Source organism: Helianthus annuus, chromosome 16, assembly GCF_002127325.2.
Source record: "Helianthus annuus cultivar XRQ/B chromosome 16, HanXRQr2.0-SUNRISE, whole genome shotgun sequence".
Lineage (NCBI taxonomy): Eukaryota > Viridiplantae > Streptophyta > Magnoliopsida > Asterales > Asteraceae > Helianthus > Helianthus annuus.
In genome coordinates, this window is record NC_035448.2 from 59287588 (window position 1) to 59359676 (window position 72089).

A 72089-nucleotide genomic window follows, 5' to 3' on the forward strand; every position below is an offset into this window, starting at 1 on the left:
TAGCGATTGAAAATGTTGATTTTCATGAAGTTCAAGCATACTTGAGAAACAAAAATTTTCAAAAATTTTCAATTTTTCACAATTTCAACCCTTCAAGCATTTAAGATCAACAATTATACCAACCCTCTCTCGAGTTACCGCATCCCCACACTTGGGATACATTGTCCCCAATGTATGGTACAATTTATAATCTAAACTCGAGAGATACCACCAACAACCATGAACGGCTAACAACTAGACGACTCAACACAAAGAAACCACTCCTAACACAAAAATTCACACCACCAAGTACACAAAAAAATAAATAAATAAAACACAGGATAGATAAACACATGCACCTGATCAGAAAACAAGTGAGTGTTTGTAGTGGTGTAGCTGCTGCGATCTAACCGGAAGATACGCCCCTCATGGATTCTTTGAGATCTCATCGGGAATGTTGCCAAACATCCCCACACTTGATTCATTGCATCCATGAAGATAGAATTGTATAAACCTGTCAAAACACAACACACCAAACGAAACCAAACCAAAACAAAACAAAGTACAAACTCTACATCCTCGGGCTGCCTCCCGAGAGCGCTAAGTTTAAAGGTCTTCAGCCAGACCGTACCTGATTAAGCTCATGGTGGTTCAAATGGCATCTCTCATGCAAAGAACACTTGTGCTGGTGGATGGTTAGTATCCCACTGCCATCCATCACTCCATATGGCATCCAAATGATCCGGGTTATCGAAATCTATCGACTGTGAGAATTCACCCTTAATTTTCCTCGCGGGCTTCTTCTTTTCCTTCAACTGTGAGACCTCACCCATATTCACCTCAAGTGGTCTCTTCTTGGATTTGGTTGCATCCTTTGGTGACTCCTTTTCTAACTTGACTGATCTCTTTTTGTTTCTCATCTTGAGCCACCACGGTGATTTGACCACTTTATCCTTCACGACCTTTTCATCTTTAAACCTGTCAATCATAACAACACTCTCTTTTGGGACATCCTCATTAATTGGAGGATGACACTTATTAGCAATATTATAATAAGCACAAGTGTGAGACATAAAGTTTAAGGAAAACTTACGTGACCCGATGTAACATCCCATAATTTATAAAATAGGATGCCTCAACATTTACAAGCATTATAAAGTAAGTTGTGGTAATTGTATTAAAAATCTAAAGAAAGTTTATAAAATTATGGAATGGGTTATAAGGATCCATAAACCAAACTTGAGGGTTGTTTGTGTAACATTTAATAACATGTGAGATAAAATTAATTAGTAAAATTAAAACCCAGAATGTTCTGGGTTGTGTTGGTCGCGACCAGAGAAGGGAGAAAGGGGGAAAAACCCTAGCTTGATCAAGTAACCACAAAATCAGTACAATTATGGAGGATTCATGTTACAAATCGAATGCTAATGTCTAAATACTCACTAATCCCAGTGTTTTGGGCATAAGGTAAGATGAAATCTCATATTTTCATGTATGTTGATGAACTAGGGTTTACACCAATTCGTGATTTAGTATGAAATTAAGTTGCATGTGAGTTAGAATCAACATTTAGAAGGTGTATTGTACTTGAAAATGATTTACTAAAGACTTTGGGGGAAAAACCCACTTGTAATAGTATGATGATTAGTAAGTATTTGATTAGTTGAGTAAATTTTCAAGTGTAAGTGTATGATAGATAGAATATTGGTGGATGTTATTGCGTAGAATGAATAATTGAGCTAAAGTTGGTTGAATATGTGAAATATGATGTATTCTAGGGAATTTATGCATAAACTATGTGTACATAAGGCTTGAGTAGTTGTACGCACATTAGGTGTTTGATGAAATGCCTCAATGATAATCTAAGTAGCCTTGAATAAATCGTGAGCGAATGGTTTTGTATGTTGAAAGTTTATGCATTGTTAATTGTTATATAAGTAGCATCGATACTTGAACGTATGGTTATGAATGTAAGGACTATGATCTAAATAAGAACGAATTCATGTAGGATCGAAAGAAGAAGGAGCTAGTTCCGGATCACAAACAAAGGCACAAGATCGAGGTAAGTTCGTTACTTACATGTTTACTTGTGAGTTTATTGATATTGTTTCTTTTGATAATTGATATTCAATTAAGGTGGATATCTCAAATGAGAATGTGAAAGTAGGAATCCGTAACGGTCCATAGTGATTGGGTCGGTTCGGGTTCGGATGAGAAGGAATTTAATGGAAGTTTTCTCCTTGATCCGTACTAAACGGATTATTGGAAGCGAATGAGAAATAGTCGTGTTTATTTGACTAGAATGAATTGGTATGAAATAAGATCAATTGGTAATATATCTTATAAATCCGAGAATATGAATTGAGATAGGATGAAAACGTTATGTGTACTACACTAATATATTTTGTTGAATGATTGTAGGTAAAGCACCCGCATGATTGTCGTTGCGTCGCTCGGATACGAACACACCTTGATCACCCGTGATGCGCTTCCGCAACTTTTGTATTAACCTTATTAGTCAAAGGCTTTTGTTAAAGTTAGTTGTGTTTGAAGTTTTAAACTTTAACTAGATGTTTATAAGTACTTAAGTACCTAAACTTGATGTTTGGAATTGGTAGTTTAAATGTTAAGATCTTCTTTACGTTTTTTGAATGTGTCGTTATTTGAGTCTTTGATATATTATAAACAGGGATGTTGTTCAAAAATGAGAACGGGTCATGCCCAAATTTTTATTTTTTTTTATTTTGGCGATTTGGTTAAGTGTCGTTTGTGACGTTTTAAGCATGACTTTGGAAGGGGTGTTTCAAGTTGGTATCAGAGCCTAGGTTTGAGGGATTCGAACACGATGTAGTGCCCGAACTCAAACCGAAAGCTCGCAAGAATGGGTGTGTTCGCTCCGAGACGCAAATAGAGGTAAAACTTTTAAGAAAGCTTTATAGTAATTAATACTACAAGTTATAAAGTGTTAGAATGAGTTTTGAATATAGTAATAGTAATAAATGGTGCATTAGAATATCTAGGGGTTAGTAGAATTGAAACCGTGCACGAAAACGGTTCGGAATGGTCAAAAATATAAAGTTTGGGGTGATTTTCGCTGGGCACTACCGTAGCTTACGGTGGCCACCGTAAGCTACGGTAGGTACTGGGCAAAATAGAGCTGCCGTAAGACAGGAGCGTAGGGCCGTAAAGAACAAATCAGCACCGTAAGCTACGGTGGTCACCGTAGCTTACGGTGACTATCAAATTGCTGAATTTTTTTATGTTGTTTGTTCGAGTATGAGGTTTGTTTTAATTAGTTCCTAAGGCCCCGTAATCCTTTGCTAAGGTCATTATGCATCAAGAAGGTTGAAAGAAAATGTCTAATAAGAAAGAAGGTATGATTTAATATGAAATGGTCTAGCAATACAACATTATCATCAAGAATGATAACGTGTAAAGTATGAATAGTAAACAGAATGAAATATGTGATAGAATGAATATGTATGAGTCAAGAGGGATGTATAAAAAGAGAATTTTAATATATAGAATGAATGTTTTATGTAGATGACGGACACAAGTAATGTAGATGATGCTGAAATAGCCCGTCAAGAGGCATTCAATAATAAGATGATAGAAGCTGCAGAAAAAGTGATGAATGCCAACCTTCCCAAGTTAGCTCAAGAAGTCGAGAGCCGAGTCTTGGGGGTTGTTGATGAGATGATGACTAGCAAGATTGAGGAGTTAAAAGAAATGCTTGAAGGGTCCAGAACCAAAAGCAAGGAACGAAGGTGTACATATAAGGATTTTATGGCATGTAATCCCTTTTCATACAATGGGGAGGTGGATCCGGTAAAGTGTCAAAGATGGATAGCAAACATTGAAGCCGTATTTGTACGTAGTCGATGTGAGAAAGAAGATCAAGTAATGTTTGCTATGGGTCAACTTCAGCAACAAGCCAAAGATTGGTGGGATACTCAAAGTAAAGAGATAGGGGAAGTGAGACTCCAAACTCTAACATGGCAGGAATTCAAAGAGTTGTTCCTAAAATATCATTGCCCGCAATCGGCAATTGATAGAATACAAGATGAGTTCTTGCATCTTCGCCAACAGAATGAGTCCATTGATGAAATTACCAACATATTCTTCGATAAGTTAAAGTTCTGTGATGATTTCGTCAAGTCAGAAAGGATGAAGATAAATCGGTATTATGGAATGTTGAAGGCCGAGTATAGGGAGTTCATTACCCCTTCGAAGTGTGAAACTTTAAGCGAACTTATCAATTTAGCCCGGGATAGGGAGATAGAACTGAAGCGACAAGTGGAAAGAGGAGAGAAAAGAGTTGCTGAGAAGCCATCAACTACGAATCCATCCAAGAAGCCTAAGCAGCACGACACTAGAACTAAAGGAGGATCTAAAGGTAGTATTCCCCCATGCAAAACTTGTGGTAAGCTTCACACTGGAGAATGTTTGATGGGAAAGAAGGGGTGTTACAACTGTGGTCAAGAGGGACATCCTTATTTTAAGTGCCCTAGTCCTGTGAGGACGTGTTTCAATTGCTTCACTCCTGGTCATGTAAAAGCTGAATGTCCAAAGCTTAAACAACAAGGGCAGAAAGATGAAAAGAAGAATGAAAATCAGAAGGCTCGGGGAAGAATGTTTCAGACTACTACCGAGGAAGCCAAGGTTTCACCGAATGTTGTGTCAGGTATTTTCTTAATCAACCAAATACCCGTGAATGTGTTATTCGATTCTGGTGCTAGCAAGTCTTTCGTGTCAGACGAACTTATGTGTTATCCTTCCTTTAGAAGGGAACGAATGCATGTACCCTTAGAAGTAGAAGTAGCGGATAGTAAAAGTTATTTGTTATGTGAAGTTTGTAAGAATTGTAAGATAACCATAGAAAACGAAGAATTTGAAATAGATCTCATTCCTATGACTTTGGGGGAATTTAAAGTAGTTGTAGGGATGGATTGGTTATCCCGCTATCACGCGGAAATTCGATGCGAGGCGAAAGTCATTCATGTATTCTCACCTAGTGGGGCTCGAATAAGTATTCGTGGAGAAAGAAAGCTAGAGACAAAACTATGCACGATTGTCGAAATGGTTAAGCACGCAAGAAATGAAGGAAGGGCCTACTTGGCTTATGTGGTGGATACAAGACAGAAGGTACCCGAAATTGGAGGAGTAGAAGTAGTGAACGAGTATGCGGATGTGTTTCCGGACGAATTACCGGGGTTACCACCTGAACGAGAGGCGGAATTCCGAATCGAATTAAATCCGGGCGCCAAGCCAGTGGCTAAAGCTCCCTATAGGTTAGCTCCCGCTGAGATGCGAGAGCTAATGACACAGATACAGGAATTACTCGATAAGGGTTTCGTACGCCCGAGTGTGTCGCCTTGGGGAGCCCTGGTACTCTTTGTGAAAAAGAAAGACGGCACGATGCGCATGTGTATAGATTATCGAGATTTGAACAAGTTGACCGTGAAGAATAAATACCCTTTACCTCGAATAGATGATCTTTTTGACCAACTGCAAGGAGCAAGTTGGTTTTCAAAAATCGATTTGCGTTCGGGGTATCATCAACTTCGGGTACGGGAAGAAGATGTTGCGAAAACTGCGTTCAGGACCCGATATGGGCATTACGAGTTTTTAGTAATGCCATTCGGGCTGACTAACGCCCCGACCGCTTTCATGGATCTGATGAATAGAGTATGTCGGCCCATGCTAGATAAGTCTGTTATAGTGTTTATAGATGATATCCTTGTGTACTCTCGTAGTAGAGCCGAACATGAAAATCATTTGCGTGAAGTGTTAGAGATTCTTCGGAAAGAGAAGTTATATGCTAAGTTTTCCAAATGTGCCTTCTGGCTTAGAGAGGTGCAATTTCTTGGCCACGTCATTAATAAAGATGGTGTCTTGGTAGACCCAACTAAAGTAGAGGTTGTTGTGAACTGGGTTCCTCCTAAGAACCCGAGTGAAGTGAGAAGTTTTCTGGGTTTGGCTGGGTATTACTGAAGGTTTATACAGGATTTTTCCAAAATATCGTTACCTTTAACCAAACTAACCAAGAAGAATGAGAAGTTTGTGTGGGGAGTTGAGCAAGAAAAGGCATTCCAAACTTTGAAGAGTAAGCTGTCTGACGCCCCAATTCTAACCTTACCCGAGGGTTCAGAAGACTTGGTAGTATACACTGATGCTTCACATCAGGGCTTGGGGGCTGTTTTAATGCAACGGGGTAAAGTGATAGCATATGCTTCAAGGCAGCTTAAACCACATGAAAGTAACTACCCAACACACGATTTAGAGTTGGCTGCAGTAGTGTTCGCGTTGAAACTGTGGCGACATTATTTGTACGGAACTAAATGTACCATATATTCGGATCACAAAAGTCTCAAGTATTTCTTCGAACAAAAAGACTTGAATATGAGACAACGAAGGTGGTTAGAATTAATTAAGGATTATGATTGTGAAACCCTTTATCATCCGGGGAAGGCCAATGTCTTAGCAGATGCGTTAAGCCGGAAGGAATACCCATCACCCATACAAGTTAAGTCAATGAAATTGACTGTCACCCCTAAACTTTTGGTGTCGATCAAAAAGGCCCAAATAAAATCCTTAAATAGTGATCCGAAGAAGGAAAGAATGAAAGGCCTAATTGGGGAATTAAAAATGAATGCCGATGGCATCATGACCAGGTATGATCGAATCTGGGTACCTTGGTTATCCGAGGTGAAATCATTATTGCTAGAAGAGGCTCACAAATCTCGTTATACGGTACACCCTGGAGCTACAAAAATGTATCAAGATTTAAAGAAAGGGTATTGGTGGCCTGGAATGAAACGCGACATTGTTAAGTACGTGGCTAAGTGCTTGACATGTTCCCAAGTGAAGGCGGAGCACCAAAAACCATATGGTAAATTGCAATCTTTAGAGATACCGGTTTGGAAGTGGGAAGACATAACCATGGATCTTGTTACAAAGCTTCCCAGAACGAAACGAGGTCACGACGCTATTTGGGTTATAGTCGATCGACTTACAAAAAGTGCTCACTTTTTACCCATACGAGAATCTATTTCATCCGAAAAATTGGCAGAAATTTATATGAATGAAATAATTGCTCGTCACGGAGTACCCGTGTCTATTGTGTCGGATCGTGACACAAGATTCACGTCTCGTTTTTGGTGAAAATTTCACGAAGATGTGGGCACAAACTTGCGACTAAGTACCGCGTACCATCCGCAGACGGATGGACAGTCGGAAAGAACTATACAAACGTTGCTAGATATGTTGAGGGCTTGTGTTATAGACCTTGGGGGTAATTGGGATAACCATTTACCGTTGGTAGAGTTCGCGTACAACAACAGTTATCAAAGTAGTATCAAAATGGCGCCATATGAAATGTTGTACGGTAGAAAGTGTAGAACACCTGTATGTTGGGGAGAAATCGGGCAACGGGAACTCGCGCCTAAAGATGTTGTGACAATAACGAATGAAAAGATTGATCAAGTCCGGGCTCGTTTGAAGGCGGCGCAAGACAGGCAAAAATCCTATGCAGATAAAAGAAGGCGTCCTATCGAATTTCAAGAAGGTGATCGTGTGTTTTTAAAGGTCTCGCCGTGGAAGGGTATAATACGGTTCCGCAAACGGGGAAAATTGGGTCCTCGGTACATCGGACCGTTCAGAATAGTGGCTCGTGTTGGTAAAGTGGCATACCGGCTAGAATTACCTCCAGTTCTAGATGGAATCCATAACACGTTTCACGTGTCTCAACTAAGAAGGTGCCTCGCGGACGATACAGCGCATGTGTCACTTGATGACATTGAATTGGATGATAAAATGAATTATATTGAAAAGCCGGTAGCTATCAAAGATTCCAAAATAAAGCATCTACGAAACAAGGCCATTCGACAAGTTTTAGTGCAATGGCAGCATCGGAAAGGATCGGATCTAACCTGGGAATCTGAAGATGAAATGCGAAAGCACTACCCGTCTCTTTTTGGTACGTATTAAGGTTTCGGGGACGAAACCTCTTTTAAGGGGGGTAGATTTGTAACATCCCATAATTTATAAAATAAGATGCCTCAACATTTACAAGCATTATATAATAAGTTGTGGTAATTGTATTAAAAATCTAAAGAAAGTTTATAAAATTATGGAATGGGTTATAAGGATCCATAAACCAAACTTGAGGGTTGTTTGTGTAACATTTAATAACATGTGAGATAAAATTAATTAGTAAAATTAAAACCCAGAATGTTCTGGGTTGTGTTGGTCGCGACCAGAGAAGGGAGAAAGGGGGAAAAACCCTAGCTTGATCAAGTAACCACAAAATTAGTACAATTATGGAGGATTCATGTTACAAATCGAATGCTAATGTCTAAATACTCACTAATCCCAGTGTTTTGGGCATAAGGTAAGATGAAATCTCATATTTTCATGTATGTTGATGAACTAGGGTTTACACCAATTCGTGATTTAGTATGAAATTAAGTTGCATGTGAGTTAGAATCAACATTTAGAAGGTGTATTGTACTTGAAAATGATTTACTAAAGACTTTGGGGAAAAACCCACTTGTAATAGTATGATGATTAGTAAGTATTTGATTAGTTGAGTAAATTTTCAAGTGTAATTGTATGATAGATAGAATATTGGTGGATGTTATTGCGTAGAATGAATAATTGAGCTAAAATTGGTTGAATATGTGAAATATGATGTATTCTAGGGAATTTATGCATAAACTATGTGTACATAAGGCTTGAGTAGTTGTACGCACATTAGGTGTTTGATGAAATGCCTCAGTGATAATCTAAGTAGCCTTGAATAAATCGTGAGCGAATGGTTTTGTATGTTGAAAGTTTATGCATTGTTAATTGTTATATAAGTAGCATCGATACTTGAACGTATGGTTATGAATGTAAGGACTATGATCTAAATAAGAACGAATTCATGTAGGATCGAAAGAAGAAGGAGCTAGTTCCGGACCACAAACAAAGGCACAAGATCGAGGTAAGTTCGTTACTTACATGTTTAGTTGTGAGTTTATTGATATTGTTTCTTTTGATAATTGATATTCAATTAAGGTAGATATCACAAATGAGAATGTGAAAGTAGGAATCCGTAACGGTCCATAGTGATTGGGTCGGTTCGGGTTCGGATGAGAAGGAATTTAATGGAAGTTTTCTCCTTGATCCGTACTAAACGGATTATTGGAAGCGAATGAGAAATAGTCGTGTTTATTTGACTAGAATGAATTGGTATGAAATAAGATCAATTGGTAATATATCTTATAAATCCGAGAATATGAATTGAGATAGGATGAAAACGTTATGTGTACTACACTAATATATTTTGTTGAATGATTGTAGGTAAAGCACCCGCATGATTGTCGTTGCGTCGCTCGGATACGAACACACCTTGATCACCCGTGATGTGCTTCCGCAACTTTTGTAGTAACCTTATTAGTCAAAGGCTTTTGTTAAAGTTAGTTGTGTTTGAAGTTTTAAACTTTAACTAGATGTTTATAAGTACTTAAGTACCTAAACTTGATGTTTGGAATTGGTAGTTTAAATGTTAAGATCTTCTTTACGTTTTTTGAATGTATCGTTATTTGAGTCTTTGATATATTATAAACAGGGATGTTGTTCAAAAATGCGAACGGGTCATGCCCAAATTTTTATTTTTTTTTATTTTGGCGATTTGGTTAAGTGTCGTTTGTGACGTTTTAAGCATGACTTTGGAAGGGGTGTTTCACCCGAAGACCATATTCACAGTATTAGCATTGCAATCAATGGTAGCCTTCGCGGTTTTCAAGAATGGTCGGCCTAAGATAACCGGCGGTTGTCCTTCAACATTGGACGGCGTGTGGTCCACAACTAGGAAATCTTCGGGGTAATAACAATCGCCTACTCTTACAGCAATTCCTCTCAACATCCCCCTAGATGGTTTCCTTGACCCGTCTGCAAGCACAATTGTGGTGTCCACCTCTTCAAGCTCACCAAAATCATATTCATCAAACACTCGACCCACCAATATGCTTATGCTTGCCCCATGATCCACCAATGCCCTCTCAGTCTTGAACTCACCCAACTGGACTGGGATCATAGGCACATTCTCCTCTTCATCTTCAACACTTGCAACCAAACGGATTGCACCAATGGTCATATTTAAACGGACGGGTGAATCATTATCATCAACTATTACCCGTGCAGGAGTTACTGCCTCTACATCTGATTCTTCAATACAAACCTCATCTTGGGAATCCGCGATTAACTCAGATATTTGAGATTGTGAGTCCACTTGATTGTTGCTTCCTAACCTCTCGGACTCTCTTTTAACCGGCTCATTGCATAATGCATTTATAAATTCACCTAGCTTGAGTACATCTTCATAAATCTGATATATATCTGGGATGTCTTTGGCGTAACTTGATGAGTCATATTCATTAAAATGACCATTGCCTCCATAACCAGAGTCCTCAAAATATTCTGATTTTCCATTACAACCCCAATCTGGCTTGTACCGGTGACCATCATCCATCTCATAACCACTGTGCTCCCAATTTGGATCATGATGGTAATCCATATCATTGATCTCTTCTTGATATCTATCTTGATAAGAATAACCCTGGTAACCCGCATTTTCTTGTCTTTGCATGCGTTGGGACCATACCCACTCATCAAGTTCAGCCTTACTCTCGAACATTGGGCATATCAATGCCCAATGTCCTTGGCACCCACACCTTGTGCATATAACATATTCTTTATATTCCCAGCTCATATTTCCTGCACACAAGTAGCAACGAAAAAGCAGTACCGAACAAAAAGAAAACAAAGACAACAGTGAAAGGAAAAAAAAACTAACTAGAAAAGGCAAATATTTTTTAGATTTTTTTTATGTAAAACGGAAGCAAACAAACAAAACTAAACTAAACTAGCACTAAGCGCACGACTCACCCGGCAACGGCGCCATTTTGATGTCTGTCGTTAGTGACATGCAAAAACCTAATTAACCTAGGTAGCTAGGGTAAGCAGGGTATCGAATCCAGAGGAGTCTGTGGTTAATGCTAATTATTATTTGTTTGTAAATATTTGAATTACTTTGAGAACTTCCTAGAAAACTATAAACAATAACTTTGAGATTGCAAAAACAACGATAGAAAAAAACGTGGTCACTCCGGGATTTTGATTCTGTAATTACTAATAACCTAGTTCTGATTTTATTGGATGTTGTTGATTAAATAGTAAATCTGTCACATCTACCAATTACCTATGCAGTTCAAAATCTTAATATTAATTGATCAGATAAATATTAAAACAAACATACATAGAAATCATTCAATCAACAAAAGCATAATTGGATTCAAAACATAATTATAACTCTGACCGTCACTCAGGATTTGTCTGTCACACAAATAATATAATCATGTAAATAGTCGGCTGTCACCCGACTACAAATCCAATTCTCAATACAAAACAGAAACTAGAATTAAAAGTGTCTCACAAGAATCATTCACCCGAAGTGTCCACAAAAGATTTAGCCGCTCATGATGTGTGTACGATCTTCCGAAGCTTGGGCGAAAGTTGAACTCATCTCGGTTCGGTGTTGTGCGGATGACGTATGATGATATTGATGATCGATGATGATGTCCTTCTGTGGAATTTTTGGCTGCCGCCACCTATGATGTTCCTTAATTTACTCGGCCCAATCATGTCTCCAAGTCAAGATGGTTCTTGTTTTATTATCGGCCCAATCCAAAGTCTACACCCAAGGAAGTCTCATATGCGGCCCACTATTGTCCAACTAATTAAAACCAAAGATGCCACTAGATGTTGTTGCTTCCCTCACGTGATCAACAGCCGTCAAAACTCTAGTCCCTCCAAAGTCAATGTTGATGATAATTTTTGTTCACATGATCCTAGCCATCCAAAAAGTCAACAACCCCTAGGATGAGTGATGATGATGTCGTTGAAAGATGATGATGATTTGATATTGTTTTTGTTTTGTGCCTCCCTAGTCATGTGTTCCCTGACTCCTTTTATTAGAAATTAGATTTATATTTTTTTCCTATTAAATCCTTTCACAATGCATGCTGCCAACTTCAACCGTAGCCTACGCTTACAAACCGTATGCTACGGTTTGCAAGTTCTGTTTCTTTTTGTTTCAGCTCGTTCCAACTGTAAGTTACGGTTTGAATCTCGTAACCTATAGTCGTATCTTTTCAATTCCCTTTCTCTTCACATATTACTTTCACACAATGACACATTAGGTCCCTCGACTTTGTTATATCATATGCCTTGTGTCTCTAAATTCCATATCGGACCCGAACACTTCCCGCATGACGTGATTTCTTTCGGTAATCATCCTTGCTCGTTCCTCTTTGCTTCCACGCACTTAATTCCACCGAATTATGCCGATTAACCTGTGAATCAACAAATGCTCGTAGTGAACATATTCAAAGTATATAATCACGTAAACGGCAATAAATCACACAAGATAAACACGTTAACACTCGGGTTTCACACCTTCCATCAGGTGAGCCGAAAGAGAGAAAAGGAGAGTGAGTGAGAGAGTGTAAGATATGAGGAATGGTGGTGATCTTGGTTCCATAATTATATAGATCTTCCCTCATATTTTGTCTAGATTGGCAAGCAAGATCCAATATAAAAATGGGATTAAAGCTAGGAGAAGATCATGAAGTATGGAAGTGGTGATTTGTGGGTCCATGGGGACCGATTTCGGTTTTAGGGGGGTTGGATGTAACATTTTGCAACTAATAGGTAACCATAAGTTAGAATTCAAGTAACTAGTTTACATATGTTAGTTTGATGATTTTTAGTGGGTATTATGGTAAACGGGGATCACAACTAGTCAAAAATATTAAAACTATGTAATTGACAAAAATTTGGTGCCCCAGGTAACGTCCGGTTGTCCGGTTAGACACCGTTCCGTTAAAGTGTTTAACTAGTCCGCAGAATGTCTTTTATATATATTTTTGTAACGCTAATTATTCCCGCCACTTAGGGAAATATTCTGGACGATAAAACGTAAATTCTGCATGGTATTTATATGTTTAAAAGCTGGTTATAGCTGAATTTAATAAAATTCTGCACTTAAAGTGCGTTTCGGGTGCTTTTTAGTGCGTATTTTGGTCTCCAGAAAGTATATATATATTAACCCTTGTATGTACTCTTGGGTTTTAGTGTATTCTCGTCATTGGGCCTACACCTAGGCTCCAATTTTAGTGTCTGACTACTTTCTACAGAGTTGTTGGTATATTGTGTCTTACCGGTGAGTTTACTAGTATTTCTGACGCAACGCTCTCGTAAATGCGTAAAGCAATATTTTGTAGTATAAAACGTTGAATTCACTTGTATAGTATGTAATCAGACAATGTTGTCATTTAAGCACATATTTGCAGTCATTAAATAATAATTAAAGTGTACGGAAATTACCGGTTTGGTGCCAGTTGTCACACTATACGCCGCGCTTTGGCACAGCTCGACACTGCAGGGTCTGCATATAGGACAAAAAAGCCCTTTTGGTGTGCATGTAGGCATTTGGGTGTGCCAATAGGTACACAAACTAAACTAATCATATTGTGTAGCTTATCTGTGCCAAAGCCCAAGGCCAAAGAAAGGTTGCTACAGAAACAAAGACAGCCTAGGCCTTTGGACTAATGTCGTAAACACATCAATGCAACATATTTAAAAAGACTGCGAGTGATGCGTGTGTAGTGTAATATATTTTAGATGTATATTTAAGCCCCTTTTTACACTTTTAGCCAAGTTTTAAATTTATAAAACACGATATTTACTAACACTAAACACACATATGGGCAAGTGCACCCATCGTGGACGTAGTATAGTGTTGGTAAGATACCGAGGTCGTCCAAGGACACAAGAGCTTTTAATACCGGTTTATCCTCAACGTCTAATCAAATCAAAAAGTGAGAAAAATGTTTTAAACTAAGAAAAATAAAAACTAACTAAATGCTGAAAAATAAAATAAAATAAAAACAGATAGCAAGGAATCTTGGGTTTCTAAGTTATTTTCTGAATTTATGTAGACTTTTTGGTCATAAATAACTTTAAACAATGTTACACAACATGTTTTCACCAAGATTCCATGATCAAAACTCCTTGTTTCCTACCACAAAGGTTGAAAAAAATTCAAATTTTTCATGGTAGTTCTTGAAGAAAGATGAAAAGAAGGAAATGTCTAGAAGAGGAAAGGACAAGATGGGTTGTTGGAACCTTCTTTTAGACTTACCTAGGATTGTTTGAGAGAAGATTCCTTCAAATCCCTGTCCCAAGTTGGTCCAAATGTGCAAGATTTTTGGCTGCATTTATAGAAAACGACAGCCTTCTGGACACGGCCCCGTGTCTGCTGGACACGGCCCCGTGTGCAGATGAAATTCTGACACAGTTTGTCCGTATTCTGACGTTCTGATCAGAAGGGAATCTTTTGGTGGACACGGGGGCGTGTTGGCCGGGCACGGCCCCGTGTCGGGTAGCTGTTTATGAAGTTTGTCGCTACTAAGGAGTTTATTTATATCGGGTGGTTCTTGATTTGTTGGAACAACCCCAAAGTGCTTAAGATACCTTAATTGTCCTATACTAAGGCGAGAACGCAAGAGGTTATCGGTGAGGGTAATTCCTATTTTCATTCTAGGTGGACAAGTCCAACCCTTTTCCGGGCTCTCGTTAAAGAAGGTGTATGCCGAATCGCTCAGGTCTATGTATGCATCGAACGAAGTCGATGGGGAGTCCTTCACGGCACAATCGACACAGGGACGACTATCGTCCAAGTCCTTTCTAGGTATGAAGGTATTTTCGGGAGCAACGAGGTTGTCGGAATGCGGTTCCAACATTTCCTCATGGTCATCATCTTGGGATGGATCTATAAAATCCTTCCTAAGTTCTTTTGACCAATTGAGAATTAGCTCTTCTAGTTGAAATAACTCGTCAAGGAGCATTTCTCCTAGAATATCTGGCTGGGCGCATTCGAGGGAGAGATAGTGCTTATTTTTACTTTCGCCCCTCTTAAGGTTACAAGGAATCGGTGGGTCTATATAGTGGGGCCTATAATTGAGAAAATAACATTTTAATTCCTCATGTTCGCCTCCACATAATCGACACCACATACCATAAGAGTGCCGAAAGTAAAAAGAATTACTATCACTCATGTTTGTGTCAGAAATTACCAACCGCCGGGATCTAACGGTTCTGTTTTCAGTAAGAGAATCTTGGGCACGGGGGCGTGTTGAGTGGACATGGCCCCGTGTTCAGCTTACTGTCTGACTTAAAACAGGATTGCCAGTTCCAATGATTGAGCACGGGGGCGTGTTCAGCAGGCACGGCCCCGTGTTGAGCTCTGCAGAAGCTGAAAATCTAAGAAAAATCCTAAAAATCAAAGAAAATAATAAAAATATGATTAGGCCGTTGATTCCTAACTTTCTTAAAATCCTTGTGTCCCCGGCAGCGGCGCCAAAAACTTGATGCGTGTGTAGTGTAATATATTTTAGATGTATATTTAAGCCCCTTTTTACACTTTTAGCCAAGTTTTAAATTTATAAAACACGATATTTACTAACACTAAACACACATATGGGCAAGTGCACCCATCGTGGACGTAGTATAGTGTTGGTAAGATACCGAGGTCGTCCAAGGACACAAGAGCTTTTAATACCGGTTTATCCTCAACGTCTAATCAAATCAAAAAGTGAGAAAAATGTTTTAAACTAAGAAAAATAAAAACTAACTAAATGCTGAAAAATAAAATAAAATAAAAACAGATAGACAAGATGAATCACTTGGATCCGACACGTGTGTTAGTATAACCTTTGATTATTTTCGCACTTTTGCACTTGTTTAAGAGATTATCTTAGTTATTGTAGTAGGCCCCTCTTTTGAAGGCGACGTTACCCTCAACCCAGTAGTTTGAGTCAGCAAGGATACAATCCTAAAGGGTCGGATTATTGAAAGATAATGAATTAAGTTATTAATGCAAATTATGGTAGGCCCCGCTTTCGGCGGTGACGTTACCCTCGGCTAAGTAGTCTGAGTCAGCAGGGATACAGTCCTAAATAGCCGGGTTATAGTATTAATAGTAGTTAACTTATGAGGGGGTCAAAGAGTTTGGATCCCCGCATCCAATACCTATGGGCATTGAAGGAGATCCTACTAAATTTGACCCAGGTCCCAAGCAGGACCTCTAAACGCTGAACAAGGGCAAGACCCTTACCAAACCGTTCCCTTAACCCCCGACCAGGTAGCCAACATACCTCCATATAGACCGTGGAGATATGAATGGTGAAAATCTTTTATTTTATATAGACAGTAAAATAATGCCAAGACACCACGGACAAACGATAAGGAAAGATCACCTTCAACATAAGTAACTAGTTATTAAAGTCATTAATACAAAACCAAATAAAAAGTGCAAAAGATTAAAAATAAAAAGTATTATACTAAACACTTGTCTTCACCAAGTGATGTAAGAGACTTAGGCAAACATGGCCTTGATTGTCAAGAACTCTTACGATCAATCTTGGATCTCGAGACGACTCACACACTCTACAATGGACAATGGATGATGGTGATGGATGATGGTGTTATGGTGGTGGTGGGTGGTGGATGGAGTGTGAGAGAGGTGGTGTGCCAAGGGATGAGATGGAATGAAACCAAGCACCCCTATTTATAGGCTGAATAGAAGGCTGGGCACGGCCTCGTGTCCGCTGGACACGCCCCCGTGCCCGTCTGACATTCTCTCTCTTCATTAATTGTAATTCGCAATTACAATTAATGCGCCTGCTGTACTTTCACCACGCCCCCGTGCCCGCTGGACACGGCCCCGTGGTGGGAATGGAAGCTTCTACTGGTTTGTCTTTTCTGCTGCTTCTTGGGCACGGCCCCGTGTTCGCTGGACACGGGGCGTGTTCAGTCTTCTGTTTTCTCTTCTTTGCCTTGGGAGGTGCCGTTGAGGATCCGGGCAGTCTACTTTTATTTCTTTTCTTGTATTTATGCTAGAATTAGTTGTCTTTTTGCTTCTTTTGTGATTTTGAGCTCATTTCATCCTGAAAATACAAAAGGAAGACAAAAACACTCTTTTTCCAACATTAGTACTTAAAAAGGGTTAGTTTTATGCCTTAATTGATGTGATTTATATGTTGCATTTTACACACATCAGCGAGTATGAAGTTCATGATCACAAGGGTGTAAGGAGTGGTTAAACACTTGAGAGTGGCAAACTAAAAAATTAACCAATGAGAGTGTCCCATGTCAAAGTGGTAAACTATGCTCAAAAGTGTTGGCAATGGTTAGACACTTGATGAAGTGGTAAACTTTAAAAAAAAAGTGTGATTGGTCGAGATTGGAATGGACCCCACCCACACTACCCCCTCTCTCCTTCCCTTCCCTCCTCACCGATCGGCGTTTGTTCACCGAGCGAGGACGAAACCGAGCGGCAAAGGGTGTCGGCAGCGGTGTTGTCGCGCGGCAACCCCCTTTGCGGAACTCGTTTACCGCACGACACCGTATACCCTAACTTTTTTGATGACGTGTATGCAGCCTTATAATCATGTAACTTTTTTGTGGTCCAAATGAAATAAACCAAAAGAAACAGTAAAGTTTTTGGTGTTCATATCTCAAACAACAGCAACCAGTTTCTTTTTAGGCTCACGAAGGGCATTATGAAGATTTAGGTGGAAGAGTTAAGCAAATGGGATGGTGCACTTTCGAAGTTGTTGCAAAGTATTAACGCCAATTGTAACACCCCAAAAATAATCAATTTATTTATTTTACCTAAATGTTCTAAGTATGTAATGTCATAACTTTAGTTGACTAAATAAGTTAAAGAAATGTGATGTTAGTGTAGAAGGAATGAAAGATTTTGTGTTAATAAACAACAGTTGAAACTAGAGGGACTAAATGTGCATAAGTGAATGAAAGTTTATTTTAAAACAAATAAAACACAAAGTGCAGGTCTGTGTGTGTACATGTGTGCGTAGAAGAGAAAGAGGGAAGGAGAACCAAACCTAACTAAGACAAAAATCTGCAAAATTATCAAATCGAAGGATGAAATTGATGCCAGTCTTATGCATGTGCCCGAATAAGTGATCATCTATGCTTGTCTAACGAGTAGTAAGTCGAAATTTCTGATTTGGTGATTTGTAGAAAGTGGGTTTTGACCCAATCATGAGTTCATATGAAGAATGTAGAAATTTTGAGTTAGGATCTTACCATAGAACATGATTTATGCTTGAAATTGGGTGAATTGATGATTAAAAGTGAAAACCCACTTGGGGTAACGCCTTTGTGTAGTGTAAGAGACGAATTATGTGCAAATTAGTGTCATAATCATGTATGAAGTTACTTACAATGAGTATTTGTTGGATGAGAATTAATTATGAATGAATGTTGTATGAAAACTTGATGATCTTGATATGAACTAGGGAAGATGTGCATATGATACTTGTACATTATGCTTTATTAATGTTATGCACGCCATGTGTTTGATGAAATGCTTGAGTATTGTATAATGTGTGATCATCATGATTTCATATGCATATGATGAAAATGATTTGGATTGGTGAAATGATGAGTTAGTAACTCACTATGTAGATGTAAATATGAGAATGCAAGCGTGGATGGAACGGATTATGTATGTATATGAGTATGTGTATATAAGTAAGTGATCATGTAGTTGCAGATGTCATACAATACGAGTGTGTAATGCGTATAATGTAATATTATGGTCTACCCTATTAAGATGGATACATGTTCATAAGTTGAAAGTGTGTAAATAGGACATTTGACTTCCTGAAAGTCAACAATGAATGTATAGCATGTTAGCCCTTCGGACATGATTGTAATAGTAGAGAATATGTGTATCGTAGTAGATGATCTACGTGTCGTGTATGATGATAATTGAGTTGCATGAATATGGACCAAGGTGACTTTTAGTCTATGCCTTATGTATGTGGTATTTGGTTAATAAAAAGTCAAGTAATGTATGAATGGAAAGAAACGAATGTTAGTATGAATGAGCACGTATGCTAACCATGATGTGGTTGTGATAACTTGAAAGGATAGGAATCACATTAGCATGGACTCAAGCATGAAAGGCTAACGGGTCAAGAGGAGACAAGGAAGTGGATACGGACACGGATGCACAAGGTAAGTGATTTCCGAATCACTTCTTAGTTTCTTAAGTAAGGTTATGTTCTAGTTAATTAGGCATGATAATTGAAGTCAAATAAGAAGGGTTGTATGAAATTGATGATTTACGTTAAGTAGGCCGAATGGGTCAAAAATGTGGTTTTATTACTATCCCGGAAGGGTTGTATAAATAATTGATTACGGTACTATAACCGGGTATGGGTAGAATTGTACATAAGTATGTTAATCAAGAATCGGAGACGCGGATTAATAGCCTAAAGAATCGGTTGTGAGTCATGGTTAATAGACAAACAATTTCGCATTTGAAATTGTATTAACAAAGTTTGCTTTCGTATAAATGAATGACATGAATAGGTTTAACGCATACCGGGTAACGAGTGCATAAATCCCAAGTACGAACCCCGGATAATGTAAAAGTATTATAGTTATAACGTTTATGTAAGTTTTGGGTTAAAACAAATGAGTAGTTTGACGAAAACATGAACGGGTCGAATAAGTGAAAGCGGGTATATAAAGCCGAGAGCCTTAAGTGAATATTTTCCTTAAACCGGATGTTGGATTTCAAGTTCATATGATAGAATGCGAATTTACAAGCATGTAGGAAGAAACGGGAGGTTAAACGGGTAAACGGTTCAAAAGTTATGTGCGTTTTAGTGCGTACGAACGACGAAACGGAGCTGCAGAAAAATGCATTTTCTAGAGGGCGTCGCCGACGGCCTTAGGGGCGTCGCCGACGGGCTCTAGAAAGTCAGTTTTTGGCTGACGGGTTATTTGGCTGTCTACGGAAGTTTTGGGCTACGGGCACTTGCAAGGGCCGTCGCCGACGCCCCTAGGGCCGTCGCCAACGCCCCTAGGGCCGTCGCCGACGGCCTCCCCATGTTCAAAAACCTGAAATTTGTTATCTAAGTTGTTTTGGGTATAGTAGGCTTCGGTTTGTTATCCGTGGACCACGGCGGGCCTCCCAAACATGATTTTGATCGTTCCTTTGACGTTGATGGGCTATAAATCTAAGTCTAAGTACCATGTAACTAATGTATGGGTATATAATAGGTATGTAAGATCTTGAACGTGTATGTGGTAATGTATGTGCGTAAGTAGATGTGTATTTTTGTATATGTGAAGATACGTATGTGTATATGTATGTATGAGGAGACGTAGTAATGAATGTGCGTATGTAGATGTGTATTAGGAATACATGAAGGTACGTATGAGTGTATGCATGTATGTAGAGATATAGGAAGGTATGTATGTATGTAGATGTGTAAGTATGCATGTAAGAATGTATATATGCATGTAAGAATGTATGAGAAACACGTTATTAATAGTGTGCTTTGAGAATGAAAAGTAATGCAGGTACATTGCTGGAGCCTCACCAGTATATGGATACGGAGATGAAATGCTTAAAGATTATGAAAGATAACGAAATGGAAAGTTGTACGAGAATGAATCTTGTTTATATATATTGTGTACTAATGTTATGAATGTATGTGGTGAGTGCAGGTGGTACAGAATCAGGGATCAACATGATGGAAGGCTAGTGATTGAAGATCGAGTGATAGAGACATGGATTGTACAGAATGGGTGGTCATGTAATCTGTATTAGTATGTTATTATCGATACGTTAATGAGGGATAAACAATGTAGTTCCTTACATAAAGATGTTTTAAATGATTTTCAAGTAAAAAGGAATGTTTTAAGAAAGAAATTTTATGGCACGTATTTCCGCTGCGACTTTTCGATAAAAACGTGTTAGGGTCTTACACCAATCTTTTGTACAACTATTGTTATCTACCTTGCTTGATGTGACACAAACAAACTTTCTTTATGTAACTAACATTCGGCTTCATGGATGTGTGTATGTAAAAGGGTGGTGTTGGTTGTGCTGTGTTATTTCTTTGATGCCCCTTGCTTTGTTTAGTTATGTTAAGCTCTATTGTTGCTGTAAATTAACGTACCATTGCTTTTTTGAATATCGTTACGTCACTTTTTTTTTGTTTTGGTTGTGCTGAGATTTTGTTGCTCTTCTTGCTTTTTTTTTTTTTTGCTGCAGAGTACTTAACATCATAGGACGAGTTGTTTTACTTCAAACAAGAATTATATACTAGGAATGTGTAACAAGTGGGTCATGTTGTTTTTAGCATCTTTTGCAGTTATTCTACAAGCATGTGTTTTTATAGATGTTATACGAAGTTAGCGAATGTTTTGTCCTCCCGGCGCATATGTAAGAACCTCGCCGCACTGCACACCAACGCACATGTATGAACCCCGCCGCATTGCGATAGGTACTAATTCTAGTTATAATTAATTGTCGAGTAAAATGCCCGGATAGTCCCTGTGGTTTTGTAAAGTAACACCTATAGTCCCTAACTTTTAGAAATTACACCGGTGATCCCTGTGGTTTGACAGTTTGTTACTCGGATAGTCCCTGGAGTGGATGTCCGTTAGTTTTCTCCGTTAAGTCTATCTGAAATTATTTATTTACCCTTTCCTTTAAAAAAACAAATATGGATTATTAAAAGTGTGGGACCCACCTTATTTACCCCTCTCTTATAAACAACCACCCACCTCCACCGCCACCCACACCACTACCGCCACCCACACCCCCGCCCCTTCATCACCACTTCAAAAACCTCGATTTCTTTTCTAAATTCTTTGTGTTGGTCCGAATCGTTATAAGAATAACCATAAGAACATCATTCCAACACTTTGCGCTTTCGAATTTCATCCTATATTCTCTGTTTCGTCTCGTCGCCGGAAGATTAGTTCTCATCGTTTCCACTTGAAACCTGTAAGTCTTTTTGACACCGTTCTAATCGGTTTACATAGGGGATCAAGAACCCCATAACAATTTCGAGTGCTATCGACTATGTTGTTCGAATTGGTGTGTTTAAGTTTCTAGGGTTTTCGGGTGGGTATTGTTTGGAGAAGGTGACTATTATTGAGTTTTGTTTGAAATAATTTGAAGCAAAATAGATAACATAAAGGGACGTTGGCTTAGTGGGTGGACTGTTTGGATAAGACACAGAAATCAAACTGGTCGTTGTATAGTGTGGCGGTTATATTTTTAGGGTGGAGGTGGTGCAGCGGTGGTGGGTTTTGAGTGCCTCCACCAAACCGACAGTTCTAGCCACCATCCATGCTCTGGTTGTTGAACTTATCTTTCTGTAATCTAAGTGGCTTGTTATGTTTTTGTTTTTGTTTTGTAATCAAAAGTGAAGTGATTGATAATGAATCTGAGGAGTTGAATGGGGTATAAATAGATGCAATCTAACAACTCATAAGCCCAGGTTTGAGGAACAAAACAGTGGGATTTTTTTTAATACTAAGGGCATGTTGGTCATTTCATATGGAGTTAACGGAGAAAACTAACGGACATCCACTCCAGGGACTATCCGAGTAACAAACTGTCAAACCACAAGGAGCACCTGTGTAATTTCCAAAAATTGGGGACTATAAGTGTTATTTTACAAAACCGACTATCCGTGCATTTTACTCTTAAATCATTGTCAAAATAAAATCAAATAATTATAATCAGCACTCTCCTACAACACTAGCTCCAATCTAGTTGAAAACATAAAATCACTCCTATACTACCTAGCCTGATTTCAGGGATATTAAAGCTCTTCCTTAACACCATCTATTCTTTTTTTTTTTTAGTTGCAATTTATAATTTTATACGCTCTTCTAAAAGTTATGACAAATGATCATTTGTTCCCAGCATTTGTTTTATTTAGATTGGCACCAAGTTAAGTGATGATGATTGTCCATATGTTCTAATTCAGTGAAGTTCAGCCTGTCATTTGGAAATATGGTCCATTGTCAAGCATAGAAGTAGTTCAATATCATAAAAAGCTTTTTTTTTTTATTATGATCTGGTTCCCCGAATAAATATTAAAAATAAAAAGGACGCGGTGTTTAACCTCTCTCATGTGTGATATTCTTTTGCATTGGTTCCCGAATTATAAAAAAAAGACTCTTTTCAAAACAAAATTATAAAAATTTCTTTTTAAATCAGCTTAAACACCAACATACTTAAGTTTCTCTGTCTATACGCCGGAGTTTCCGTATTAGTATCATCCACGTGACCAGCAGTTTCAGATAATGAAACCTACAAAAACAGATTAACAAACAAACATGAAGATCTAACGAATCAAACATAAACACCATATATGTGAACAAATAAACAACTATAACATACAGATCTACCAAAAAACACAACATAATAAAACTAATAGAACCAACAACCTGCAAAAAACAAAAATATACACTTGAGAAATAATATAAGTAACCTCGAAACTCATAGCCTCGAAACTCAAAAACATACCGTTAGATCTGAAAGAAGTATGATTATTGACCAATATCATAGCCTCGAAACTCAAAAACATATCATGTAACAAAACGATTAAGAACCGATGTAGTCGATGATATATTTTTGAGCTTCAGAGGCGATGAAATTACATCAGATATGAAGCAGGAACTTGGCTCCAGTGTGTAGATTGAATCCGATTTACGAGTATTGCCGCAGTAGTAGAAGTTTAGGTTAAGTTGAGGGATGGAGTTTTGTGTGAATTTAAAGAGGGGGGCGCTACGCTGTGCATAAACCCTAGCCGCCATTACACTTACCCCCCCCCCCCCCCCTCAAGTTCGAGGTTTTTAAGTTTCTACCCGTGTTGTTTTTTTATTTCAAGGGAAAATGGATTTAATATCGGATTCAGATTTTTGATCCGGTTATTCAGGGGTCGGTTAGGGTGAACGGAGTGGGGGCGGTAAACCCACTCAGTACCGACCCTCCTCCACTGCCAACTTGTTTACCGAACAAACTTTACCGAAATGGGGGGCGAAATCGGTGAAGGTTCACCGACTCGGTGAAAGGAGGGAAAGGGGTAGAGAGAGGATGTGTGGTGGGGTCGATTTCTTCTTAACCAATCACATATTTTTCTTTTTCTTTTTAAATAGTTTACCTAAACCTCATTAGCTAAATCACCGCCAACGTCTTTTAGCATTAGGTAAACAATTAACATTGCACTGTGTGATTGGGTGAATTATGAGTTTACTTACCCATCAGGTAACCACTCCCTTCACCCTTAATTCGTTTAAATGCCGGCTTTACACAGGTAGATTCAACCTAGTTTCATTAGTAAATTCAATTATACATCTAATCAAAGTAAAAGTATCAGCAATTTTATTCATTTATTTATAAATGAAAATAAACTATTGTTTATAAAAATAATTTCAACTACTACAAACACAAGAGTCGACCGTCGACACGACAATAGCTCTTGCCTTCTATTGGGCAAAATGGGCGGCAGGGGGAATTGTGTCAGGCAGCTGCCTGGCACTTCCCTATTGGCCCAACAAATTTACGATTGTATCCCCTTTTAAAATTACAATTTTGCCATCAGTTAAAAATTATGTTCTTGCCCTCACTTAAAAATAAATTTACGCTTATGCTCCCAGCTAAATATTTCAATTTTTCCCCCCGGTTAAAAATTACGATTTTGCCCCGTTTCAATTTACAGTTTTGCCAATAGTTTTTTCCCTTAAAAATACGATTTTCCCATCAGTTCAAAATTATGTTTTTACCCCCACTTAAAAATAAATTTACGCTTTTACTCCCAGCTAAAAATTCCAATTTTGCACTCGGTTCAAAATTACAATTTTGCCCTGTATAAATGTATAGTTTTGCCATTAGTTTTTTTCTCACAGCCAAGTTACGATTTTACCCTCAACTTAAATTTACATTTTCCCCATCGTTTTTGTTTGCTTTCCTGGTGACATTACAAGTTTGCCCCCAGTGTAAAATTACAGTCGTGCCAGCAACTTCCTGGCACTCTCCTGTTGGTCCATTTACTTTACAATTTATCCCCGAATTAAAATTATGATTTTGCCCTCAGTTGAAAATTACGTTTTTCCCATCGTTTTAGTTTTTTTACCAAAACTATAAAGGTTTTTTGTTTTAATTGGTTTACTCGATTTACTTTTTTCCGTGTCAATGAGACAAGGAGTTGTCTAACACTAGCTCATTAGTCCTGAAAAATTACATTTTTGACCTAAGCCCAAAATTACTGTCTTATCATCGTCTTTGTTTTTTTCCCTAGCAAAATTATAGTAGTCTTTTTTTAATTGGTTGAGAATTATTCAGCCATTGCCCCGCAACCTGGAGCGGAGCATCTACTAGTTAAAAACAAAAGCCAATATTTACATTTACATTTACAAGAGAATACAATATACAAACATTTGTTTTATTGTCGCTTTTGTTCAGTTAACTAGTTTTAATGATTTCAAATTGTTGGGGTACATGGTAGAAGTAGAAATGCAAAAAAAAATAAATTTATATATTACTAACACAACTACGATGGTTTAATCCAGATGTGTAATTAGGGGTGGCCAAATGGGTGGGTTGAGCAGGTTTGGGTAATGGGTTAGGATGTGTATGGGTTAGGATGGGTTTATTAAAAATAAGTTAAAATGAGTTTAAGTCAAGATGAGTTTTTATCAAAATAAATTTGGGCATGATAGGCTAAAAATATAAATAGATAAAAAAAATCAAGAAAAATAGAAAAAATAAAAAACACAGATGTTAACTAATCATAAATATAACATAAGTTAAGTATTAAAAACCCAAATCACCAACTAGAGAAGATAAAGGAACACACAAAAGGATGTAAAGATATCAAAAAAAAAGTCCATGTTTTCATTTGGGCAATTTATCAAACACCTGGTATACAAGCTAAAACAACTGGGCAATTCATCAAACACTTGGCATGCAAGCTAAAACAACTGCAACCCACAACCAAAAGAAAATGATGGGAATGCTCTAACAGGCATTTATTAACCTAGTCATACCCAAATTAAGAGTTTTAAATAGGCAAATCTTATAGAACTAAATCACAATGCACAACTTGAATAAAAACATTCAATTAGAGAACATAACAATTACATAACTACATTACATAACTACCTTGATCGGTTGATGGTAGTGATAGATGAAATCACTGAAATAATGATGATAAAGCCTATTTTAGCTTTTCTTCTTATCGCGCCCAAATCATCAAGCACCCATTTTCGGTTTTGCACAGTTTCGAACCGAGTCAAACGGGTCGGGGATTCAACAGTTCTAGAGTGGAATTGGGCCAGGCCCACTGCGTCTGGGAACGAGCTGGCTGGGCTTCACAATTTATCCAGCCTGAGTGCTCGACCGAATGCAGTCTAATTTGGTTATTTAGTGATAGGTTTACGAAGAAAACCTACAAACTCCCAAGATAGATAACCCTTAGAGGGGGTTAAGCTCCAAGAAATTTAGAGATGAAAGACAAGATTTTTCTATAATTTTTCTTCAATTTTCTGCTTAAAACTATTCAAATGAAATTACATCAACTTAAATATGCAATGGTAACAACTACTCACTACCCCACTACTTACTAGAATTATGCAAAAAGGAAACAATAAAGATGTAAAAAATAATGCTACGTGCAAAATGGAAACATGGTTGCATGAGAACGTGGGCATGGGCTACGTGGATATTAGAACCGTATCAATACTCCCGCCCTAAAAAACGGTCTTGTCCTCAAGACCGGAAACCGAAGAAGGTTTGGTGTGCACCACGAGGGACGCCATTCGACTCTTCCACTTGCATTTGGGGAAGTTATAATGGGCCTCCACGGTGGTCTCCATTCACGTCTTCCGGATGCCTTCGGTTCCTCGTTGTTCAAGGGAAAAATCGGTTGTTATGAGTGCCATGTTTGGTAGGTGTAAGCGTGGTTTTGGAGGTTGGTTTAGGGTGTTGATGGATGCTATGTGAGGTTGGTTTTGATGCTGATTTGGCGATTCGTTTGGGTGACATTTGTGGTGCGGTTGAGGTGGTAGAATAGGTTCGTTTGTGTGCAGTTTTTGGGGCAGTTTTGTGGTGATGATAGGTGCGTTTTTTGGATGCGGATGATTGTATTTGGTGTAGGAAGGGTTTTGGACCAAACGGCTTGGGTGGTGGACGAGCGGCGAGTGAAGGTGGTGGAGGTAGACCGAGGCGAGCGCAGAACTCGACGAGGCGTTGTTGGTTTTTCTCGATAGTAGCCCACAGTTCGTCGAGCAACAACATGGTTTTTGAGGCTATGATGGAGGTGAATTCGAGAATGAAAGCACCAAATGATAGAGACCGATTCGAGATGGTCAATCTCCCAAGATAGATAACCCTTAGAGGGGGTCAAGCTCCAAGAACACAAGATAAAGAAGAGACTATTTTTCTTCAATTTTCTGCTTAAAACTATTCAAATGAAATTACATCAACTTAAATATGCAATGGTAACGACTACTCACTACCCCACTACTTACTAGAATTATGCAAAAAGGAAACAATAAAGATATAAAAAATAATGCTACGTGCAAAATGGAAACATGGTTGCATGAGAACGTGGGCATGGGCTACGTGGATATTAGAACCGTATCATTTAGTTGGACTGAAATGAAGGCGGAGGGCTGGCAGCGATGGTCGTGAGCAGAAGCGGTGGTTGATGGTTGGAGTACGGTGGTTTAGGCGTGCTCCGAATACGGTGTTGGTTGAGAGGCGGAGTTCTGTTGGTCGGAGATGGTGAAATGGAGGTTGTAGGATGGTGGTGATTTAGGCGCGAGAGATGAGAAAAAAGAAGAATGCGCTGGTTTTAGGGTTTACCCGGAGAAACCCATCCTGACTGATATTATTTTGTTATTTTTAAAGTTACCCATCTTGATTCTTGACCCTCTTAACAATTCTTGTTAACCCATCTACTACAAAAATAATACCCATCCTAACCCAAAGTTGAATGTATGGGTTAACTTTGCCGGGTCTATATGTAACCAACTCTATGATTTATATTTTATGTTAAAATTTAAAGATTATTATTTCATAAACCAAAAAAGCTTTTATCTACGTACAAAAATGGCGTTTGACCTCAAAAAGTCAAATCACACCTCCCTTGAGACAAGAGGGGAGCATACACAAACACAACCAACAACATAAGAAGTGCATATATTAGAGGATTACACGTCCAGCGTCACCTAATACAACCAGTTTTAGAACTAAACACAACCTTAACATATTTTTTTGTCACAATATTAATACAGTAAAACATCTGATTAGTTCAACAGGGTTAACTCCTAGAAGTTAAAATAAGTTGAAAGTTTTCTTACCATTTCCTACAACCTTAGTGCAGATAAGGAGCCTGGTACTGGTAACCGGTTGCAAAGTAGTGACCGTGGTTAGGAGCCATGTTGTAAGCCGGGGTGCCCATATACTGCGGAATGTGGGTCTCAACTGGACCCGGGTAACCATAGGTTCTGTTGTCATACATGTACTGTGTTGGCGGTGCATACCTATTATCTGTCATCCTACCGTAGAAGTTGGTCTTGTCAGCAGCAATGTTAGTGTTTCGGGTTACTATGCCATTGGCTCGGGGTCTTTTGGGTTGAGGTTTTGCAACTTCTGTGGCTCGTTTTTTGTCAGCTTTTGCTTTCTCAAGTTGAAGAATCCGTTTCTGAAGTGGGCCCGTTGGGTAACTATCTTCAAGCTTGTGATCTTCAATACACTTGATCACTGCCTTTAGTGCACACAGTTCTCTCTCGCTGACATCATTCTACAATGCGAAAATATGAACATGTAAATCCCATTGTGATCTGATCCATGACAAAATTTAAACATGCCGGACCACCATTTTGCCACCTCTAGTATGCATGCATCAGATTGATCAATGATCATAACGAGTACAAAAAATAGAAAAACAAGCAGTAATGTGCTACTTCATGATGGAATAAAAAATTAAGCAGTTACGAATATCATCAGATTAAGCAAACCTCCAGGGACTAGACAATTTATTAAATGGTCCATCGCATTTGTAGAACATATAAAAGTTGATTACTCAATTAATATAATCATAATTATGTTTAGATTACTCTTGATATTAGAAAATCAAAATTTTCGATTTCCAAAACTCATATTTTCCTTTGTCTGGTTTGATGCAGAAAATGAGGAACAAACCTGTGCAGTAGGAGACAAATTTGCTGATTTGATGGCTGAAGGGACTCTCCTTGCCTCGGTCAAGTATGATTTCAATATGGATACTGGAGAGAACTGCTCTGTAAGCTCAAATGCAAATGCTAAGTTAACAGCATCAATGTGCCTTCCACTATTCACCAACACATCAATTACACCTGACAAAAAATCAAAAAGAATGACTTAATTCATAGTTATCAAAAGCGTGCGCTTTTGGCGCCTAGGCATTTTTTCTGGGCGATTCCCAGTAATTGCGCCTTTGATTCCTAGCTAACTATAGCGCAGCCTAAATCCTATTGATATTTAATATTTTTCTTTATTAAGTGGTAATATCCCCTTTTTCTGCAGTATTTATAGGGATTTTACTAACAAATGATATCACTAAAGATCAAAATCTCGTTTAGTAATATTCAGTTTGTATTAATTCGTAAATTCCACTTTTTCTGCAGTATTTATAGGGCTTTACTGCAGTATTTTTTTGCTTACTCTTTTATTACTTTAATCATAGTTATTAAAAGCGTTAGGCGCATTCAAGGCGCATAGGCCTCGCCCGGGGCCTAGGCGCAAGGCGCAAAAAAAGCGCGGGCCTGAGAAAAAAAAAGCGTACAACAAAATAAACTTAAAATAGTTTTATATAATAGAAAATTAATACTATACTTCAAATAAAATAAGCTAAAGCTATTATACAACATTTAATATCGTCTATTTAGTACCAAAAGTTATAAAATGCTAGTTTATTAGTGTAGAAAAGTAGTTTCGTTAGATAAAAGTAGAAATATAGCTAGAATCTTGCCAGGATTTAGAGAATTTGGCCGAAAACTCTCAATAATCTAGGAATCTCTCCAGAATCTGCGCATGAACCATCACTTGGAGAATTAAAGCGCAATTGCCTTGACTTAAGGCGCAATTGCCTCGCCTAGCTAGGAAATTGGGCCTAGGCGCACGAGGCGATGGCTTTTAACAACTATGACTTTAATGAACTATTTGTTTTCGAATATTAACATGTTGGTTTTGAGTATTTTGTTATCTGAGACTTTTTAAATGGAGTATGAACATTTTTGTTTTGGTTTTGAGTACTTTATTGCTTTAATGAACTTTTTTATATTTTTTTTTATTTAAGTGCGCTTTTTTTTTCTCAGGCCCACGCTTTTTTTGCGCCTATCGCCTAGGCCCTAAGCGGAGCCTAAGCGCCTTGAGTGCGCTTCACGCCTTTGATAACTATGAATTAATTAACCCGACTTGACCTGTTTTGACCCGCCCATTTTGATATGAGAAATCTGAAAAGAACAACCAACCTGGAATCTTGTCTGACAACCCAAGGAAGCGGCACAACTCAGCTGTCTGACGACGACGACACACCATTGGTATCAATTTGGATAAATTTTCTTGAGCAAAATCAGAATCAATACCAAAAGTAGCAACAAGCTGCAAGAAAGCATGAGCTTCCAAAGAGTTCCCGTTACTGGCATCCACATCAAGATCATCTAATTTCGGTTTCCATTCATCAGCAATAACCCTTGCTCGTTCCTTCACGTCTTTCGAGATAACCTTTGAAGCAGACTTCTCACCTAGATTCGTTAACAAAATGCTAAGACATTCCATCAACATGATACACGTTCTTCGTTGACCTAAAAGATTCGCATCTTTCTTCCCCTCATCTGACGACATGTAGAAACCGCTAAGAGAATCCAAAACCAGACCACCGGGATTAGCTGCAGCCTTCAATGCAATCGGGATTTCCTCTTTTATAGAAGAAAGATTCTTCCGGTTATCCGATATGAATTTGTGGAGTCCTTGTGCATCATTCTCCTCACACAACTTGGCAAGTTGAGGGTTTGATAGTGCCTTCACGTCACTATCCGACAACCTTATATCATCCGGTGGTTTGTTTTCCACATCATCGGGTGGTTTGTTTTCCACAATGGAATCGGATTCAGTGATTCCATTCCGGCGTCTGTTAAGGGCATTAGCAATGGCAGCAACAGCAGCATCACGCTTCTCTTGAAGACTTTCCAACGAAGCTTCCTCTTTGGCTATTACAGCTGCTTGACGTTTCTCCAGGATTTGTCGGGATTGAGCTGTTTTCACTTCGAACTCTTTTTCTTGGTCTTCCAGCTCAGTAAAACGCCTTTTTAGAGACTTCTCAAGTCCATGAAAATGATCCTCAATTTGTTTCCATTTCAGGTTAAGGGTTACGGCTCGGTGACTTTCCAGCTCAGCAAATGCTCTCTGAAGTTGTTGTATCTTAGAGCTTGTTGACTCCAAGAGTGTAGCAACAGATTTTACATCTTCCATGGCGCTCTAGAAACCTTCAAAAAAACCAAAATCATTATTAATGAAACAATAAATAGAATTCATTATAAACAACTAGTATATAGTGAATATAAAAACAATATAAATAGAATTAGACAACATAACTAAATTTGTTTATATTACTAGCTCCTTTCTGACTAATTGGCAGTTAATACCCTTATATGTTATCAGTAAATATAAAAGAACAGAATATAAAACATTTAGAACAAAGAGATCAACTCTCATCACAAAGAAAAAAACATAAATGTTATTCTAACTTGAGGGTAGAGTTCTACCCTTATTTTCTTTTTAATATTTTTTTTTATGAAAACCACCTTTTTTTTTACTTCCAACCGTCAAATCCCTACTGATTTGCAATGATAAAGGAGGATGTCTGACGACCACAGCTTCAAAGTAACAAAAAATAAGAATCAAACAATAATGCCTGATGGTAAAATGATTTTTATGAGAAACTTAAACGAAACGAAAAATAAACCTTCCATGAGAAACGTACAACCACAAAAAGAAACCAAAAAATCACTTGTCAAACATAAATGTGTTTAAATACATAATGACATGACATGGACTTCAATAAGTAACGTATGGACCAGTGGACCACATCTCTTCTAACCTATGATTCTTCAGATCTTTTAAAAGCATACAAGATCATTCAAGATCAGGAAAACCATCCACAATAAAATCTAAAAACCCCTCAACCACTCCTTTCAACAAGTTAAGCATGAAAGCTGGAAGCATACCAAAAGATCAAGAAAATTACGATATTCCCTAAACTACTTACAACACTAAGAGATCTACCACCATGTACTATAAATAGAAGAAAACATCATGCATTCAAACACCCCTAATGCTTGAACCCCTCTAAAACAAACCCTAACTTAAGCATCAAGACTCGAAGTCGGTTTCATGGTTGTTCTGAGTTCTGACCATGAATTTACAGAACATGAGCTAGAAACAGATGCACCTCTTCTAAAACCCTAACCTTCCTTGAAACCCTAACCCTAACAACACTAAATCAACATTCAAAACCTGATAATCATGCAAGTATGCAACACAATCACTCCATTAACAACATAAACAACTCTCTAACCGTCATCAATCATCCAATTAAAAATGTAATCAAACATTCAGAAACAGATAAACGAGCCATCAACTCGATAAGGTACGTGACAGCTAGATCAACCGACACACAACGACTACATTTACAAGCAAAAAATCAAAATCACCTCACGAAAAACAAACCTAATTTGAACCAAATTTCATACAATAATTTAGCTACAATAATGAGAACAGGTGAGAGAAAAGTAGCTGGATCTGGAAATTAAAGCATGAATGTTGGTGCAAAAGAAGTAGAATGAGTGAACTCACCGGTGACTGGTGGTTGACGGCGGATGAGGGCGGCGAATCGGAGAGAAGAATCAGGGCATTTTGGGAGGGTTTCGCGGGGACAAGAGGGAATGGAGAAAGGGGAAAGTGGAAATAATGAAGACTAAACAAAGGCGGCTTATTAGGAAGGAAGTAAATACTCTCTTTCCTATTGTATTGTCTAGACATTTCGCTTTTGCCACACTCTTCTTCGTTGCTATTTCCAATATTCACATCCAACTAAATCTAATTTGTGGATAACAAATTAACAACGGTATGTTACTTTTTTGAGTTTATGTATTTAAGAGGTTTTAACCATTTGAGTCTAAAATCAAAATATTTAATGTCCTAAGTTTTTATAGCTATTTTTCTTAACTATTTGAGTTCAAATTTCTAACATCATCCACCAAATCTGTTAACTATGAGAGTAATTTGGTCATTTCCACACAAAGTACAATTCTTATATGCACATGAGTACAATGAACAACTCTTTAATGCATAAAGTTTTAATATATAATATATATAATAATATAAACACACACACCTACACACTTTCTCTCTCAATCTTTACACATTCCTCTCTCTCTCTCTAAACACCATTGCCCCACCATTATCTCCACCAAAATCATAGTGCAGATCTAGAAACCCTCCACCACCGTCTCATCTCCACCACCAGTGTCTCCCCACTGCCCAACCCCCGCTCGTTTCTCCCTATGCGACGCACACCACCACTACGATCACCATTACTTCTAATTTTTCTTCGATTTCAAGCATAACCAGGTACAATCTTCGATTCCCTGTCCATACTCGTCCTTAATTTGCTCGATTTCTATTGTTTTAGATAGTGTCGAGGTTGAACTCGACCTCTAGGGCTCGGTTCGTGTTCAAGGTGGAGGTGGTTACGATGGTGATGGTGATCGTTGTGGTGTATATTAATGAACGATCAGAGAGTAATTTACTCAATTTTCTATACTTACAAAAAACCGCAGTCGGTGAACAATGAATACTCAGGGGGCTAAATTTATGAATTACTATTTATTTTACCAGTAACTCAAATCAAGATCATTTATTATTCTTCTTCGAGCTTCAAGTCCCTTGCTTCCAAGGATGATGCTTCAAGCTATTCTCTCCTTGTTCGCCGCAAAAAAAATTCTCAGTCCAAATAAAGGTCGGTTGTTTCTCTCTTTCATACATTCTTTTGTTTATTGTATAACTTTATATTTTTCCCCAGTTGACTGACTGTATGCCTACTAAAGTTTGAAATTTTCACTTTCCACGTATAGATCTTCAAAATTGATCTGTTTTATGGGTTTTTATCTCTTGCTATTAACAACTCAACGGCATAAATTTTTATGATCCTTCATTAACATACACATGTCATGAAAACGATCATTTTTACCTATGCCCACCAACTGTTTGTTTTAATTATCTGACGTTGATGGAGGTGGTTGTGCGGTGGTAATGGTGGTGGAGGTGGTGCGATGGTGATGGTTATGGTGCGGCGGTGATCGTGGTGGTGGTGGTTTTGTTGAGAGAGAAAGATAAGTAAGAGAGAGAGATATATTAATTAGGTAGAGAGAGTGTGGGATTTATGTATGTGTGATGGATGCTATACATTATATATGTAATAATAGTTTTAATAATAATAAATTGGGTTTTTTAAGTACAGGGGTAATTTGGTCATTTAACAAAAGTTAACAGAATATTTCTAACAGTGTTAAAAACTTGGACTCAAATGGTTAAGAAAAGTGGCTATAGGGACTCAGTGCGTTAAACATTTTGATTTTGGACTCAAGTGATTAAAACCCCTAAAACACAGGGACTCAAAAAGTAATTTACCCAATTAACAATCAGATAAGAAACCTATACCTATATTATGTGGACACAGAATTCAAAACCGACGTCGTGACATTCCTCCGTCGTGCGGCCCGGAGAACGACACACACTTGACGAAGACACGAGATCGACTTGTTTAACAAGGATGACATCATGATGACATCAAGATGATGTCATTATGACATCATCAACGTGTATATTGATGTTATATTGCATGCCTATTTCGATCTTGAGTCCATATCTATTTCGATATGTTATATCGACATATATAAAATATGTATATCAATGGATAAATGTCTATATCAACTAGGACATGTATCGATATAGAGAGAAACATCGAAACAGATCTCTATTTCGATGTATATCGATATAATTGTTTATGTTTCGATGTATCTCTAGTTCTATTTCGGTATGTTTCGTTGTGTGTGTTTCTGTTTCGATGTAACTCTGCTGTATGGACTGTAAATACAGCAGAGGCTCTGTTTCTTTAGATAGAGAACACACTCAGAGAGTATGAGAGCACTTTGTTGGACTTTGTAATGACAATGATTTGGTGCATATGGAAATCTAGAAATGAATTGGCATTATCGGAAAAGAAATTAAGCATAGCCAAAACTATGGAAGACATTAGATCTCCCCGTTGAGGGGATTTCCTGAAAAGAATGGAGTAATTTTGATTTTGTATTTTCAGAGTAAAACATAACTTAAATTAATATTAATTATAAAAGTTTTTTAACTTAAAATAATAATATTTAATTAATAAGAGAGAGAAAAGCATCCCTACTTATTCGCTATGAAAATATTAAACATAGAAATTAAATAACTTCATAATTACTCATTCAACAAATATGGAAAATACATAACTACTAAACATACTTATATAAGATGAAACACCAAGATAAATGCGTGTCTAACCTAATCAATTTATGTTTCAAGATAACACATCTCACACGATTAACAAAACAATATTTTTCAAATCAATCAACCAAATAAAATCAAACCTGCAAAACTAAAGGTAGATATATATATATATATATATATATATATATATATATAGAAACGAGTTCGGGAGAAAACGCTCAAAAGTGTGAGAACGGTGAGAACGCTTCCTGACCCAACACGTGTCACGCCGCTTAGAAAAGGGCGGAGGGGTTTTTTGTCCTTTCATCTTCTGCTTTTACAATTCCGCTTTTTCCCAATGTTGTTTTAATTTTTGGTTTTTAAGATTTTTGGTGTTTACCAAATTAAATAATTAATGGCGTTTTAATGGTTTCATTGTATCAACATTTTTGCGTTTATGGCGTTTATTCACATCGTATGCCATTGGAACCCATGGGGCAGGAAATCTATTTGAATGGCGTTTTCCAAGGGGTTTTAAACAAGATGACCTATTGTTCTATTATTTTTTATAAACATTTTGGCGTTTTACTATTGTTAAATTATATTTCAACCACAGGAAAAAAAATACAAGGGATGGAAATGAATTAAAAATCCTAATCGGATCTCTTTTCCCAATCTTCACTGTCATCAGTCTCTGTCTTCTTTATATATACAAGAACTGTCACCAAATATATGGCGTTTTATGTAAAACTTAACAAACCCATCGGTTTGATTTTTTTTGCCTGCTCGTCTGTTGAAATGGCTTTTTGTGAATGTTTGGGGACATAGATCTATGGCGTGTGAGTGGGTTTTTTTCTTTTTCTTTATCTGGATCTTTATCTTTATAGTGAACCCACTCTTCAGTGTCATTAATCTCTTCTCCTCATCCAAACCTTCTTCAAGAACTAAAAATACAAAATGCCATATGACTGGCATCAGTATCTTTTTCTTGAAATTCTGTCCATCTCATGCAGCAAAATCTTTCTGAGTTATTCCCCTCTGATAACAATTCATTCAGTTTATTTGTTCGTGTTTTACAGTGGGTGGTATTTAGTAGTATTGGCGTTTGTTTTTTTTTTTTTTTTTTGTTTGATCAAATGGAAGTTGCTGAGACGTATCATTTTATAGGATGTCTTTTTGGCGCCTAAATTAGGCGGTGCATTATTATAATAAAGTATTCGTCTTTTTAGTTACTGTTTTGTAGTTAATGTTTTTTATAAGCTTTATCTCTGAAGTCTGTAACACGTCCCATCATTCAAGTTTGGCGTTTTAGATTCTTCAGTATTACTGATTTTGTATTTACTGTTTCTAGTTACATTTTCAAGTTTGCTTTTTATTTTTTATTATTTTTTTTTGGTTTTTTATAATAATTTTTCAAAGTAATTTTATTATAGTTTGGGAGTTTTTTGGTGGCGTTTAACTGGATTATATCGTTTAAACAAGCATTTTGGTGTTTTGGCGTTTTTATTATATATGGCGTTTTTATTATATAACAATTAAGTGAAAAGGAAAATAAAAAAAAAGAATACATAAACAATTGATCTTCCAAATCTTTTTTGAAAAGGAAAATAAAAAAAAATACATAACAATTTTGGTTGGTTCGACTTTTGTATGATTCATTTTGTTTTTTTGTTTTTCAACTAGTTTTTTATGTTGCTGTTTGGAAGCACACAGTCTGACATCAGCATCTTTTTCTTGAAGATTTGTCCATATCATGCAGCAAAATGTTATTGAGTTTAAATCCTTCAGCAAACAATCTTGAATTTTTACAATCAACAATGTTTGATTTTTTTTAACTTTTTTGGCATTTTACCGATAAAAAGAACGCCACGAAGTAAGATCACATTAACCTCAAATTTTGATCATGTTAAAATCAATAATGTTTTGTTGTATGAGATGGACAACATTGTTAATCCTCGGTTAAGAAAGATAACTGACAATGTTGTCCATCCCATACAGCTAAATTTTATTGACAACAAACCTCAATAATGTTTTTGTATGTTTTAGCGTTATAAATTGGATGGAAGTTTAGGATAAGTCAATAAGATTTTACTCGATGAAATGGACAATATCCTCACTTAAGGATTTTGTCTATTTCATTGAGCGAAATCTTACTGACAGCCAAACTGAATTTCAAAGAAAAAAAACGTTTTGGGGTAGAAGATATTTGATGTTTGGGTTTTTTGGCATTTCTAAGGAGAATGGGTTATATCAAATATGGCGTTTGGGTTTTTGTGTGTGTTTTTAATTGAAGGTCTGAAATGTTGTATATATATGACTTTTTTGGCTGTTTTTAGGCGGGATCTTACTATAATTAAGTTTGCCGTTTTATATTTAATGGCGTTTTACTTAGAATGGTCTGTGATTTTTGTTTTTGGCGTTTTATTTCATGAGATGGCGTTTTGTGTGGAGTAGTCAAAAGACCCTTTTACCCTTAATGAAGCGCGTCCACGTAATAAAATTGATGTTATTTACGAAAACGCCACCGCGCCAATCTAGTCCATAGATTGTTTTGATCGGACGATCGTTAAGCGTTCTCATTGTTCTCACACTTTTCATTGTTTTCTCTAAATCCCGACCCTATATATATATATATATATATATATATTTCATGTTTCTAACATGTCATTTGTTTATGGTTACCAACCTTTAAACTTGTTTAGACTAACAAGTTAAATATGTCATCTTTAAATCACACATCTTTAGGTAAATAGATACGTATAAGCTAAATTAAATTAAAAAAACCCAAAAGTCCACTAACATCATTTGTAGTTATAAACAGACGTTCATGCACATAAACGAACGAACATAACCTATGTTCATGTTTATTCATTTAACTTAATGAACGAAATTTCCTATTTGTGTCTATTCACTTATTAAACCAACGAACATAAATGAACTTCTACCATATTCACGAAGTCTAATGAGACATCCGGCTTAAAAACCTAACGGTACACAAACACATGGTGCTAGAAACTAGGGATGAGCACGATACTCGTCCAGTACCGAAAGTATCGATATTGAAATACGGGGAAAATTGGTACCGGTATCAAATACACCGGTTTGGTACCGGTATCGGTATTTACTGGTGTTTTACCCGTAAATACCGGTACCAGTACCAAAAAACATGGAATACGGGAACCGATACCGGTGAATATACCCAGTACCAAATGCTCATCCCTACTAGAAACATAGAGGATGGGAAACAACTAATGACCAAAAAAGATAAAAGAACAGAAATCGTATGCACAATCACATATATGGTTTGTAGTGGAACCCTACCGTCTCTGATCCATTCAACACACACAATTTCTTTTCCGTTTATGTCACACCCCAACCGATGGCGGAAACATCGGAGTGAGACGAAAACTAGATTGCAAGAGACTTCATAACGCTATTTGTGTCAAGTATTTAATAATTACTTTTCACATTGGTTGAAGTAGAATATAACAAGTTTGAATAACAACAAGCATAAAAGAACTAAAATTTCATTTCATTACATAACAGTTTAATACAAGATTTGGAAAAAAAAATACAACAAGCTTGAAAATAAAATACGATACAACAAGTATTAAGGTTTAAATGTGTTTCTAGGCAGTCCTACTAGATTCCGTACATCATCAGAATCCTGCAACATGTATTAAAAGCATAGATCAATACAAAAAGTACTGGCGAGCATACAAGTTTGAATATAAGTATATGTATAAAAGTCCATTTCAATCCAACGTGGCAATTTACATTCAAGTTAAATCTAGCATACATAAATAACCTAAGCGTAACAAACACCATGGATAAACAAGTTGAAACTAACATGTATTAACAACCTAAGCAATACAATTAGCGTGGATATACAAGTTGGAACTAACGTACATAAACAACCTAAGCATAACAAATAATGTGCTCGATGGATTGAGTGGTCGAATATGGTTGATTGTATAAAGTGGATTTTGTTAGTTGATACATGTTGCACCCAAAATGCCTTAAAGCGTAAAAAGGGGTCGAGTATGCTCACCTTGATTGCGTATAAGAGTTCCTTGAAATAACGCACGAGTAAGGATGGAGAATTCCAAGAGAATGAACGAGAGAGGTTATCCAAACTCAAAGGAATCGAGTTCCGTCGTATGCTCCGTTAGTCTCCGGTGGTGCCTCTGAGTCCCGACAGAATCTTCAGCGATGTTTGCTCCTTCCGGTAAGGGTGTAAGTGACACAGACGTGTAGTGCGGATTAACCATTGACCCGACGGTTGACCGAGTTGACCCGAAACAAACTGAATCGGCTGAAACAGAGTTGTCGCCGTTCACCGCTACCGCCGTCTCTCTCTCACTCGACGTCTTCTCTCTCTGCGCTGTTGAGTGCCACCACCAGAATGGTGGTGGTCGGCCGTTCAATCGGACAAGACCAGGGGTTGTGTTTGGTTGTGTTTGCCGGAAAACCGGCCGGAGAAAATGAGGGGTGCGGTGGGTATCGCGTCGGAGAAGAAGGGGGTACCGGAGTTTGGCCGGACCTCCGGCTCTGGTCGTCGGAGAAGGCAGAGAGCAGGGAGGGTCTTGAGTGGCTAGGGTTTTTGAAAAATATAAGAGATGAAGGTATGAGTTGTTTAAATAGGGTAGGGTTTGCGAGTGGGTTGGGCCTAAAGCCCATAAACGCGCGTGTAGTCTTCGTGCGGCCCAAACGTATTTCTAAAACCCGTTTTTGTTCCCGAACTTCGTAAATTATCGTAATAGATGTATTTAAAGTTGAACATACGTAAAATGTATGTTGGAAGTCGGTTTTAACGCGTACGTTCATCGTTTCGTTAAAACGCGGAAAATGCGTTGTTTGTCGTTTTCAATCCGTTTCTCGATTACAATTTAAAAAAAAAAACTAGAGGAATGATCTCATATTTTCTAAGAATGTGGAATTACGAAAATACGGGGCGTTACAGTTTATACCAGTGTTTTCAGGACCGGACCGGAGGTCGACCCGGTCGCCTTACAGGGTCAAAGGTCGGATCGGTCCGACCGGATTTAAGACCCGGATCATGTCATAAATTATATATATATATATATATATATATATATAATATAGAGATCACTTAGCTTTTGATGCTCCAAGCGGTTTCTTCTTTTGGTGTGGATTCTCTTAAAAACACTCGAAGCGGTTCCTTCTTTTGTAGACTTAAGTTGTAATGCACATATACGAGATTATTTAGGGCATTTTTTAATTAAACAGAAAAAGCGGCCCGACTTTAACTAGACGAATCGCCGGCCCGACCGCCCGGATCCTGGCCCGACCTCCGGGTCGATGTTGAAACGGATTAAATGCAATAACCAGCCCGGTGATGCTTCCGGCTCCCGGCTGGGCCGGTCAATCCTGACTTGTGGTCATGCTACTACTCACAGTGTAGTAACAAGTAATGTATACAAAACCCCAACATACCGACAGTAATTGTAGAATCACAAATACTCAATCACTGTTAAATGTAATTTGATTAATTGAGGTTTTGGTAAAACACTTGGACTCATAAAAAGCAGATGTACTCACTTTGCTATTTTAGATATTACTACAGCCGTCTGGTGATTTCCTGGTTATAATCTATTAAAATAAACGATGAACACGTGTTAGTAAGATAATCCAATTTAAATTAGCTATACCCTCGAGACAAAACTCCAACGACTGAGTCAGGCAGAGCCTGGACATGCGTTACGGAGCTCTAGATCAATCAGACAGAGTCACTAATACGTAACTGGGGGTTATAATACTTAGTTACTTACAACGAGGCAGAGCTTTGCTTTTTAGTGGGTATAATACCCGAGTATTATAATAGCTATTCAGAAGTTTGAGAGGAAATTTAGATTTTGAATGAGTTGAGACTGAGCTCGAACTTTTCATTTATAGGGTCTGATCAGGGGCGGCTCGCGCCCCGCGAGAGACTTAAGACAAGGCTTTGCGGCCCGCGAGGCCTCTAGGGTAGGCCCTAGCCCTGCCGAGTCAACCTTCTAGCTTCAACACGCGTTGGACACGTGGCACGAGCAGGTGCGGCCTGGTGACCAGCTGTCGCGGCCCGCGACAGTTTTGGCATGACTGGGTTGCGCCCTGTGAGGATCCATAAAAATTGATTTTATTTGATTTATATTAATATAAAGGTATATTAGGCTTGTTTTTCTATTCGGGGTGTATTTTATGACGTATAGGAGTATTTTAAGGGTGTCGGGAGAGTTGTTATATATATATATCAATAAATTATAATATTACTTAGTTTATGTATAGGCAAATAAAGGCAACATGTCACATGTGTTCACATTGTTCCTACGTGGGTCATTTCTAGTTTGGCAAGTCTACCCCATGTAGACTATACCACCAACTAATGTCCTTGCTTGTTTTTCTTTCCTTTGAAAAATGTTTGTTCCATGGATCTTGGCGTTTTTTGTAAATGCAATGAAAAATATTTTGTTGGTTGTAAAAATATTTTCGTGAGAGAATCCTAGTGATTGTAGTCTAGACTCGAGAAGGAATCCTCTTTCACTACAATCGAAGCTCTGATACCAACTTGTCACACCCTGACTTTTGCGGAAGCGTGTACGTGTGACTCGATCAGTTTCATCGCATTCAATTATAACAAACAACTATATGACTAAAATGATGTTCATGCATTCATAAGTTTTAAAAATATTACGAACACAAGTTGTTAAGTTTTAACCATCATAACTTCAAGTTAAGTTACAAACCATCCAAAAGAGTTTAAGTTCCATACATGGACTTTTAACAAAAGACTAGTAAACCAAGGCTTTGCTTCATATATCTTATCTAGGATAAGATATACAAATCAAACCCTTCAAAAGTGGATGACATCTATTCTTGTAAATCACTTCTTGAAATCATTTCCAACGCCGCAAGATCCATTTAGTTTCCTGAAATACATGTAATTTGAAAACATCAACAAAAGTTGAGCGAGTTCATGTGTTTTTATGTGAGCTCGAATAAACTTGTAAACATTTGAGAGAATTCTTTTGATAACTGGTATGTAAAGCGTCTATGAACAGATCGATTAATGTTTTGCAAGGACATTAATATGTGTGCAATGGCGTAGGAAGGCTCAAACCTAGCGAATTTAGTACCGGTCCACCCGGCTGGAACGACATAGTCACTACATGCGGCCACACAAGGACCCATGAGTGGGGCTCGCTACACCCCATAGATCTACCACTCCTGCCCCTCGGTCTTAAACAAGATTAACGGTTTTAAATGTGCGCTACCCATCCACATGATCTAACAGTTCATTCCTTAGCTAAACCATACCATTGAAACATGTATTTCACCCCTGAAAGTTATAAATCCGAAAACAGTTAAGAGAAAAGGGGGATATGAACTCACTAGTTTGCGTCAGCAGCCTCGTGTACTCAAAGTCTCTCTACACAGGTCGTACCACTACCTACACACGTGCTATGTTTTATTAGACACTTAGGTCGGGTAATGACTCTTAGCCTTATTTATTTATTAAGACTTATTTTGGGATTTTGGTATACTTTGAGTTACACGCTTGGTGTATGTTGTATATGAAATTATATAATTCCAGATTATATCAATATTAGTTAAAATAAGGACATTTTAACTTAAATTATTTCCATACGATTATTTGGAATATTGTTAAAAATAATATATTTTTAACTTGTTTTGTCGTATGGTTCTCACATATATATTTTCAAGTATAGGTATACTTGTATTTGCGTATTTTACCAAGTGTTGGTAGTGTATGTCGGTATGTATTTATACGTATAGGAATACGTATTTTCTTGTATTTATTAAGTATTTTATACTTAATTTATGTATAATTTTCTTGAATATTATCTTTGTACAATTAAAAATCACCAACTTTATATTCTTAAGATATATATATATTTTAAGAGAATTCCATAGAAAAATATCTATAAGTTTTATTTGGTAAAATATGTATATATCCACATATATCTTAAAAATAATATATTTTTAAGATTAAAGTTAGAAAAATATATATTTTTGGTTTTCACCAAAATAATATATTTTTGAGTTGTTCTTGAAAATATATATTTTCTTCCACTTCAAAATAATATATTTTCTATTTTGACAAAATATGATATATTTTGTAACGGTTGTAAAAATCCATACTTTGCCGTTTCTTGGGTTTCAAAAATACCGTTTACCACATTTGTCAAGATACGAATTTATTTCCAGAATATATATATATATATATATATATATATAATGTAAGTATCTATAGAAAACCCACTTTAATTTAGAAAACCCGGGAAACTCAAAGCTCCCGATGTTTTTTTTCTTGAAAAAATTTACACATGTTATATACATGTTTTTAAGGGTTTTGGGCAAAAAAAATCAAAAAAGCGCCGAGTAGATATTTTTTAAAAAAATAAACAAGTTTTTGTGTAACACATGTTACAAATATGTCAGATGAATGTAACATGTGTTACACCAAAACTTGTTTATTTTTTTTTTAAAATATCTACTCGGTGCTTTTTTGATTTTTTTTGCCCAAAACCCTTAAAAACATGTATATAACATGTGTAAATTTTTTCAAGAAAAAAAAACATCGGGAGCTTTGAGTTTCCCGGGTTTTCTAAATTAAAGTGGGTTTTCTATACATCCTTCCCCTATATATATATATCTAGTTTAATGTGTCCATTGTCCGAATCGTCCAATATTTGGGGGTATAATTTATTTATTTATTTTCTTGTGATTTTGTAATATTTCAAATTACAATTTTTAGTATTTTGGTGTGGTGTATTATTTTTCAAGTTCCTAATTTTTAGTATAACTAATACAAGCAATATACATGTAGCACATAATTTTTGTGCCTTCTAAATATATATTTTCCTAAATATATACTTAGTCGTTTTTATTATTGAAAACCAACCTTCAATACTTGTAATTTTTATAACAAAAATTATGGCAAATTTTATATTTAAAACCATGATCAAAAATCATTTGTAAACACTTGTTTAAAAATATATTTCTAAGTGTTCAATTTTTACAAAACTTTTGCCATAGTTTCCTTTGAAAATGGAGGTTTCCATGCTTATTAGCATATCATTTTCTTTTCAAAAATTTCACCAATAACCATCAACAATCAACATTACAACTTACCATGAGTCATAAACACATTTCTACAAGATGGTATAAACTTGAAGTTTTGTAAAATCTTGTAGTATTTTAACATGATGTTTAACATAGTATACTAACACTAAAAACATGGTTCTTATTTCATAAAAATCATTTTTACAAGATTTCAATCTTTACAACTTGTGACACACTTTCACAAAAATTCATCTTCTTGAATTTTTCATGTTTTCCATACATCAAGGGTTCCATTTTAACACATAAAACATGTCCATTTTCCTTTAAAAACCAAATCATGTAAATCATGAAGTAAACTTTATTTTCTTGAAACTTTTATCTTTGAAATCTCATACTTTTAAGACTTATAACATGTAGGATCCATCATCCTACACAAAATCATGTTCATCTTCAAGTTCACACTTAACATAAAGGATGATCAACACAGATCTTTCAAGATTCATCCTCATACTTGCTAGATCATGTTTTAAATCATCATCTAGCAAGCTTTTATGTGGTGATCTACACCATACATTCAAGAAATCAACAAACAAGTTCATCACATACACTAAACAACTTAGATCTTCATGATTTCAAGCTTTATTCTTTTGTTCATGTTCTTGTTTTGGTGTGATTCTTTAGATCTTTAGTTACTACATACTTTAACCACTAAAATCAAGTGTAAAAACAAGATCAAGAGGGCTTACTACTAGCACAAGGGCTAGGGAAGAACAAGATGCAAGATGAAGAAGAAAATAGGTGGTTAATAGCTCTCCAAGATGGTCCTTCAAGTCTCCTTGCTTGCAACCTTCCTAAGTATGCTTGATACACCTTAGAGAATGCTTAGATTGCTTGGAAATGGACTTGAAATGAAGAAGAAGAAGAAGAGGGTGTTGGCCATAGGTATTGAGAGAGGGAGAGGAAGTTTTGTTGTATGAACTTTGGAGAATGATAAGTATGTGAAGACTAATGGTTCTTATTAAGTGTCTTCCAACATTTTGTTATTCAAAGGTCCATATGTCTAATATCTTTGTAGCAAACTCAATAAAATAATCAAGATAATGGTGGGGTGTGGGCCCCCTTTGTTGACCGTCCACCATATGGGGGGGGGGTCTTGGTTTGGTTTCAACTACTAGTTACATGTTAGTTAAGATTTAAGTGTTCTAGTTAGAGGTTTAAATGTGTTTAGAGGTTTTGAGGTGTAATACGGTGTTTATTGGTAATAACTAGCTTCATGATGTTAAAACAATGCTTCTAGTTCAATTTTGGTGTTTCGGGTAGTGTCCAGTTATTCGTTTAGTTATCGGTTCATTAAGGTGCTAAATTGCGAAGTTTAGTGTGTTATGAGATACCTTTTATGACAGTTTTCATTCCCGACACTTTACAAGTTATTCTGGACAATTAAACCTTATTTCTGCATTTATTTTGATGTTCAAATGCTGATTTTTGCTGAATTTTGCAGAATTCTGCATTTAGGGTGTGTTTCGGGCACTTTTTAGTGTTTAATCGTCACTCGGAAGGCAGTTTTATAACCCTTACTTTCCTACATAGAGTTCTAGTGTAAATCTTGGTCCTAAGACTCAATCTGTGTCCTAACATGATGTCTGTCTGAGTACTGAACTCCCGTCATTACTACTAGTTTATCTGATTATTGTGCTAGTTTCGTTCTGTGCACTAATTTAACTGTTTCAAGTTGCATTTAACAATCATAAGTAACATGCAACATGTAATGCATTTGTAAGTTCTTTGAAAGTAAATCATGAAATCATTCATATCATAAATTCGTCATACACAACCATATACTACTAGTTATTGTTCACATCGTACGGAATTACATGAAAAAGTGCCGGTTGTCACAGATAAGACACTTTAACTGTTCTTTTTTTTATCGAAACTCCAACTGCTAACTGTTGGTAGAGGAGTATCGTCAATATCATCATCATCATCATCTTCTGCGGGAAATCTTCTCTCCAATCTTCTTATTACCTTTCGAGTTCTTTCACAATCGTTTGCCATTGCAACCCCAAGAGCCAGAATATCCCTCTGAACCCCTTCATCCATGTTTGTATGGCCTTGACTGTCTTGATTTTCACCCTTCTCCTGTCAGAGAACTTTAGAACGAAACGTTTCTCCGGCCCGTCAAACCTCCATGCGATAAGTTGAGCCATTTTTTTAGTTTTTTTTTGGCGTTTTAGTCAAGGTTTGGCGTAGGGGTGTGCACGGTTCGGTTCGGTTCGGTTTTTGGGTAAATTCAAAACCGAAACCGAAATGTCGGTTTTCGGGTTTTAAAAACCGTTCGGTTTCGGTTTTTTTCGGTTTTTACGTCGGTTCGGTTCGGTTTTTCGGTTATTTCGGTTTTTGAAACAAAATTATGTAAGATTAAAAAAATAAAAAGTATAATTTATATTATAACAATCTTTTTACATGCTTATATTTAAGTTATTATAGTTAAACTCTTTAATTAATATTGTTTATATAAACCTAACCTTCTAATCTATTTTTATGTTTCTTCAAAGTTTTTATTAAATTTAATTTTTATATTAAATTTTGTTATATCTTATAGGTAATAATAAATCATTTCAGTTATAATGTTTTTATTATAAACACTTAACATTCAAAAATAACATTAACATTTTCTACTAGCATTGGGTTAAACACTTAAACAATTTAAAGTTAAACATAAAAATATATGGATTGTAACTTATCGGTTCGGTTCGGTTTTTTTCGGTTATTAAAAAAGTTTATCCGAAAACCGAACCGAAATTTTTGGTTATTAAAAATCCGAAAACCGAATCGTCGGTTTTTGTTTCGGTTCGGTTTTTTTCGGTTCGGTTATTTCGGTTATTCGGTTACGGTTCGATTATTTCGGTTTTCTTGCTCACCCCTAGTTTGGCGTGTTAGAGAATATATGGAGTGTTAAATTTTGTTTACCTGTTCTACTTATATAATGATTTTTTTTGCCGCCATGTAGGATGCAGTCCTATAACGTCAGGTAATTATGGCGTTTTTTGAAAAGAAAAATAAATTCAAGTACCGATGTAGTGGGTTTTAATTATAATGTTAGTAATAAATTTTCCGTCACTTCAGTTTAGTGTTTGTTTTCAGCTTCATCTGTTTTATGGCTGTAACACGTCCCATCTAAAAAATGCTTTGTAAAATCCCAAGATGCCATAAATTTTATTATATTTGTAGAGTTTGGCGTTTGTGGCATCTTGGTGTTTTACAAGTTGTATTTTTAGAGAAACAATGTATTTTTTTTATTGTAAAATTAGAAAACAAACCACAGAAAGAAAAAAAAATAGAAGCGAAAAAATAAATTAAAAATCCTAATCGAATTTCTATTCCAAATCTTCACTGTCACCAGTCTCTTTCTTCTTTGAAACTACAAGAACCGTCACAAGTATATGGCGTTTTTGACTTTGGTATGATTCATCTGTTTTTTGTTGTTGAAGTAGCTTTTTTGTGGATGTTTGGAACACAAAATGACATGGATTTTTTGTTTGAAGTTCATCTTTATCTTCATCCCACTCTTCAGTGTCATCCGTCTCTTCATGCCATTCAAATATTCATCAAGAACAAAGCACAGAAAATGACATATGTCTGTCATCAGTCTCTTTTTCTTGAAGATTTGTCCATCTCATGCAGCAAAATGTTATTGAGTTACACCCCTTAGCTAACAATCCATTCGGCGAAACTTCGCGTAGAACAATATTGAATATCCAAGAAACGATGTTTTCCATTTTTGATTTTTTAACTTTTTTGCGTTTTACAGTGAGTGGTTTTGAGGGAACCATGGCGTTTGTTTTTTGGTTTAATGAATGGAAGGTGCTGAGACGTTCCTGTTTATAGGAAGTCTTTGGCACGTAGTTTAGGCAGGATATTATTAATAAGTGCAATTAATAAAATATCCTTCGTTTTTCAGTTACTGTTGTATTTCCTGTTTTGCTCAGCTTTATCAGTTAAGTCTGTAACACGTCTCATCTTTAATGGCGTTTTATATTTAATGGCGTTTTATTAGATGGCGTTTTAAATTTAATGGCGTTTACGAAGAAACGATGTTTTATCTTTTTACCCTTAATGAAGCACGTTCCAAGTAATAAAATTGATGTTATTTATGAAAACGCCACCGCGCCAATCTTGTCCATATATTGTTTTGATCTGACGATCCATAAACGTTCTCACCGTTCTCACACTTTTCACCATTTTCCCTAAATCCTGACCCTACTTATATATCATTCAATAGATAAATATTCATCATTGGCACAATACAAATGAAATTATTGGGTTCCAAACCCAAAATTGGCTCGTATACAACAAGTGATGTTAAACATCACAATATAAGCATATATGAGCATGGATATTAGAGTTTTATTTCTAATAAATTTTCTTTTTAGAACGGTTTCTAATCCGAACCTACTTCTAAAATAGAGGGGATGCACCTTACCACCCATCATGTCTATATATTCAATACTAGACAAAAATTGCACTTGACGAGTAGGTCACGTCGAGTCATTTCTAAAAAAAACAATAGTTGGCCCAGAAACAACCACTTGGATTTGGAACCTTCATGTTGATGCTCACAATTTCGGTAGTCTGTCAAACTAGTGAAGTGTAGATCCCTCAAAAAGTATACAGTTACATAAACTATGATTTTGGTTATTTGATATACACCCCTTTGTAAAATTATGAGCACAATTAGCTCAATGAGAACTATAGGCACTTCTCCTTACAAAACTTTTCTTAACCTATGTTCAAACGATTCCCAGTCAATACCATATATAGTGCATGAATTGCACTCTTTAGGTCTTCCTTAAATTACATCAAGTATACTCAAATACAACTATGGACATCCTTTAGGTCATGCAATTGCACAAATGGAGTACATTTTCATTTCAATTTCAGCCTTTTTACAAAATTCAGCCCATCATTTAACCCTTCAATTTGCATTTGGTAACATTTCACACCATTCTTTCAGTTGATAAATAAAAATTCAGTGATTAAACTTAAAAGTAATTTAAGTCCTTTAAAATTGTGGTTGACCACTGTGGTCAACAAATTCGTGATTTTGGCAATTAAAGCCATTTTGATATAAATCAACTTTTTAACCAGTTTTATACAATTTGTCACATTTTTACTATTGTTACATTTTTCACTATTGTTATTATCCAAAACATGTCTAATAGTGATTAGTGATTACAATCTGCCTAAGCATAATTTAGTGTTTAAAACATAACTTCTTCCAAATTCACCTGAAACACTTGCATATTATTTCTTTATATGATAAATCAAACTAAACCTTAAACCTGTTGGAAGAAACAATACATGTAACATTTTTAAGTCACTGAAAGTCACAGTTTAGCTCTATAATCGTAAATTACTTTGGGTTTTTAGCATAGTTTGTGTCACCGTTCCCGACCCATGAGATTGTCGATGTAGAGTCGCAATTTAGCTCTATAATCGTAAATTACTTCTGTTATTAGCATAGTTTGTGTCACTGTTTCCGATTCATGATATCTTTGATGGAAATAACAAAATACAAAAAAAGTGTTATATTATATATTTATATTATATACTCTCTTAAAAGACAAAGTCGGTGCACCGGCTTTGCCTCCCCCTTCTTCTTCCTCCTGTACGAAAGAATATAACAAACCAAAGTACCAAACCCTCATCTTGAAATATGTTTACGATTCCACAACAATCTCTACAAAAACATAACCAAACTCCACAATCCACCTTCGAACAAAACTACAGAAACATAACCAGCCTCCTTCTCTCCGCAACTAGATCAAGGACACTCCGTAACAACATACAACTTCACGCTCACATAAAAAAAACATTAAACTATTTGTCACGTAGGCACCACGTCACATGAGGTGGAGGACAATCCTATTGGGGACTACCCAAAGGTGTGGAGGATGGTCCTCACTCTCTTTTTATTATTCTTTTTTTTTATTTAGTAAAATAATTAAAACAAAGTAGATAAAAATAAAAAGTCACATTTAAATAAAAACCTAAAGTTACATTTAAAAAAAATAAACATAAAAAAATACAACACAATTAAAAAAAAACCTAAAGTTACATTTAAAAAAAAAAACTTCACTACGCACTCTTTTTTTTTCCTTCATTTTTTCTAATATGTGACGGTATTCCTCAGAATATGTGCTAATGTCGGTGGTCATTATCCTCCACTCCTCCAACTGCTGTACTTCTTCTTGCCTCCTTAACTTCTCCTCGGCCAGTTTTCCATGAGGGGAGTGTAGCCGGGTGACGAGAACGGGAGTGAATTTGAGTTGGGATTATTTTGGTTTTAGGGATCCATATTTTTTTAAGGTTGAGACTTTAAAGTTTATAAAAATGGAGAGAAGGTTTATGAAAATGGAGAGAAGGTTGAGTTTTGTTTAAACATAAAAATAGAACTTATTAAAAGCAAGTATCAGAAAGAATCACATGCATATATAGCTTTGTGATAGCGAAACTACTTACCCAGGCGGCTCTAACAGCTTTATTTAAACATAAAAATAGAACTTATTAAAAGCAATTGAAGAAAACTGCAACAACTGTGGAACTATGAATCATATTTTATTAAAAAAAATATAAATATATTTAAATATATTTATAAAAAAAGATAAATAACATAACCTTTAATGTTTTTAGTGTCAAGGACAAAGATGGTTATTAACCCTAGGAACCAAGACTTCAAAGTTTATAAAAATGGAGAGAAGGTTTATGAAAATGGAGAGAAGGTTGAGTTTTGTTTAAACATAAAAATAGAACTTATTAAAAGCAAGTATCAGAAAGAAGTATCAGAAAGAATCACATGCATATATAGCTTTGTGATAGCGAAACTAGTTACCCAGACGGCTCTAATAGCTTTATTTAAACATAAAAATAGAACTTATTAAAAGCAATTGAAGAAAGCTGCAACAACTGTGAAACTATGAATCATATTTTATTAAAAAAGTATAAATATATTTAAATATATTTATAAAAAAAGATAAATAACATAACCTTTAATGTTTTTAGTGTCAACGTACTTTAAAGCATAGTTTGAGACCATTTCTGAATCATTAAATAACAGTTTTAAGTCACCATTAACTCTTTAATTACATAACTACTTTAACCCACAATGGTAAGTACCCACTATAAAGCTGACCCTTTTGCAGACTCTAGCTTTGCCTGTAATGGCCATGGAGGTTGATTCTATGGGCGGTGGTGGTGGTGGTGAGGTTGATTCTCTGATGATGAGTGAAGGCAAAATAGTACACAATTACACACATGAATGGCAATTTATAAGAGCATCAGCAAAAACACGCCATACTCGCCTCCTCAAGAATCACACGCACTTTCTCTCTCCTCCCACCCATGGACAGGTTTCTCTCTCCTCGCCCTCTCACTTCCAACATTGACATCGATGCAGCTACAAACCATGGAATGCGGATGGTCTAACCATATACAATAACTTTGACATCTATACCCCTATATATCTATCATCATCCATATGTATAAATGTCCAAAATTGTTCCTTTAGTTTCATACTTGTTGCTTGCATATGACTAAAGTGTGTTGTGTACAAATAACGGCCCAGTATTTTTGTGTTGCTTTATAAAAAACAATCATTAGAACAAACAACGTTCTTCATATTGTAATCCTCAAAAAGAACAGCACTGCAGTCGAACATCAACAGTCATATACCGACATTTGACACGGATGTAAAGATTCTAAGCGCAAACTGTTTAACACCAAGAATGACTGCTCTCTATTAGTTTTACTTCTGAATCGACTAGTATTTACAAAATTCAAAAAAAAAAAAAAAATAGCAACATTAGCTTAAAGCTTCTAGAGAATTACAAAACTGATATTGATACACTCACAACATTGTGTTTATGTTGACCATCGCCCTAAGTACTAGTAAAACCGAACAAAGTTTTTACTGAGAAAAAAAATTAGGATAGCCAAATGCTGAGCCACTAAGAATTAAATAAAAGATTGAATCAAAGCCCATCTATGATACAAAGAAATTTGTTTTTCCAACATTTTGTACCTTGAATTAATTTGGGTGAATTCACCTACTCAGTAACATTAAAGTCAGTCCAGGTACTGTTCTGCACAAAACAAAACAAAATATTTATAATATGACTTCGAACGCAGTACAAGGTTCAATTCGACAGCTTTAACAACTTCTGAAATTGGTCAACCAATTCTAGCTTATAGCACAAAAATTCACATAAAAGAAAATTAAAAAAATGAAAACAAAAGCAAATGAGCATGGAGATTTTAACAAAGGAACTTTCTAATTTTTTTTGTTTTTATAATGAAAATTGTATCGTAAAAGCATATTAAACATGAAAGGAAAAAAAAGATTTAGAGTACCTCGATATGACTACACTAAGGACCTCTTGAATTTTCATATGCAACATCGACGACAGACAATAATATAGATCACATGCCACTTTCAAGCTGCTACCTTTATTGCACCCATTTCATCCATTTTTGAGCTCTTGTGCTGCAAAATTAACTACATAACTCAAAGGGCAAATAAGGAACAAAAAACAATCCCACACAAAAAAAAAATATAACCACAAAAGTATGATCTATATTTAAAACATTAAAGTGCGTCCGAGTTACCTTACTTTTCTTGTGCCTGTGAATGTCATTGAGATCTTCATCTCCCTCATGCTTCCTTTTCTAAACCCATTTCAAAAAAGCATAGTTAACAATGGTGACCATTTATTTTTACTGGGACGCAAATTATATCTTTATCCCTCTTGAAGAAAATATCAACAAAATACAAAATTAGTAATACGAGATTAGTAGCTAACCTTCTCATGATGACTGCTTTTATCCTTCTTTTTTTCCTTATCCTTATCTTTACTTTTATCTTTATGTCGATGCTTGTGTTTCTTATGTTCTTTATCTTTTTCCCTGTCTTTGTCCTTATGTTTTTTGTGTTTCTTTTCCTTGTCCTTCGATTCACTTTTAGATTTTCCAGGTACCGTAGGAATCCCCTTCTCTGACTAAAAAAGCCCACATTATATTACTATACTTTTAACAAAATTTGTAAGTTCAAAGAGGATACATAATATATATGACACAAGTCAACAACTTACAGATGGCAGGTCAATGGGAGCAGTTTCTCTTAACTTAAAGGCTTCCTTTAGTGTGTCGAGGTCAAACGGCTGTATACGTGTATTCGTATCCCTTGAAAAGGATGTATTCTGAATAAGCTGATCCAACTGCATTCCTTCACCTTTTCTAATTTCTGAGTCTCCAACAACATTATGAAGATAATGTGTATCTGAAATCGACAAAGGAAGTGATTTCTTGCAGAAGAAGTCAAGATGAGGCAACAGTTTATAGTGGCTTATAAGATCCACAGCACCCGTAAGCTCCCTTGGCCCTATATCAAAAAAAGTTTAAATGAAGGATACATCAGAGATTCTGATACTTGTAAAAAAACATGGCAAGTTATGAAAGATAACGGCCTCAAAACTCACCTTTTCCAAACTTCTTGCTTTCAGGATCCATCCGTCAGTATCTTGAACGAGTATACACCGTCATCACCTAGTAAATATAATTAACCTTTTCCAATCAGAGATTTTGAAAAAAGCATTCTAAACAAGCAAGTACTATTTTCTTGCCAGTATTTTGCACTGTTCAAAAAGCATCAACCGGGGGAACTTTCTGGTATGCCAAAAAGTTTCAAGAAAATATAAGAAACCTCGTACACACTGATGAATCATCAACTCATTATAAACTTGATTCTGAAGTGTAAAATTGCTAGAATTAAATGGACCATATAGACATCATATGTTCACAAACAAGGCTAAAACTAATGTTGTAAAACAAGGTCTAGGAGGCCAGTAATCACTACAAGGTAAGTTGCCGAGGTGATTTTCTTCAACTCCGCCTAATTACTCGGAATCAATCAAACACAGTCAACCTCGGCTAGAATCGGATCTAGTTGGTCAACTTGGGCCGAGTTTGACTTAAGAAAAATAAAACATAATTCAGGTGTCTATCATATTAAAGAATGAATATCAATTTTAAAGGAATGAACATAAAATTTTGAAATACTTTACTATTTGAACATGTATACTTTTTATTTATATTGCTATCCACATATTTTGTTATATGTATATAAGTAAACTTATGATATTTGACATAATTTCTTTATAATTTAACATGTCCGAGTACTGGCAACTCCCCGGTCGACCTGTGAATCTAAATACTTCATGAATGCCTCCTTAACAACTTAACTCCAATCAATTTAACCCATGGCTAAAAGAACTTGAAATCAGAAAAGCAAATGCAATCAACTCATGTATAAGTTATGGAGATAGAATTTTAACTCAGTAGCAAAAATCAATGAATCAATCTAATAACTCAAGAACCAATATTATCAGAACAACACTGTAAATCTAACTACTTCATGAATGCATCCTTGACAACTTAATTCCAATCAATTCAAACCTGATTACAAACTAACTACCAGATTTCCAAATACCACGCATAACCAAAAAACCAGTTCAAATCAAAACTTCATCAAATTAACCCTAAATCCTCACTAACCTCCACCAAAATGCTAAATCACTAATCATTTCAACTTAAATATCCTCAATTTAGCACAAAACTGAACTTATCTCTTCTACAGCCATTTCAACATTGACCGAATCAAACACGTAACAACAAATTCATTTCGGATTATTGTACAATCTCGTAATGCAAATAAGTTACCTTGAAGAGATCCGTACAGCTGAATTCAACCAATTGGTCCGAAAAGTAAGCAAAATTGTTCGAATTTAGTACCGAAATAGCAGAATTAATATCGTCGTCGTTTTCCCCCTTTTGACTGGAATAAACCCTAATCCTGTTATGGAGACTCGAATGTTGAAAATTTGTTGCATCTATAAACATAAATGGACCCTCTGGGTTTGTGTGTTATTGCGGCAACTTATGTTGTCGATTGGACGTTATTGCCCTCGACTCTTGCCATTTTCTACTAGAATTTGAACGGTCTTTTAGGTCATTTTGTATGTGTTACTAGGGATAGCATTTGGTATCCGGTACTGGTACCCGAACCTTATCAGGTATATTCGGTACCGGTACCGGTACCCATTTTCTCTTTTTTTCGGTACCGGTATTTTTAGGTAAAACACCGATAAGTACCGGTATCGTATCGGTACCCACTTTTTTCGTTTTTCAGTATCGGTATAGGGTTTGGTACCAAATAGGTACCATGCTCATCCCTATGTGTTACTTCAAGGATTGAGTGGAACTTTAATGATTTTAGAAGAAAATATGGACCACCAACATATTAAGTTTTATTTGTTCAGGTATATTCAAATCTGAGTGTAGATGTGACGATTATGAGGTGATTATAGATGTGACAAGTAGTAAACGTATGTGGTGCCGAAATTATAAAAGTTATTTTTTAAAAGGTTTTTGGTTAACGTCAGGTAGTGCTCTGAACTCATATTTCTCTCTTCGAGGGTTCTTGGTAGTGTGAACTGTTGAGTTATCATTCGGTAAATCAATTCATGATTCTGTGAAATGGTTTTTAGTTAATTGAAATTGAATTTGATAGTCGTTGTTTTCTATGAGTGATGTCACACGAAGGTTCAAGTTCTTTCTCTTGACTTCTAGCTCACTTAGATTTATCAAAATTCTTAGAAAGCTTATTTGATACCTTTTGAATTCTTGTTTACATCAAAAAATTATGTCTCGTCAGATTTTTAATATTTATGAGCATTGCAAATCCTTGTTTTGGTAATGAAAATTGCAACTCTTTTAGGACGAAACTACAATAAGTCATTACATTGTAGACATAATTTACATGAAATTACTTCCTCTATCAATTATTTATTTGAAAGGTCATTTTCGTTGGACATAATATACATGAAATTACTTCCTTTGTCAATTATTTTAGGATATTGTTTCAAAGAAGGTCATTTTTGTTTGACATAATTTACATGAAATTACTTCCTCAGTCAATTATGTTGGGACATAAATACCTCGTATATATTACCTGTTTTGATGGTATCAAAAATTTAAGCGTAAGTTGTAATTTTAGTCCCTTGAGTTTGATACAAATTGTAAGTTGTAATTTTAGTCCCTTGAGTTTGATGCAAATTATACATTTAATCATTTTTAAGAAACTTTTACTAATACGCGAAGTACATAAATCCATTTCACTAACTTCATCTATAAAAAGCTCGTTAACTTCTGGTCACATGCCATCCACAAGATGGGTGGTTCGGTGTGGGTTTGGATGTAAAGAGTTCTATAAGACTATCTCCAATGGGCCTGTTGGAGGCATGCCCATCAAAATCCTTACTTGCCCTTAACATTGTAAAACTTTATCCATAGGAGCTTGTAGCAAGCACGCCCTTCTACAAGGGCATGGATTTTCTTGGTTATTCCATTTAGGGTGGGCCCAAAGTAAAAAATAAATAAACGTTTTGTTTAAATATTGTGTGTAGTGGGTAGGTGATGAGGTGGAAATTAAGAAGGGTAAGGATATTTGTAGGGTTGAAGATGAAAGAGGGGTTTTTAATGGTTTGTAAGGATATGATATGGCGGTTGACGTGGCAGCTAAGGACGCCTAAGGGCGCACGTAGCATTGGAGATAGTCTAAGGATAAAACAGTGTTGGTTTTAAATGATATGTGTAAGGCTTATGTCATTGATAGACCCCCACTGATGCAACTAACTCGAAAACTTTGAGACAAATAAAACAATAAATATAATAATCTTATGTGAAATATTAAAAGAATAAGAAAACCAACAGAAGTACTATACAATATATCATAATAGGATTGATAAACCAACAAAAATGAGTACTACGTTTCAAATTGTCGACGTTGTAGTATCCTACGGGTTCACTACTAGGTTTATTGTTTGTTTTGTTGTTAATAATGAATTGTTTAAAAAAGAACTATTGTTAAAGCGAGTGATAAAATCTTCCAACTCTTCGTTCTCTCGTCTCCAGATGTCCGTAACCTCAGATGTATCGCGCATGTAACGCCTTTGCTGGCTGAAGTGTGCCATGAATTGTTCTTGGAAGTCGATCCATGATTTGATTCTTCCAGCGGGGAGGTTGTCGAACCATGCGCAAGCAGCTCCCATGAGAGTTTGGACGAAGAGATGGCACCATATTGGCATGATCCATCCGCTCACCACACCAACACTCGTAAAAAGTTGAACGTGATCATCAGGGTTAGTAAGGCGGTTAAACTTACCCACAGTTTGTGGAAGTTTAGCTTTCTCTAGCGGAGCTAAAGCAATGCTTCGGATGAATTTGGAGTGCTCAGCTGCTGCCGCTGGCCTATAAACAAGACTGAAGTCATGCTCTGTTGCTTCATTGTACGTGATGCGCGGCTTTGGTCTGTACGACTCATGGTTCTTTTGCAGACGGTTGAAAACTGAAGAATTCTCTTTTTCGCAGTAAGTGGAATAATTCTCATCAGTGTTGTTTTCCCACTCGTCATTGATGTTGCACGGCCCAAGCCGGCTATTCAATGGACGTATTTGCTGCACATGAGAAGGGTGTTCATAGTAACTGCCAGTTTCATCATAGGTGTTGCGCGTATCATGTGCGCTTTGTCTTCTTAGAGAATCGTGCCTCTCATGCTGCTTTTGTACTTGCTCTTGATGAGGTGTCTGATGCGATCCCTTCCTTGGTGTAGGAGTCGCGATAAGAGATGGTTCTACTTGCAACATTGCCTGTTGTGCGCTTAACTGCGAGTACACGAGATTCAAGGATGTTTGTTGCTTGGCATACCAGGAGGCGAGCGTTTCCCCTTCTGGCAAACATAACAGCATGAGGGTTGTAAACGAACCGAACGAACACGAACAAGGCCTTGTTCGTGTTCGTTCGTTAAGGAAATAAATGAGTTCACGAACGGTTCATGAACACTTACCGAACGGGATTTTATGTTCGTGTTCGTTCATTAAGGAAATGAGCGTGTTCGCGAACGGTTCACGAACACAAACGAACACAAATAAATTTGGCGAAGGCAGTGAAGGATAAAGATAGATGGCCCAGAGAGTAGCACTCGAACTTGAATCCCTTATTGTGGAACGGAGGTCGATCGTATTCGCCGATGTAAATAATGAGAAATGATGCATAAACAAGGTGAAAATGAGTTTCCTAGTTTCATTGTTAGGGTAATAAAATAAATAAAAGTTTAATAATATAAAAATTACTAATAAAATATAAGAAAGTAAAAGATCTTCAATTAAAACACAAATATACGAACATAAATGAACGCAAATCAACGAATGCTCACGAACACCTTACCGAACGTTCACGAACACAATTGAATGAACGAGACATCTGTTCATGTTTGTTCATTTAACTAATCGGACGAAATTTCTTTTTCATGTTCGTTCGTTTATTAAACGAACGAACATAAACGAACTTCCCGCCGAACGGTTCACGAACTGTTCGCTGAACGTTTGGTTCGTTTACAGCCTTAAGCGTGGATATGCTTGATGGTGCTGGAGTCGACGGGCCAGCGCCATGAATTGTTGGGGTGACCGTTTGGGTGGTGCGAACACCACTTGCACGGACAGCCCCAACGTTTGCAGTTTCTCCTTCGGTAAACTCGTCAATGGGAAGGTTTTGGACGTGCGAAGTGTCCTCCCTGTACCCATTTGAGAGCGTGTACCGAAACCAATATCTGATATTCTCTGATCAGCCATTGATCGAGAGAACAGAATAGCTCAAAAAAAGGAAGATGAAAATGATTGTAAAAATCGGTGGGCGCCAATGAAGAAATACCAAACTAATCTAGTGATTAGCTTGTGGTATGTGCCTCGAAAAATAAGGTTAATCTTCTTAACATTTCCAATTTGTAGCCGTGATCCTCCTGCAAAACACTAAACACCCCGTTAAGCTCGTTAAGAGGAGGGGAATAAGGAGTTCTCCTCTTAACCACTCTCCAGCGTGAGAATAAGTATGCGTTTTGAGGAAATAAGTGTGTGATTAATAGTGAGAGAGCAGAGAACAAAATGGATAAACCTGTAGGTGAAGGCACCTATTTATAGCTGGAGTAGTGAAGAAGGAGATGGGCTGATGGGCCTTGGGCCTGGAGTCGACAACAAGGAATATCCTTCTTGTCCCCTCTGCAGCAACCGTTAGTGCTTCTGGGTAAGGATGGAGTTGGCGCACGTTGATTGGATCCATGTGTCCTAACTGTTGTCCTTGTTGTCTTTCTGTCATCAGCAGCTGAGTGGAGATCGTGGAGCAGGTGTCGGTGTAGGATCAATTTCGACACCGTTCGATTGCGTAACGAACGTTCGACGTGCGGAATCCGTGAACGTGCGTGACTGAACACACAATAACGTACACTAATCGGTGATTCTATTTATGATGTGACGAATACAAGCTCCGTGAATCACGTTTTGCCACTTTCTCTCTCTAGTTTCTCTCTCTAAGCACCTAGCTCTCCAAGCTCTAATGTGGCAAAAGTTCTAAATCTAAACCCTAAGGCTCCTATTTATAGGCAAAAGATTATAAGGGATTTCCCCTTATTTACAATAATGCCACCTTGCCTATTGCTAACAAATTACAATATCAAGCCTATTCTACTTCTATTTCAGCTACGGTTCCAATTGACGAAAGCGATAGACAATCTGCACTAACAGACTCCCCCTTGGATATTGCCGCAGTCAATCTGTAGTCAAACTCGTAGCAACTTGACTTTCTCTCTCTCTCTGAGTCTTCTTGAAGGTTTGACGGTTTCAGCAACCATAGACTCCCTCTTTCTCAAACAGAATCCCCGTGGATCTGTTTACGAGCTTCCCTTGCTCCCCCTCTCGCTTAGACTCTTTTTCTTCATCAGGCTCCCCCTTTCGTCAAGCTTCCATGCTTTTGGGATCGACACCTGGCTTTCCAGATACAAGCTCTTCCAGGAACGATACCTGGCTCCTTACACACTTCCGTTTGCGTTGAGCTCGTCTTCAGACTCCCCCTTAGACTCAGCTGTCAGGATCGTAGTCTGGCTTTCACCGTTTCACAAATTCAGGATCAATTCCTGGCTTTGTTCTGCATCTCAGGACTTGAAACCTGGTTAACCTGCACATCCTCTACCTTAACATAAGTTTCACAAATTTATAACAGTTAGATTTAAGAAACTTACAGGTAGAAATCATTAATTCATCAACCTGTATAGTTACATCAAGTTCAAATGAATGACCTTGATTAACTAAGCATACAACCTTTTAAACATTTGTATATGACATTCAATGTTTTTAACATATTTTCCCAATCCTGTTCCTCATGTTTAGCACTCGAATTTTGAATATCAGCTCCCAATATCAGCTGTCGAAAATCTTTTTGATTTTTCAAAAATTTTATGCTAAAACACTCCGAAAATCTTTTTGGATTTTTGTTTTTGAATGAAATGCAGTAAACAAATATATACAAATAATATTTTTGTGAGTTTGTGTAAGAGGATCATATCAGTTCATGAGACAAATCACTAGCACCGTTAAGCTTTAATCATTTTAAGTTCTAAACGATTCACGTAGATTGACGATATAGTTGTCCTCTTAAATTTTCACACAATTTTCAATCTATTCAGGATACGATTTAGATGTTTTAGGAACTTAACTCATTCATGTGTCCCACCTCTTGAATATACTCCCGTATCCAGAATCCCAATATTCAGTCTTACAGGTGAGTATACTACAATGATATCTGTACATAAATTAGGGGTTAAATGCGAGAACTGAGGGATTTCAGGTCGATACTTCCGTATGCACAGAGAGATATCAGTTTCGACTTTGTAGTATGTCCCCTTTAGAGGATCTTTTCAGCTACAACAGATGATTATCAATTTTATTGTCTAATCAGCTGAGGGCTTTATGCTATGTTTCAAGCATTTGAGGCAAAGCATTATCCAAGGACTAGGTCAGAACTTCCGTTCAGCAGAAGTCCCGGAATAATACCCCAGACATCAAATAGTAGAAAAACCTAGTATATCAGAATACGAGACCTTTCAAACGAGATTTCAGGGGTTACCTATATATCCAAGTAGTGTTCCCCACGAATTTCGCAAGTTTGAAATTTTAGGTTTATATCCCGAATAAATCTACTAAATGTGCAAAAACCTATCGACACATCAATAGTGAGACCGTTTATCACATTTGACATTACGTTTCTTTAGCGTGCTGTGATAGTCCACTGATGTACTATCATTTCCTCTTTTATCAACAAAACTCATTTTTGCTTTTTCAATGTTTTTGGCATTTTCAAATTTTCTAATTTTTTTTAAAATTTTTCTCCCCCTAAAATCAAAATATGTTTCAATTTTGATTTTCAAGGAAAATTTGAAAACAAACTGTACAAATAAAGTGACAAACTGATATCGAATCACTTCAATTCGCCATTCATTTGGCATAAACAATCAGAACTCCCCCTGACAACAAACTATTTTCCCATTTAGATTTCAAAACACTTAAGTTTGTTTTAATCAAAATGGTTTTTCCGGAAAATTAGTTTTGTGTGTCATTTCACAAATTCGGGGTTATTTCATCACACTGTTTTCCTTTAAACACTTGACAGATTTAACAATTTCAATTTTAAATCTCAAACATCACTTGTAGAAAATCAAGTACAACTTAATGTCCCTGATTTACCACATGTAGGTCGAAAAATCACCATAGTGAAATTTCTCAAGAAATGTGCCGATTCATGTTCCACGCTTACCAACCTGGGAACTCCGGCAAGTCAGGGTTTTTCATTTGAAAAGATTCACCCAAGCCTGACCAGCCTTGGGTGTTTTTGACAATTTTACCTCAAAACTTGGCTCTTCTAGTTTTGACGAACCAGAATCATTGCCTGAATGTGGCTTGTCTGACTTTGATGAGTCAGATTCATTGCCAACACGTGGCTCCTTTGTTTCCGAAGAAACAAATTCCTTGCCACCAAATTTTACCTTCTTCTTTATCTCCTCTTTTTTCCTCAGATTTGCATCTGACAAATTCGGTTTACTTGACTTTGTTGTCGAGTGAAGCGATTCATCAGTACCCTTATTCTTACCAACAGATGAACCCGGGGACAAAATCCTTTCGAGATACTCTCGTGCTTTCTTCCTTTTCTTTCGCAGTCTGTCTTTTTGCCCCTGAGAAAGCTTTACTTTTGTTTCCTGAACTTTAGGTTCTTGAACCTTCTGTTCGTTGGGCTTGACGTTGATTGGTTTCTTTACTATTCTCTGAGATTCAACCCTTGATCTTCCCATCGATATCCTCGGGCAATCTCTGGCAATATGTCCTCTGATATGACAATTATAACACCTTCTCGTTTCAAATCTCTGGCTTTGGCAGTTAACAACAATGTGTCCTTGATAGCCACAAGAGTAACACACTCTGTTATCATACCTCTTCTCTCTTTCATATCGTACACCATTTTCATACCACACACTTAAATCATAGCATTGAGTTGCCTTGTGGTAATCATTTCTCTTCTTGTATCCTTGATTTGGCATTTGAGCACTGTGGTCAAACCTGCACCACTTATTACTGATGTGTGTCGGTGTATATATAATTTAGATGTATAATTAAGCCCTTTTTACACCTTTAGCCAAGTTTTAAATTTATAAAACACGATATTCACTAACACTAAACACACATATGGGCAAGTGCACCCATCGTGGACGTAGTATAGTGTTGGTAAGATACCGAGGTCGTCCAAGGACACAAGAGCTTTTAATACCGGTTTATCCTCAACGTCTAATCAAATCAAAAAGTGAGAAAAATGTTTTTAAACTAAGAAAATAAAAACTAACTAAATGCTGAAAAATAAAATAAAAATAAAAACAGATAGACAAGATGAATCACTTGGCTCCGACTCGTGTATTAGTATAACCTTTGATTATTTTCGCACTTTTACACTTGTTTAAGAGATTATCTTAGTTATTGTAGTAGGCCCCTCTTTTGAAGGCGACGTTACCCTCAACCCAGTAGTTTGAGTCAGCAAGGATACAATCCTAAAGGGTTGGATTATTGGAAGATAATGAATTAAGTTATTAATGCAAATTATGGTAGGCCCCGCTTTTGGCGGTGACGTTACCCTCGGCTAAGTAGTCCGAGTCAGCAGGGATACAGTCCTAAATAGTCGGGTTATAGTATTAATAGTAGTTAACTTATGAGGGGGTCAAAGAGTTTGGATCCCCGCCATCCAATACCTATGGGTATTGAAGGAGATCCTACTAAATTTGACCCAGGTCCCTTGCAGGACCTCTAAACGCTGAACAAGGGCAAGACCCTTACCAAACCGTTCCCTTAACCCCCGACCAGGTAGCCAACATACCTCCATATAGACCGTGGAGATATGAATGGTGAAAATCTTTTATTTTATATAGACAGTAAAATAATGCCAAAACACCACGGACAAACGATAAGGAAAGATCACCTTCAACATAAGCAACTAGTTATTAAAGTCATTAATACAAAACCAAATAAAAAGTGCAAAAGATTAAAAATAAAAAGTATTATACTAAACACTTGTCTTCACCAAGTGATGTAAGAGACTTAGGCAAACATGGCCTTGATTGTCAAGAACTCTTACTATCAATCTTGGATCCCGAGACGACTCACACACTCTACGATGGACAATGGATGATGGTGTTATGGTGGTGATGGGTGGTGGATGAAGTGTGAGAGAGGTGGTGTGCCAAGGGATGAGATGGAATGAAACCAAGCACTCCTATTTATAGGCTGAACAGAAGGCTGGGCACGGCCCCGTGTCCGCTGGACACGCCCCCGTGCCCGTCTGACACTCTCTCTCCTCATTAATTGTAATTCGCAATTACAATTAATGCGCCTGCTGTACTTTCACCATGCCCCCGTGCTCACTGGACACGGCCCCGTGGTGGGCAATAGAAGCTTCTACAAGTTTGTCTTTTCTGCTGCTACTTGGGCACGGCCCCGTGCTGGCTGAGCACGGGGCGTGTTCAGGCTTCTGTTTTCTCTTCTTTGCTTTGGAGGATGCCGTTGAGGGTTCGGGCAGTCTACTTTTATTCCTTTTGTTGTATTTATGCTAGAATTAGTTGTCTTTTTTGCTTCTTTTGTGAATTTTAGCTCATTTCATCCTGAAAATACAAAAGGAAGACAAAAACACTCTTTTTCCAACATTAGTACTTAAAAAGGGTTAGTTTTATGCCTTAATTGATGTAATTTATATGTTGCATTTTACACACATCAATTACCAACACTTTGTGAGTTTTCATTTTTAAATTTTTGTGATTTTTGAAAATGATTGGATGACTTATCTGATGAGCTTTTATTTTCTTTTTTAGAATTTTTCAAATTTTTATCTTTTTGTTTCTGTTCTGCATTCTTCTTAACAGGTTTGTGCTTTGAGCATTCACCTATTTCAGTAGATTGCAAAACAGTATTTTGAAATTTTTCTTGTAAATCTAAAAATATTTTTCTTTTCTTTTCTTTTTCATCATCAGATTTGTCATCACAATCTTCAATTTTGACTTTGTCAAAATTTGTGACCTTGTCACTTATTGGAACAGAATTGATTGGTTTTGGACAGGGAAAATTCAACCTATCTGATGAAGTCACAAAACCTTTCAATTTCTTTTCAAGTTCATCAATCTTGATTCTTGACTTCTCAGCTTCATTTTCAAGCTGAGATATTCTTTCAAGATGAGACTTGATTGATTTTTCATTTTCAATTTTAAGATTTTCAAGAACAGATTTTTCATTTTCCAAGACTTTTAACTGTTCTTGAAATCTTGTTTCATTCTCTTTTAGATTTTGTTCTCCATTTTTATCCAGAAATCTTCATTTTCTGAAGATTTTCTTTTGCATTCAAAGTCTTTTTCTTTTTCTTTCAAAATTTTGTTTTCAGATGTTAAACTGTTCAAATCGTTTAACAGTTTATCATTCTCAGATTTTAGCTTTTCACAGTTCAAGCGTAACTCCAGAATCTGTTCATCATCGATTTCTTTGCTATCATCAGCACACTCTTTATCAGTTTTATCTGCTTCAGCTTTAACCTTTCCTAAGGCTTCCTTTTTCCAATCTTCAACCATCTTTTTCACCCTTTCATCTGTTCTCTTCTTGAATTCTACCACCTTCGGTAGACTTGCTAAACAAACTTCTCTTATCTTTTTCTCCAAATTCGGCAAATACTCTTTATCAGATAACCTTCTTGTGTTGAAAGTTCCCTCACTTGGAAACAAATTGGTTACAGCATCAAAATCCACTTTTGATGGATCAACTACTGGATTTCCCATTGGATCCATGTAACACTCCAACTCTTCATTCCATCTATTGGCTCTTTGTGCTTCTTGAAATGGTTCATTCAACTTTCTAATTTCCCATCTTGCACTATCTCTTCGCCACCAGGCATCATGATCATCATTAGCCATGTCTAGAAATTCTGAAAATACTGAATATCTCGAATTACCTTTATTAACTCAAACGATAATTGGGCCTTTTAACTGTTTGTAGAAATGCTATAGGGCCTCAAAAGATTAGTGGGTCGGTTGTTCTTGTCCCACCGTCAACTATGATTGTTATAGTGGGTGACAAAATGAATTCCTTTGATTGGGCCTCGTATATAATGGGACGGTGCAGTATGGGCTAAACAATTAATACAACAGATAACTCAGCTCAACTTTTGATTTCCGACAATTCAAACCAACTTTTGCGATTGGACCGTTTTTAATTTTCAATTGTGTGTGGCCGACAACCTTTAATGTTCACATGCAATAACCTTGATTGGTCCTTAACTAATGATATCACATAAGCATGTGATACAGCCTACAACTATGAACAATCTGAACCATGTGAAGAAGATGACACAAAAGCGAATCACTATCAAAACTTATAAGCGGACCACTGATGTATAATGAGTGGATCTGTTTGTCAAATAAGCGGACCAATCACGTGATTTGGAGCGGATCTGTATGAGCTATAAGCGAACCATCTCAAATCAAAACCTATGAGCGAATCTCCTAGTCATATGAGCGAACCTGTTGTTTAACCGAATAAGCGAACCTCAATAATACCAAATAAGCGAACCTGTTTGATTTTTGACGCAAATTCGAACCAAAAAACCTCGATTTCTCCTAAACGGTTAGGAGATTTGAACCGAAACTTGGTAGGGTTGCAATTCAAGTATTTTCGCACAACATGTTAAAAATTCAGACGAATCGGACCGTGAAATCACGTTCAATTTGACGAATTTCCGTAAAAAACGTGAGAAATAGGTAGAAGATGAAGAAATAGATGAAATCGGATCTGAATCGGCTGAAATCTGGTACGAATCAATGTGTTTGATCGTGCAATCGAGCTCCTAGCTCTGATACCACTTGTAGGATCGGTTTCGACACTGTTCGATTGCGTAACGAACGTTCGACGTGCGGAACCGAACACACAATAACGTACACTAATCGGTGATTCTATTTATAATGTGACGAATACAAGCTCCGTGAATCACGTTTTGCCACTTTCTCTCTCTAGTTTCTCTCTCTAAGCACCTAGCTCTCCAAGCTCTAATGTGGCAAAAGTTCTAAATCTAAACCCTAAGGCTCCTATTTATAGGCAAAAGATTATAAGGGATTTTCCCTTATTTACAATAATGCCACCTTGCCTATTGCTAACAAATTACAATATCAAGCCTATTCTACTTCTATTTCAGCTACGGTTCCGATTGACGAAGGCGATAGACATTCTGCACTAACAGTCGGCGCATGCTGATTGGTTCCACGTATGCGTCTTGTGTACCTCTCTTGTCTCATGTACGATTGTTAATCGTGGAGCATGATCGAATACAGCCTGTTGGACTCTGAAGAAACACGGAACTAATTTTGGAGTTAATTAGTTTGGTTTATGTTCCTTTCATAGTGGTTTATCTTCTTAAACTTTCTTGAGCTCCTTAATGATCCGATCTTCCTGCAAAACAGAACACCGTTAGCTCGTTAAGAGGGGAATATGGGGGTTTCCCTCTTAACCAGACTCCGGCGTGAGAATAAGTAACTGTTTTGAGGAGATAATTGTGTGTTAAGAGTGAGAGTAGAGAGAATAAAATGAATTAACCTGTGCATGAAGGTCCCTATTTATAGCCGGAGAGGTGTAAGAAGAGATGGGTTGATGGGCCTTAGGCCGGAAGGCGACAACAGAGAATATCCTTCTTGTCTCACTGGTATCGACCGTTAGTGCCTTCTAGAAGATCTCCGGTGCTGGCGTACCATGATTGGAGCCACGTGTCCCTGTTGTCGGCCTTGTTGTCCCTTTGTCATCAGCAGGTAAGTGGAGATCGTGGGGCAGGTGTCGTCGCCCCCTGATTGGTGCCACATAGGCGTCCTTGTGTACTTATTGTCTCCTGCACGTCAGACGATCGTGGAGCACGATAGAGCACAACCTGGAGGACGCGGATTAGATTCTTTTCTTCTGCCACTTGTACCTTGTGTACCTTCTGAAGTGGCCCTCCGCTCTAGCCCTGCGCGACCCTTGCTGAGCACGTAACTAGCCCGCGCAGGGTTATAGGTGGCTGAAGGCTCTTATTCAGAACGTTTAAGTGTAAAACTGATGTTTACTCTTGTTTGTACCTCGCGTGGGGTCAGTTTCTGTTTGAGTAACCCGTGCGAGCTTAAGACTGATCAGCTTGCTGATTAAGGAGTATGGTCCCGCGCGCGACCTGAAAGAAGGTCTGCGCGGCTTTTTGGGACCATACCCCTTCAAGTCCCCCCAGTCCAGTGCTGCACCATGCGCGAAGCAAGTGGTTGGAGCTCTGGACTTAGAAAAAAGAAAGTTCTAATGAAAAATGCTTGTTTGAACTTGGTAGACGGCGCGCGTGTAAATGTTTGCCAGTTACTACGACGCGACTACCATACCTGGCTGTTGATGATTCTCCGCTTTTGAGTGTAAGCGCGCAGGTTCATTGGATAATTATGAATACTGTGCGGCCCGAGTAACTTCTGCATGAAGTTTGTAGTAATTTTGGGCGGGAAAAGCCTCAAATTTTGAATTCTGACAGGTTGGTGCAAATGTCGTTGAAGGCGACGTTTTAGTTGACTGCTGACACGGTTATGATGATGTTGTTCCTGACGGTACGGCTTTCCGCCAGGCGAGTGAGGCCCACGCGCGCGTGGTAACTGTCACTCCGGGAATCTCGCCTTACGTGGCGGCTCCTGATAGGCTATGCGCGCGGTGAATCCGGCATGTTTACCCATCGCATTAAATGCGATGAGTATAAATAGTCGACGATAGGAGAGAAGCCTTCATAAATCTTCTTCTGTTTCTCTACTTCTCCCCCTTTTTCTTTGAATCTTCAAATCTTCAATCGGAGATCTTCAAGTTCTTTAGCAGATCTTCAAGTTCGTTAGCAGCAGTTCGAAGTTGCTCGTGCTTGCTTTATATTCATTGCTGAAGAAGAACCTCAACACGAAGAAGGTCTCCTCCCTGTCCTCAAGTGGGATCAGGGTTTATTTGAACAAATTACTAGGGGTTTCTGGTTCCCACCAGAATGGGATGCCCAGTATCCCGGTCAAAACCAGACAGCCGCTAAGGCACCGCCAGGGTATATTACCCTTTTTGAAGATTTCTTCTTACAGGGCAACTTCTGGTTGCCGGCGACGGATTTCTTGTCCCTTATACTTCAGTATTATGGATTTCATATCTCACAGATGAGTCCACCCGGAATGGTGAGGGTAAGACACTTTGAATTTCTATGTCGATCCCATGATATAGAGCCTTCAGTGGAAAAGTTTAGGGCGTTTTATCAACTTATTAGGAACATAGGTTTCTACTATTTTGGTAACCGGGGGTCTGCCAAGAAGATCCTTCTCAATCCTCCTAAGAGTTTCCATGACTGGAAACAGAAATTCTTCTTCATCAGAGAAGAAGTCATCCCTATTGCGATGATCTTCCATGCGCCAGATGTGATTGAGAAGGAAGAGCTACTGATTTCGAAGGGAGAAGCCTGGTGTTTTGGTAAAAAATTACCGAAGCAATTAGGTGATCAAATTAGTTAAGTGAGGTAGTGTGCTGAAGAAATGTGTTGAAAATATGTTAATTAAGTTGTTTGCAAAAACAGTTTCAGGATACGGCTCAGGATATCGAGTTGTATCTATGATCAAACAATGAGCGAAAATGTAAAGGGTGACACGAGATGTACGAGGAAAGCCCTTGATCAATCTAGATCGCCGACACAAAACCTCGGGAGCTGAAAATCGCAGCTGCCTTGTTCTTCTTATTACTTCAAATGTCAGGATACAGTGCAGCATATGATGCGGATCAATTAAGTGTTACAATGTGAATACAAATGTAAGTGTAATATGAGTGTTTGCAGCTAGAGAGAAAGAGTGTACGAGAGATTGTGTGTGTTCCTATCTGATCCGATCAATCCATTTATAGTAAAATAAAGTAACTAACTAGCCTACTATTCTGGGATTCAATGAATATTCCTCAGGTGAACGTTGTAGTCCACGTCTTCCGGCTTCAACGTCTATAATCCAACTGATTTACCCGAGTCTTGAGGAGAAGAAGTCCACTTGAACGTTGGAGACTTACACCTTTCAATCTGCACGTGGTTAAATTAGTCACTACCAAGATATCGTATCAGGATGTTACCAATATCCTGTTCCGGTATCCTGATCACAAATAAACAATCAAAGCCAGAATATTAGTCAGGATATATGTCTAAAAAACTACCCATGACAATTGTCCCCAAAATATATCTGTTGGTATACCAATTCCAACAGATATATTTTAAAGCTTATCTCGTGAATCGAGGCAATTAATGTGATTGGACTCTTGAAGTGACAATGTGCAACTTCCCACGCGCTTTCTACTCGATGGCTATCCATTTAGCCCCTATATCTTCTCTCTTCTTGTTTGATAAACCACCATCTTCATCGGAATCTTCAGGTAAATTCCCTCTCTTTCTTTCTTCTCTGTTTTTTCTTCACAGAAATCCCTCATGGCTAGTAGAACGAGATCCCACACAGATGATTAAATCCCGATCTTTGAAGCCCAAAACCTTCTTAAAGAACCCGAGAAAGAGGTCTGTTGATTCGATAACGCTGACATTGCTGCCCTACAAGCTTCCGGCGCTTTCCCTGTCGGTACAATCATCCGCCCTTTCGACAGAGAAGTCCGATCGGATTTTTCTTCCAACGAATGGGTGTGCTTCTTGGCCTACCCTTTCTCTATCGGACTCTGATACCCCTTTCCGGCTTTTATATCCCGTTTCTTCGAACTCACCGGTCTTAGTTATGCCCAAACCATGCCCATGGTTTGGCGCGTGCTAGTGACCCTGGACCAAATTAGATCTCGTTTTATCCCTGACCTTTGCATTGAAGATCTCCCGATAGCCTACCGCCTTCGTTCTCATGGCAATAGTCGTTTTCTCCTTTTCTCAACTTCCAAAAATCCTCTCGTTCTTAAAGCCACAAAAAACGAGGAGAAATGGCAACAAAAGTTCTTTTTTGTAAAAAGGGATTCTATCACTGGAGGTTTTGATCTTCCAGTGAAGTGGTTAACTTCTGGTAGGATTTAGGGTTTTAGGAATATCCCCAACCATATCCTGAAGTTATATCCTGAACTGACATCTCTATTTCTTGTGCAGCAAATTTCAAAGAACTGACCCCCCCAAGCGCTGAATCAGATCCGAGAATCAAAAGCATTTACCAACTCCCGGAAAGTGAGAGAATTTTTCTCTGTCATTTGCAAGTTCAAGTCAAAGATCCAGCTCCGACATGTCTGGTAAGTACATTAATATACATGAAACAAATATAATAACTTATAAATACTCAAGAGTTAGATGTTTTTCCCTTTTATGCAGCACCAGTCAAAGCTCCAGAGGTCTTCGATCTCGATGAATTTGATAGCTACTCCGCTCCCATCTCGGTGAAGAAGGAACCAAGCCCTAAAGCCCCCATGTCTTCTAGGCCCAGCAGTTCGAAAGCCGTTACCACTCCCAAGCCTCCTCCAGCCACCAGGACTCGTGCTTCCAGCACCTGGAAGAGGAAGGAAACAGATTCTCCGGCTACCTCCGAGACTTTCCCGTACGAGAACTATGGGTTCAATGAAGCCAGTGGGTTTATGACTTCATTTCTTAACCAGGTAAAAATCCTCATCTGATATCCTACACATGTATGTTAACTATTATCCTGGACATCTTATACATATTGATACCTATACTTTTGATTGCAGGGCCGGGAACGTCTCATGCACTTGTATGAAGAGGCCTGTGGGCTTAACAAGATGCTGGAGGTCAAGCTCAAGAAAGCCGAAACCACCATCGCTGACCAAGGGGTGATCGTTGTTGCCAAGTCTCAGCACTATGAAGATAAATTCAAGGCAATGATCCAAGAACACCAAGCTGCCATTCACAAAGCTAATGAGGATGCTCAAGCCAGGCTGGATGCTGCTTATCTTCAATACCAGCAGGATATGAGTTCCTATCGGGACGGCCTCAAAGGATTTGT

At 37.3% G+C, this 72089-nt stretch overlaps 2 protein-coding genes and 2 long non-coding RNA genes across 8 annotated transcripts; 1 reads left to right on the top strand and 3 right to left on the bottom strand.

Annotated features, from left to right (window-relative positions):
- Window positions 1–17971: 17971 nt before the first annotated feature.
- Window positions 17972–20822, top strand: LOC110936807. Its single transcript, XR_002590294.1, has 3 exons — window positions 17972–18099; window positions 19046–19134; window positions 20638–20822. It is a non-coding gene; the product is annotated as an uncharacterized LOC110936807 (long non-coding RNA).
- A 2150-nt stretch (window positions 20823–22972) lies between these two features.
- On the bottom strand, window positions 22973–23775 carry LOC110868242. Its single transcript, XR_002552318.2, has 2 exons — window positions 23462–23775; window positions 22973–23245 (listed from the first exon to the last, which is right to left on the bottom strand). It is a non-coding gene; the product is annotated as an uncharacterized LOC110868242 (long non-coding RNA).
- Window positions 23776–28114: 4339 nt separating this feature from the next.
- On the bottom strand, window positions 28115–33064 carry LOC110868234 (FRIGIDA-like protein 3). 2 transcript variants are annotated; one of them, XM_022117355.2, is made up of 4 exons: window positions 32837–33064; window positions 30454–31467; window positions 29144–29316; window positions 28115–28742 (listed from the first exon to the last, which is right to left on the bottom strand). In XM_022117355.2, exons 2-4 carry the CDS (start codon window positions 31451–31453, stop codon window positions 28314–28316), a joined length of 1602 nt encoding a protein of 533 aa, XP_021973047.1. In that variant the 5' UTR covers window positions 31454–31467; window positions 32837–33064; the 3' UTR covers window positions 28115–28313. The 2 variants fall into 2 exon arrangements, with proteins under 2 accessions (XP_021973047.1, XP_035841620.1); XM_035985727.1 differs by lacking the exon at window positions 32837–33064 and adding an exon at window positions 31786–31852.
- A 19187-nt stretch (window positions 33065–52251) lies between these two features.
- LOC110868215 (mediator of RNA polymerase II transcription subunit 19a) lies at window positions 52252–55577 on the bottom strand. 4 transcript variants are annotated; one of them, XM_035985729.1, is made up of 7 exons: window positions 55370–55577; window positions 54130–54196; window positions 53743–54032; window positions 53455–53649; window positions 53266–53320; window positions 53006–53138; window positions 52252–52732 (listed from the first exon to the last, which is right to left on the bottom strand). In XM_035985729.1, exons 2-6 carry the CDS (start codon window positions 54158–54160, stop codon window positions 53116–53118), a joined length of 594 nt encoding a protein of 197 aa, XP_035841622.1. In that variant the 5' UTR covers window positions 54161–54196; window positions 55370–55577; the 3' UTR covers window positions 52252–52732; window positions 53006–53115. The 4 variants fall into 4 exon arrangements, with proteins under 4 accessions (XP_035841622.1, XP_021973037.1, XP_021973029.1 ...); XM_022117345.2 differs by having other exon boundaries at window positions 52252–52737; XM_022117337.2 differs by having other exon boundaries at window positions 53261–53320; window positions 55370–55576.
- Window positions 55578–72089: the final 16512 nt, after the last annotated feature.

Bases quoted from the DNA above. Each gene is read 5' to 3' on its own strand.
- LOC110868215 (XM_022117337.2), bottom strand. From the start codon at position 54,160: ATGGATCCTGAAAGCAAGAAGTTTGGAAAAG. The intron at 54,033-54,129 runs GTGAGTTTTGAG...TTTTTGATATAG, and splicing joins AAGCAAGAAGTTTGGAAAAG to GGCCAAGGGAGCTTACGGGT. The intron at 53,321-53,454 runs GTTAGCTACTAA...AAATGGGTTTAG, and splicing joins AAAGCAGTCATCATGAGAAG to AAAAGGAAGCATGAGGGAGA.
- LOC110868234 (XM_022117355.2), bottom strand. From the start codon at position 31,453: ATGGAAGATGTAAAATCTGTTGCTACACTCTTGGAGTCAACAAGCTCT. The intron at 29,317-30,453 runs GTTGGTTGTTCT...ATTTTTTGTCAG, and splicing joins GTTGTCAGACAAGATTCCAG to GTGTAATTGATGTGTTGGTG. The intron at 28,743-29,143 runs GTTTGTTCCTCA...TTCGCATTGTAG, and splicing joins ATTTGTCTCCTACTGCACAG to AATGATGTCAGCGAGAGAGA.